Genomic DNA, 71,831 nt, shown 5'->3' with positions numbered 1-71,831 from the left:
CTACATGTTGGGAAACTTCAATTTGTAGCATTGTATTGAGGGCATGCTGAGAGTTGTAGTCTCCAGATTGCTAAAGAATCAATATTACATGTCAACGGTTCTAGTCAGAGTAGCTAGTATGTGGGGCAATTAGGGGCCGGTCCCCTACAAACCAGGCTGTATCAAAGAAAATTAACTATACCCGGTGGTCTAGGGCAGTGAAAGGATTAACGCCAGCAGTGAAAGGGTTAATATCAGTATTCCTGGAGGTCTAAGGTAGGAGAAGGGGTTAATGCCAATACTATTGATGGTCTTGAGCAGTGAAGGAGTTAATATCAGAATCCTTGTTGGTTTGGGGCAATAAAGGAGTACCAGTATCGCTGGAGGTTTAGGACAGTGAAAGAATTAATGTCACTCTCACTAATGATCCAAGGCAGTGAAAGGGTTAATATTTGTATCCCTGTTGGTCTAGGGCAAGAAAAGATAATGCCAATATTTTTGCTGGTCAGGGGCAGTGAAGGAGTTAATGTCAGAATGCCTGGTGGTCTACAGCAGCAAAGGAGATAATTTCTGAATCTCTAGAGAGAAAATGATTGCCTGCATTCTTGGTGGTCTAGGGTAGCGGAGGTGTAGATGATGTATCCCTGTTGGTCTAGGGCAGTATAAGAGGTGAAGGTCAATACTATTGGTAGTCTAGGCCAGCTAAGGGATTGATATCAGAATCCTTGGCAGTCTGGAGTAGTAAAGGAGTTCCAGTCTCACTGGTGGTCTAGGGCAGTGAAAGGATTAATGCCTGCTTCCCTGGTGATCTGAGGCAGTGTAAGACCTAATTTCTGTATTTCCTGTGGTCTAGGACGATAAAAGGAGCTGATATCAATGTTTAGTTGTCTATGGCAGCGAAGGGGTTAATGTCAGAACCCCTGGTGGTTAAGAGCAGTAAAGATGTTAATTCCAGTATCCCTGGTAATCTAGGGCAGCAAAAAAAATTATTGCCTGAATTCTGGGTGGTCTAGGGAAATGAAAGGGGTCAATGCCAACACTTCTGGTGGTCTAGGCTGGAGAGGCGGATAATATAAGAATCCCCGGTCGTCTAGTGTAGGAAAGGAGTTAATTCCAGTACTCCGGGTGGTTTAGGGCAGTGAAGAGGTTAATGTAAGGTTTCCTTATGATCTAGGGCAGTGAAGAGATTAATGTATGGATCCCTGGTGGTGTAGGACAGTGGATGGGTTATGTTAAGGTTCCCTGATTATCCTGGCCAATGAAAAAATTAATGTAAGGATCCCTGGTGGTCTAGAGCAGTCAAATGTTAAATTTTAAGTAGAGGGCAGTGAAAGAGTTAATGCTACTTACCTGGGGTCCAGTGGTTACTCACCTCTCCAGGCACCAGGGTTGTCCTGGCTGTAACAAGAGGACACTGAACCTTTCTATCTCTTCCTTGCACGCATCTCTATGATCAGTGCAGGGAGGGGACGGTGCAGCTATAAATGTACTACTATGCAGTTCTCTATAATTGGGCAAAGCGAGGTTTTTATGAAGCGGGGTTGGCAGCCGATCCCGTTCCATAAACAGCGGGTGTCAGCCATCCTTGAAAGCATGACACCTGCTTGCAACAGCCGTGATCAGCGATCACGATGATCACATCTGTTAACCCTTTAAATGCTGCAGTCAATTCTGACAGTTGCATTTAAATGCCCAATCGATCAGATCATGAAGTCCCATGTTAGCCTGGCAGAATTGCATTTTTTTTTCCATTTCACTCCATATAGAAATTTAAAAAAAAATTTCAATACATTATATGGTACACTAAATAGTACCAGTGAAAAGTCCTCAGACAACTATGCTGATGGTCAAAATAAGAGTTACGACTTTTTGAAAGTAGGGAGGAAAAAATAAAAATAAACAAAAAGTAGCCACGCCATTAGAGAGTTAAAGGGGGGAGCTCAGGATGTCCTTGGGATAGAACCGGGGCAGTTAAAATTGCGTCCGTACATATGGCTATTTTTTATAAGGGGACATTCCTCCTAATAAGCAGACCTGGGGTCATTAGTCAAGCCCCCGTCTGCCTTGGCAACCCATTGGCACTCGTCGCAAGGAAAAGACTGTTAGAAGTAGCGATGATGGAGTGCGTCCTGAATGGAGATGCCGTCATACCGCAGTGTTTGCCTTCTCTACGTTGGACAGCAGAGATGGAGGAGACTGTTATTCTGAGATTTCACCTCACCGTAGATCCGTTCCCCGCCGCTGCGCCGGATCTCTGTTATTGATTGACAGACCTGGTTAAACATTACTAAAAGGAGATTTTCGAAATGCCAGGCACTCCAGTATAATAGGAGGGGTGCGACAATAACTTCCCTTTAGAGGGTTTGTAGCATGTTAGAAAAACATCACAAGTGGGGCGCTGCTTTTGGAAGAAAAACGCCATGTTTGTGTTACATTATATAATGTGCCTGCTGCGGAATAGGTTGGCGCTATAGAAATAAAGATTATTATTATGTGCCAGTCTACTACCCTGTTTCCCTGAAAATAAGACATACCCTGAAAATAAGACACAGCATGATTTTCCAGAATTTGTGAGGATGCAAAATGATTTTTCAGGCTTTTTGAGGAAGCTTGAAATACAAGCCCTACTCCAAAATTAAGCCCTGCTAACAGTTAATTAAAAAAGTCAATTTAAATAGTGTCCAGGCAGCTATACATGTAAAAAAGTTAAACCTTTTTGAACAAAAATGTATATAAGACACTGTCTTATTTTTGGGGAAACACGGTAATAAAGTACATATAATATCACTAGAACAGCCATCTACAGCCCCATCGGCATTGTTGATATGGGGGCTCCGCAGGCAATGAAATACTCTGCGTAGGATCGACTAGACCAAGAGTAAACGGAAATGTTACGCCAAAGTTGTGGAATAGAAGGAGGTGAAGTCCAAGCTGAAAATCCTACATAGAATTGCCTCGCTGATCCAAAATGAATCCCGTCATTCACACATGCTGTGCAATTTTGGTACGTGGGGAAAAAAAAATCTCGCAAAAAGGCCAAAGTGATGTCAGGTGTGGCACAAGCCACAGAAAACAGAGTGCGCAAAACAACGCAATGAATGTGTGCTCGCTGCTTTCTGCGCACCCTTACACTTTAATGGGCGATTTTTGGTACGTGAATACGAACTAAAATAGGATGGGACATGCTGCGGGGCTTTTTTTACCACATCGGTCTGGGATGGTCCTTGAGGCTGCGGATTTCCTGCAACGCATTCTGCGCCATTGTTCATACTACTTACATATAGTACATACTAGACTGAGTTAATGGGATACACAAATGGCGCAGATTTTGGCGTGGAATTTGTGAAAATAAAATTCCGTATAAACAGGATCGAAGTGGAAATCCACACAGATGGAATTTTCTGATAAGCGATAGGCAGAACATCGCATCAGCGGAGAACGTATAGAGGCGCAGTTTGGACCCCAATGCAAAATCTGTGCCATGCAGCCACCTGTAACTCGGGGGTCTTCTTAAGCAGCCTCCAGGAGGGACGGAATACTCTGCAGGTCGAAATGTGGATTTAGACACTTCATTCTGTCATTTTCAATTGTGCATCAAAATCCGCCCGGTCTGGCTTTTCCGAATGGTGGAATATTCCACAGCGCCCTTCGCCTTTGGACCCCCTTAAGCATTAGGGCCTGGGAGAAACTGCTACCTTTCCACCCCTAATAGTTGCACCCCTCGATACGTTAACTCAATAGTCTGTTGCTTTCTAAATAACGGGACGTTCACATCAATGATATGGCGCAACAACTCTGTGAATGGATGCACGCAGCCAGCCTACGCCCACATGTGTGGACAAATATGCGCACTTAGATTAAGGCCCCCTGTCCACGGCGGTCACAGAATATCGCCAGTGATATTCCGCCGCGGGGGACGAGGGGGCAGTGCTGACAGGTCTCAGTGGTGAGCCAGGGGACAGGGGGCTGCGCTTTCCATAGCAATTGTTCTCAATGGGTCGGAAAAAGCATTGCACCACATGTGAGGTGCACGCAAGTGCCCTGCGAGGTTTCCCATTTACCCTTTTCAATCCAATTTGTATCCTGGTTTTCCTAGGGGTCTTACTCTTTTTCTGCCGTTATACAACAGCGCTATCTGCTGGCTAAAGCCAGTACTGCATGAGGTGACACGTTGGATAGGCTCCGATAGCAGAGAGGCTGGCAATATACAGTAAGAGAACCCCGACGGACATCTACCAACATCGGAGCTGTACAGCCTTAAATCATAATGTGTTCAGACGTCAGACAGTGGATTGGAAAGGGTTAAGAACAAGGTACCCCATGGAAGCTAAAAGTCTGACGAAGGCCTACATGTCTGCCATGTAACTCAGCCTGAGGTGAAGAAAAAAATCTAAACGCCACGCTCACGGGTCTGGGAAGATCATACAAAGTATTCCAAGTGGTATAATCTTTTATACCTATATTTTATGGCAACGCGTTTCGACATGTGAAACAACGCCTTTTTAAGCATATAATGACAAGTCAATCCTGGACGCACGTGGCGCGGTTTCATTCCTTTTCTGTCACTCGGCCTATTAAACCCTGCCTCCCAGAGTCTAATAGGCTGCTGGCTGTCATGCGCTTAGTAGAACGCACTACATAAGTAATGCAGTGTACTATCCTAAGATCAAACAATCACATCTTTAGGTCCCCTTCAGGGACTAAAGAAAAGTGTAAAAAAAGTTCAATAAAATTTAATTTAAAGTAAAAAAAAAAAAGTTAAAAAAAAACAAACCTTATTTTCCCCACCAAAACCCTTTTTAAATGGCTAAAATACCATGAGACAATTTAAAAAGCAGCATATAACTGATATGACGGCGATCATAAGGAGACGATGAAAGCATTTTGTTATTTGTTGTACTTGGCGAACACCGTAAATCTGAATCATAATCTTAAAGACCAAACACCGGAATCGCTATTTTTATGTTGTTCGCCTCCCAAACAAAAATACAATGAAAAGAAATCCAAAAATCACATGTACCTTAGGCCGCTTTCATTGGCTGAGAAAAATCGCAGAAGATTTGCGCATTGCGAGATGCACGAATATGAACCCCATTCTTTTAAATAGGGTCATACACATAAGCGACCTTTCACCGCACCACCATGCAGGGAAAAAATAAAATCACGGCAGTCCTATGTTTGGGCGATCCTTCAGAACGCCTCGCCTATTGCTTTAAATGGGAGAGGAAACATCGCACAGCGCGCACGCGATGTGAGGCTTCCAATAGAAAACCATAGGAAACACTTGCCGATCCTCCAACACAGCTGCAAGCCGCGCAGGAGGATCACAACTGTACTGATCTGATGCAAGACATTTTAAAACAAAAACACCTCACACCCGCGGGTACATTTGCACACCAATAGTCCCCATAGAAGTCAATGGGGATGCGTAAATGCATGCAAAATCTGCTAGGAGTTGCGTGAAGCACTTAGGAATTGCGCAAAAAAAGAACAATCTGGATCTCATTAGATTAAGTAGCTATTTCAATCGGTACACATTTTTTTTGACTCTTGCAACGCGACTATGAAAATCACTTGGCCCTTTAAGGCACAGAACAGGCCGGTCACTCAGGGGTTAATATGCCGGCCATAAATGTCATCCTAAAACTTGCAGACTATAAGTAGACGGCAGTGACACAGAGCCGATCACTAGTGGCTGCAGAAGTACAAGAGATCCATAACGGCTGTCCACCTATAGGGGCTTCACTTCCATACTGTCACCTTATAGTCTCACGACGGGATCCTCCCGCAGCCTTCACCTGCTACTATGGACGCAGCTCTCGCTCAGCAGGTAGAGTAGGCCCGCCCCTTACTCGGAAGCTCTCGCGTCCTGATTGGATAAGCATACAGAATCCTTCGCAGCGATTGGTGGAGATTGCTGTCTGTCACGTTGTCCCCGCCCGTTGCTGCTGGTTAGTTACACATAGTGAGGTCGCTATGGAGACGGCGTCAGACGTTCTAATACAGAACCGTGCAGCAATAGCCACGCCCCCTGGAGCAGCGGGGACAGGTTTAACCCCTCCTTTACCAGCATGCCCTGAGGTTTCTAGAATGTAGCGGAAGAATTACTTATTAACAGTGAAGATTGTCAGAAGTTATTATTACTTACTAATGGCAAACTAGAAGTGACTGAGCATGACGACCCCAGGAGTGTTTTTTTCTATTCACTATGCGGGATAAGTAATGAGTTACTTTTAATAGATCAGGCTTTTACAGATGCAGCGATACCAAATTTTTTTTAAAAAATTGACTTTTTTTATTATGAATATCAGAAAATGTTTTTTTTTTTAAACTTAACTTTTTAAAATTAATTAATCAAACTTTTTTTTACATTTTTTTTTAAACATCCACCTTGAACTTGAACATGCGATCATTTGATGAGCTCCTGCAGTATAATGTAATACCACAGTATTACATTATACTTCAATCTGACAGACGATCAAATCATGCCACAGCTATAGGCAATCTACAATGGCAGCTCTTGAAGCCTTCAGAAGGCCCCCAGCTGCCATGGCAACCAAACGGGACCCCTGAACTTTGAGCTAGGCATTTAAATGCCACTGTCAGAATTGACAGTGGCATTTAAAGGGTTAGAGCCTCGTGTGGTGCAGAGTGTAAGCTCTCACTCATGACCTGAAGGTTGCAAGTTCAATCCCCAGCTCAAGGTCAACTCATCCTTCCAAGGTCAGTAAAATGAGCATCCAGCTTGGTGCTCAATAAATAATAAGTTGGCGCTATACAAATAACAAGATTCTAACAGCCACCATCAGTGTGCGTGCTGATCAAGGCTGTTGCTTGTAGGAGTCGGCTGTAAGAAACAGCCAGCACCCACAACACTGTATGGCGCAGGATCAACTCCCAAACCTGCATGGAACCTCCATGCCATAACTGTGAGTATTAAGGGGTTAACATACATTCACAGGTGAAAATCTGTACCATTAGGCTACATTAACATGAGCATGAATCTCACACAAGACGTGCTAATATGAATTTCATTCTTTTTTGAGAGATGTTTTCCTTCACAGGAAAACGGGGAAAAAAATCATATTTTTTTACGTTCCTCGCAACGCCCATTGTTTTCAATAGGACAGTCAAATACCTATCGCATGCCATGTGATGCGCACACAAGTTCGATGTGATGTTTGCAATCTATGGGAAACATTTGCGAAACAAGCGCCGGAGGATCACGATTTAACAGAAGTGATGCAAGTTTTTGAATGAAAGATTCTCAGGCCAATATCGCGCCTGCCCATGTGAATGTAGCCTTAGGCCGGCTTCCCACGGCGGTGACGGGCTCCGCCGCGGCTGGCGGTGGGCGGGGAAGCGGTTTCACGCCACTTCCGCTGTGCCACAGCGGAAGATAGCATGACGAACGGCTTCCATTGACTGCAATGGAAGCCGGCCGCGCTTACACCCGCGCCAAATAGAGCATGCTGTGGGTGAGGACGGGTGATTTCACGGTGCGGAATTCCGCGATGGAATTCCGCAACGTGAGCATTGGGCTATTAGGTTCAATAGAATTATGCGGCGGAAATCCGTCCGTGGATTTAGCCCTCTAAGGGCTTCCACCCAGTGGCGATATTTACTCCACTGCGATGCGATTCTAAAGTTAAAGTCTCGCATCGCTTTCTGCCAAGCCATGTGGAATGATTATCGGGGAAGGGCTTGAAATATAAGCCCTTCCCCGATAATCATCAATAAGTGGCTCAGCGCTCAGGCTGTGCAGATTGGCTGAGGGCTCAGCCAATAGCTAAGCAGTAGCTGCTATTGGCTGAGCCCTCAGCCAATCTGCACAGCCCTTTCAGGAGGCTGAGATTTTTAAATCCCCGACTGCTGAAAGAGCTTTATAGCAGTGCCGGGGAGCTAGCAGGAGGACGCGGCTGAGCGCAGGAGAGGTGAGTAATAATTTTTTTTATTTTTTTACACACTTATTGATGATTATTGGGGAAGGGCTTATATTTCAAGCCCTTCCCCGATAATCATTCTGCGGGGCTTGGCTGAAACCATTGATTTCAATGGGATCGGCAGCAGTGCCGATCCCATTGAAAGCAATAGAATAGAATGCCGCGGACTTCTGCCACAGCTGTGGCAGAAGTCCGCGGCATTCTCCCTATGCTTTCAATGGGGCTAGAGCTGCTGTCGCTAGCCCCATTGAAACCACTTGCGATATGCCGATTCTATACCGGCCTCTTTCTTACACTGCGATGCGAGATTTTTCTCGTACTCTCGCAGCGCAAGAATGAAAATATCGCCAGTGGGTGGGAGCCCTCAATGGACAATCTGTGTTGAGTTCTGATGTGGAAAATTTGGTTTGTGCATCAAGTAATGACATGTCAATTCTTAATGCAGAAACTCAGGGAAACTATGTTTTCTGCTCCAAAATTCCGCGACTGGATTTTGCCCATTGACAGACCTAAGGGCTCCTTCAGACTGGTGAGCGCAATATGGGTCCGCGATTCACGGCCCAATATTGCACTTGCCAGCATGTGAAAGCCCCGTGGATGCAAAGCGTTTATGTGTGAACACAGCCTAACATCACTGCGGGGATGAAGGAATCCCCCGCTGCGGCTGTCACAGCTACGGCAGGGGATCGCTATGCTCTCCCATTGATTTCAATGGGCTGCTGCCGCCGGCCCCACTGAAGACAATGGGAGATATCGCAGAAATATAGAATATGCTGCGATGTGTTTCCTGCATAGCATCATGGGGCCATGCAGAGAAACATCACAGAATGGGTTTCATATTTGTGCGTATTGCAATGCACTAATCTCATGCGATTTTCACGGATTTTAGACAGTTTTTTTTTTTTTTGGAATTCACACAGTACATACCGATGTGAATACCGCCATCTGAGCATACCCCAAGACGCACCTAAGGACACAGAAAATTCTGCGCCAAAACCAGCATGTATATATGGAGACAAATTAAGCTGTGTCGTTAGGTGTGTCTTGCAGAAATATTCCCCACTAGTTAAAGGTCCCAGAGACGCCTTCACAGGACGGAATATTCCGCATCAGTGTTGCAGAATGTGCTGTCCTGGAATTCTGCACCTAGATCCGTGCGCCTAAATGTGGAACTGCCAACAGAATTCTGCAATTTTTAATTTTGCATCAAAATCCATGTTAGCGGTGCAGATTTTGATGCTGAATATCCCGCACGAGGGCGTATTCCACAAGTCGCCCCATGTAAAAGGGCCCTTAAGCAGGTCTGGTGCTTGGTAGTTGCACATAAAAAAACACCATCTGAAAACCACATGCATTTTGCGACAAAACACCAAGATTTTACATTAAACTTTTTTTGCGGGATGAACTCTAGTTTTCATTTATCCAATTTTTGGGAATATATAACTTTTTGATTGTTTGTAATTCTATTTTTTTTGTCTGGAGGCAAAATTAATAAAATCTGCAATTCTGGCAAGTTTTCTTATTTTTAAACTGCGTTCACTGTGCAGTATAAATAATAAACATTAATTCTGCAGGCCGGTACAATTACACCAATACCTAATTTATTTTGCAACTTATTCACACTTTTAAAAAAATGTAGTTTTTGTTTATCCCTGCATTTAGAGACCCCCGACATTTTTATTTAACAGTGCTGAAAACGGTTTGTTGTCTTTTTGAGAGTTGTACTTTTTTTAAAAATAGCACCATATGTTGATCCATGCAACGTTTTGACCACTTACTATTCCATTTTCTGTAAGGTGAGATAGTCAAATTAGCCATTTTTTCCTTCATTTTTGTATCTTTTTTTCATGATATGCACTGTGTGGGTTAAATGTACTATCTTAATTTCCTGGGTCATTATGAACACAGCAATAGCACATGTGTGATTTTTATTTTCCTTATGTAGTAAAAGGAGGATAGGTGGGGGTTTGACATTTTTCTTTTTACTATATTATTTATACTTTTACTTCTTATTTTTGTCCCACTAGGGGACTTGATTTTCAGCATCTTTTATCATTCTTCTAATACACTGCTATACTGAAGTATAGCAGTGTATTATAAAGCCTATGAAGCTCAGCCATAAACTGAGCATCATAGGCCACAGTAGATTGCAGACCCAGAAGCTATATTCAAGACTCCGGGTGCCATAGCAACTCATCGGAGCCCCACGATCACCTCTTATTCCTCCATCTGCCCCTTAAATACCAAAACACCTGTGACACTCCAACACCATTAACATCCTTCTTGATGGGCGGATGAAAACATCTGCCACAGTGACAAGAACCCATTGGATGAAGAGCAGAGCCAATCAGCTGCTGTTGCTGGTTGTCCACCAATCCTGCCTTGAAAAAAAGTGGCCAAACTAGAGACAATTTAGGTGAGTAAATCCCGCAGCCCAATGGGGGTCAGAAGGGTAGCTTCATGCTGCAGATTATAATCCCATAGCATTCCAAAAAAATTGTTCAACACACACAAAGTGAATGACAATCGTTCGGTGTAACCATGAGCAACAGTGAACAAGAATCGTTCACTTTTTGTTCTTCGTTCATGTTATGCATCATAAAAACCATTGTTGGCTCGTTCATTAATCGTTACAGGATTCCAATGTGGTTCACAAGTATAAGGGTCCATTTAGACGAGCCAACGATAACATCGCTAATTTGTTTGCTCTCATGCAACCTGTTTATACAGGTAGATATGCAGCATCTGAGGAGCAGGCCCTCCACCAAGGAGACAGCGGGGTAGAGAAAGTCCTTGTCATGGGGCTGTACCCCAAAGAGTAGCTTGGGACCTAACCACGTTACCTCAGAGGGAGATCACAAAATGGATAACTTTGGTTACCTGTAGTCCTGTTTGTCACTTGTGATGCCACCATTCCTCCTCCTGGAATGGATCCCTCAGACGATTAAAATAATCCAGACACAGGAGATCTTTTGGAACAAAACCGTGAATGGCCAGTCTTGCCCATTTACTGAACTCTTGCAAAATAGTAAAAAACTGTTACCATGCAGCGGTTGCTGGTCCTCCCGGGGAGGAGGTGTGCGGGGTCCCGCGGTCGGGGCACGTACCCCCGGCTTGTTGTCCGGCTGCCGGGGGCTGCGTGGGTGGCGTGGTGCTGGTGGCGCGCGGCACCTGTGAGTGCAGCTGCTGTGCACGAGCTCCCTTTTATTATGTTCTGTTGGCAGTTGGCCGTCTCCCTCTCTCCGCCCCTGTGCGGAGGCTTTTGTTCAAAGGTTGGGCAGTGACTGGCAATCACTGCCAGTTATTGGTTTCCCTCAGTGTGCTAGCTAGTCTGCCTCAGTTGGTCTCCTGCTTCTGTCATCTTGTCTGCTATATTTGCTATTATCCGCCAGGTTTTTCCGTCTGGCTCAGTTCTGCTTAGTATTGTTCTTGTTTGTTATTTACATCTGCCTTTTCTTTCAGTATTCTACGCTTTCCATCCAGGTACGCCAGCATCCCTTTTCGGTCCCTAGTGCCTGCCTGAGGTTAGCCAGGAGTGGAGGCACGTAGGCAGGGACAGGGGTTGTGGGTGAGATCTAGAGCAAGCGGGCTGGCGTATCAAGGGTAGTATACCGTAACATAATAACTGGCCCTTAAAATTGCTCTCCAATGGAGGCCATGAGTACCCTCGCAAATCAGTTGCAGGATTTAGTGGTCATTATCCCAGACCTGTCCGGCCCAGGAGCAGCGGGAGTTAGTGCATATTTCTACTGCCCTCTCTATTCCCGAGCCCAAGTGTCCTCTTCCTGAGGTATTTTCAGGGGAGAGGAGCAAGTTTTTTGTTTTTTAGCAGGCATGTAGATTGTATTTTCGGATGTGGCCCGTTCCTCCGGCTCAGAATCCCAGAAAGTTGGATTGATAGTGTCCTTACTTTGGGGTCCCCCCCCCCAGACATGGGCCTACTCCTTGTTGGATATTTCTGATGCTGTCAAGGATCTACTCATTTCTCATCCGGCTCCCGTGACACTCAATGGTGCGATGTAATTGGCGGTCAAAGCTGACAGGAGGTGGAGATCTAGAAAAGAGGAACGTCAGGCCTGTAAGGCTAGGGAATCCTGCAGACCCACTCCCCCTTCTTCCATTCCAACTTCTGGTGCCGAGCCTATGGAAGTGGACCAGCTAAGTCCCGAAGAACGGCGACGGTTCCGGATGACTCAGCGCCTCTGCCTCTATTGTGGGAAAGCCGGACATCGTGTAACGATCTGTCCTCAAAAGCGTCTACAAGATCAGTCTGAACTGGCGGAAAACTTCAGATCCTATGCGATTTTTGGGAGGATCGCCTAGGATCACAGATACTCCCTAAGTTGTTGGTGCCTTGTCAGATTGGCTTCTGGAATTTCACTCGGTCTGGTCAAGTTTTTATTCATTCGGGTGCTGCCACCAATTTGATTAGTTTACGTTTTGTCAGACCTCTGATGACTGAATTCTCAGCGTTAAAGATTCCCATACGCTTCACTAGTATTGATTCTACCCCTCTGTCTGCAGGTGTTGTACAATGGAGGACTCCCATGTTACAGTTCACTGTGGGTGTTCTCCATTCTTAGAATCTTTCATTCTTGGTAATGAGAGGAAAGGATGTCTGTTGATGTAGTGCTTGGTATGCCCTGCTTGGCACTGCACAATCCCCGATTTGATTGGTCCACTTGGGAATTGACACAATGGGGGTTCTCCTGTCATAGTCACTTAGCTACTATAGCCATGTGTTCAGCAGATACCATACTTATTCCTGGGTATTTATCCAATTTTCATGATGTATCTTCCAAGAAACTGTCTGAGACTTTGCCTCCCCATAGGGAGTGGGACTGTGGTATTGATTTGATCCGCGACAATTCCATCCCTAAGGGAGCCATTTTCAATTTGTCTGGGTGTGAGCATGAAGCCCTTAAGTCCTATATCTAAGAGTCTCTGGCCAAATGACATATCAGGCTGCCCAGTTTCCCTGCCGGGGCAGGTCTCTTCTTTGTAGGGAAGAAGGATGGGACATTGAAGCCTTGTGTGGATTATCGGGCCTTGAATAAAATCACAGTGAACCAGTGCCCCTTGCCCCTGATTCCTGATTTATTGAATTAGGTGGTAGGGGCCCACTGGTTTTTCAAATTGGACTTAAGGGGGGCTTACAATTTAATTCGCATCCGAAAGGGAGATGAGTGGAAGACCGCGTTCAACACCTCATTCGGACATTTTGAATGTCTAGTCATGCCCTTCGGACTTTGTAAAGCCCCCGCTGTGTTCCAGGGATTTATGAACACGGTCTGCCACAACTTCCTGGGGGTATTTTTGGTCATATTTTTCGATGACATTCTGGTGTACTCACCAGACTGGGACTCACATGCGTGGCTGGTTCTGACCCGTTTGCGTGAGTACCAACTTTTTGTCAAGTAGGAGAAATGCATTTTTGATACTAAACAAGTGTCTTTCCTTGGTTACGTGATTTCACCCACGGAGATTCAAATGGAGTCTGATAAAGTGGCAGCAATCTCCCAATGGGTCAGACCAGATAACCTGAAAGCTCTCCAGCGGTTTTTAGGTTTCGCAAATTTCTACCGTAGATTCATTAAGAATTTTTCTGTTATTGCTCAACCCCTGACCGATCTTACCAAGAAGGGTGCCGACTTGGTAAGATGGTCGCCAGAGGCCTTAGAGGCTTTTAGTCGTCTCAAATGGGCGTTTACTGCTGCCCCGATGCTTGTACGGCCTGACGCGAGGCGACCATTCTTCATTGAGGTTGATGCGTCTGAGGTGGGAGCGGGGGCTGTATTGTCTCAGGAAGTCCGCGGGAGATCTGGGTCTAGCCCATGTGCGTTCTTCTCGCGGAAGTTCAGTTCGGCGGAACGTAACTACAATGTGGGTAATCGTAAGTTATTGTCGATTAAGTGGTCTCTAGAAGAATGGCGTCACCATCTTGAGGGGATAAGGCATCCCATTTCCGTGTATACTGATTATAAAAACTTGGTATATCTCACCAATGCTAAGAGACTCACGTCTCGTCAGGCCAGGTGGGCGTTGTTTTTTGCCAGGTTTAACCTCATCGTTACATATATTCCAGGGGAGAAGAACGTGAAGGCAAACGCCCTCATGGAGTTTCGGTTCGCCGGAAAGTGAGACAGTGGCTCCCGAGAATATCTTGGCACCTGGGGTGGTGGTGGCAGCTGTAGAATCTGATCTTGTTCCTCATCTACAAAATTGTCAGCAGGACGCTCCCTCAGGGGTGCCGGAGGGCAGATGGTTTGTGCCAGAGACCTTGCGTCTTAGAGTCATTGAAGAGTCTCACTCATCTGTTCTCGCGGGCCTTCTGGGGTTTCAGCGGACTCTGGATCTTTGTACTAGACACTACTGGTGGCCAGGCATGTCTCGGGAGATCTGCGACTTTGTTAAGGGCACGTGGTAAAAGTCATGGGTGGCCTCTGAGACCGTTACCAGTGCCGTCTCATCCGTGGTCACATTTATCGGTAGATTTTATCACCGATCTACCTGAGTCTCAGAAGTTCACCACTATCCTAGTTGTTGTAGACCATTTCTCAAAAATGGCACATCTCGTGGCGTCAAAGAAGCTACCTTCTGCAATAGTTTTCCATGATTTTTGTAAAAGAAATCATTCGTCTACATGGGGTTCCCGAGAACATCATATCTGATCGCGGTGTTTAGTTTGTTGCGCAATTTTGGCGATCTTTCTGCAGAAACCTGGGAACGTTGCTTTCCTTCTCGTCAGCATTCCACCCGCAAACTAATGGTCAGACTGAGCGGAAGAACCAAGATTTAGTGCAATATTTATGGTTGTTTGCTGGCGAAAAGGCTCATCAGTGGGCAGAGTTCCTGCCGTTGGCAGAGTTTGCGCTAAACAACCGTACTTGTTCTTCCACTGGGGTATCTCCATTCCTTTGTGTATACGGTCAGCATCCTCGCTTCCTTACAGCTATTTCTACTCCGGCTGCCTGTCCTGCAGCTGATGTCGCCACAGATGCGCTGCAGGGGGTATGGAAAGAAGTACAGAAGAACCTGGAAGCAACGGGGACTCGTATGCAGTTACGTAGTGGAAGGAGTTTGTCAGTATCTGAACCTTACAGGATGGGACAGAAGGTATATTTGTCTTCTAGAAATCTCAAATTGAAGGTTCTGTCTTTGAAACTGGCGCCGCGTTACGTAGGTCCCTTTGTCATCACGCGGGTAGTAAATCCGCTTGCTTATGAACTTGATTTGCCAGCTACATGGAGGGTTCACAGGGTGCTTCATAGGTCATTATTGAAGTCTTTTGTCCCTTCGGTGAGGTTGCTATGAGCAACACAGGCAGTTTCTTTAACACAGTTTCAAAAATCCTCTGCCACCTCCTGCTGGTCATATTCAGCATCACATGTTTTCTTTTTTTACCATTTAAAACCCCCCAAAACCTATTTAAAAATTAGTCCACATTCAAAGCAACATTTTTCATGCAATGATACATGTCATACTACTGCATCTTTCACAATACAACCTTGGGCTTTGTTGGTCATTTGTTGTTTCCCCTACTTTTGTCTGGAAGGTGTGCGGTCCTTCCTCTAATTGAGAACTTTCCCAGCTTTTATCTTCATTATTAATCCTCATGCCATTGAAATACAGACCCAATGCTGACCGCTGCTCTAATTAACTCTAATTAGAGCTTTATAATTAGTGACGCACCCCGGAACAGCGGGGGACTGAATAAATACCCAGTGACATATTTTACTGACCGCTATTGTCTGGAGTTATCATTCTGTGAAGCTATGAACACAGCGGGACGAGGGCGCTGGACATCAGTGAGATGTGAACAATGGAGGCAGGAGATAGACCAAACATGCTGGAAAATAGCAATTAAAAGAAAAAAAAAAGTTAACATATTCTTTCACCTTTAATAAAGTTTTGACCCAAATATCCAAAGCATCATCTCATGCAACCGGAACGTTTACAAATACAACATTCCAGTCTGACAAGAGTTTTTGGAAGTTTCTAAATTTTGTACAGTTTTATTAAAAAGAAAATAAAACAAAATTACAAGTTTTATGCAAAATATTTCAAGATTTTAAAAAATTCTTAGTTTTGCTTTTGCTTCCTGTTGGAGAACATGAGGTAGATAAGAACTCTGATAACGTTCACGATGAGGTAGACGATCACAGTCACACAGATGGAGAGGAATAAAATGACGTCCAGGAGCCAATGCTGGTACCAGGGCAGTTGGTAGGAATAGGGCCTTAGATGGCCGCCTCCACCTGATTGGATGATGTGCTCCACCCATCCCAATAACTGGCGGTCGGGAGGAAAGGGACGTGAGCGCAAGATGGCACTTTGCTTCATTGCCGACATCTTGTAGCTGTAGGAAGGCAAAGACACTAATTACTTTTTTCTCTGTAGGGCCGGCTTCACACAAATGTAGTATCGACAGTACAAGCCATGTCGAGAAGATTCGGGAAACCTTCACATAATGAAGAAATTTCGCGTGATGAATCCGCAGCATTTACCGTGCACTTTGTGCAGAATTGTTGCGGGTATTCCTTTACGAAATGCCCTCAGCGATTCTGCCCTGCAAGGCGGTGGCCTGAGGAGGCTCTACTCTTGTCCGTGAAAACGGATGACAGTTGGGCATGCAGCGATTTTCTTTACGTGGACCATCAGTATTATGAGTCTGTGTGCTGTGCATAGACTACACCGATAGCACACGGATCGAAAATACTCCCGTATGAACGGGCCCCAACACTAAGGCTCCTGGTCAATATGTGGTCACCAAAAAAACCTCAGCATTATCATAATTCGCATGCGATTACAATGTGGGGACCGCGTCAGATTTTTTGTGATTTTTGATAATCACTTGCACCTTTTTCTTTCCTGTAGGGCAGAGTTAAACATCTTCCAGCGCACAATCATAGATCAGTGCAAGACCCTCTAGTGGCTGATCATATATAGCTTCCATAACAGAGAAAAGAAAAGTGGTAGGACATGGGAAAGCAGGGACAGGAAAGTACTAATGGTGCAGGGTGTGGCTGGCACTGTTTTGGTAGTGGCCATTGTTGTAGGCGGTTGCACTGTTGCAGGTGGGGCACCAGGGACGGATAAAGTCTATCATAGGGTTGTGTGAAGATTGTGGGCCACCACCAATTTGATTATTTGTAATGATGTAATGCTTACTGTATAAATATGGCACCCAAATCAAGCTCATTACATAGATACAGTACCAGAACCATACATAATGTATAGATATGGTAACAGAACAAAGTTTATGTTATTTATATGCCATAGACGAACAACACAGAATGGACCCAGTGTGCTATAATGGGATTCGACCAGCTTCCCGCATGCCGCCTGCGTTAATAGCGTTTTAAGCAAATAATGGAGCAAATTTGTTACTGTGTCATGACTGGTGGAGACGATGCCTGGCATTCTCTCTAGTGTTCTTTGAATCCTGGTGCCATGCTCCATCGCCCTCAGGCTCTGCAGTAGGTATAACGCAGTGCGCCAGTTTCCCAGATTGGCCGTGTAAATGGGTAGAACATAAATGACCGAGGCGGCTATGTCTACACTTCCCCCCCTCCATTGTAGTTTATGGAAATTCCATACTGCCCATAAACTACTGTGGAGATAACCAGGTGCAGCCACCTTATCTTCCCTTATCTGGAGTGCCAAAGGAAGGGGAGCAGGGGACCTCCATTCTCCTGATAGCTGGGAATACTATAAGTGGACGCACAACCAGATACTTACGGCATATACCAAGTCATCCATACCTTATATGAGCACACCCCAGGAGCGAAATAATAGTAACTAACAGTGGACTCCTAGAAGCAACGTGTTTGGTCCAACCGGACATGCAATATCCAAAACAAACGAAAAAGGCACAACTGTGCAAAGGAAACATAAAACTACGGGAAATCCTCTCCCTATAAACCCCTAACCCAAGAGGGGGCCCTGCCTATTCGGCGGGCCGATCGCTCCGATAGGTGCGGACCCGCATGCGTGCCTGGGCCACTGACACATCCCTATCAGGGAGCCCTAGAACCTAAAGAAAGGGAAACAGAAAACCAAACAAAGCAGAAATAGAGACTTAGCTCGGAGGAGGAGTTTCAGCCAGGATGTGTTCCTCAGTAGCTGTCCAGCGGCAACTGAAGCATTGACCAGCACAGGAGTCAATACTAGCACTGCTTAAATAGGAGCAGGGCTATTCAGCACCAGGTGGGGACTGACATTACTCTTGCAACCACCACACCCCTCAGCTCCAGGAGAGGTAGGAATATTGCTAAACCCTGGTCTGGCCTGAAAGCAAGGTGGGAACCTCCGAACGGCTGCAATACAACGCAACATTACGGAAGGACCTACCGACTATTTTCTATGATTTTCCGCATGGTGTTGGCAAACTTTTCAGCCTTCATTTGTTCTGGTGGAATGAATATTCCCATGTTCTTTGCCTCAATGCGGACCACATTTTCGCTCTGGTCTCCAAAAAGTGGGATCCCCAACACAGGAACTCCATGGTACACGGCCTCCATCAGACTGTTCAGTCCTCCGTGTGTTACCAGAAGGCGTGCTTTGGGGTGGCCTGTCATAAAGAATTATTACCAGGCATTAAATTAACCAATGCCATAAAAAAACACATAGTTTTTTTCTTTTTAGGAAAATTAAACAAAAATAGAATTTAACAGTTTAAAGTAACATAAAAAGTTCAGCGACTTTCCCAATGCTGAGCCCGCACAATTCACTGCTTCTCTGGTAGAAGGACGTCCTAAGTTTTGCTTTAAACATGGACAGAGAAGGAAACAAAAATAAGACAATGTCTTATATTAATTTTTGTTCAAAAAGGTTTAACCTTTTTACATGTATAGCTGCCTGGACACGATTTAAATTGACCTTTTTAATTACCTGTTAGCAGGGCTTAATTTTAGAGTAGGGCTTATATTTCAAGCATCCTCAAAAAGCCTGAAAAATCATTTTGCATCCTCAAAAATTCTGGAAAATCATGCTATGTCTTATTTTCAGGGAAACAGGGTAGTCACAAAATTACTCATCATTTGGAATTTCTTGTTGATAGAGAAGTTTTACTTTTGTTAATTAGTACTATCATACTCGTGAAAAATGCAGAAATGTCCAGGAGACTCCTGGGAAAAGGAGAGCTCTCATGAACCCCACAGATGATCCTGCTGATTAATCTTCTGGGGTACTAAGAGGGCCTCTGATGGGCCTGAGCAATAGCCAGTACCCCATCCCTGTGTCTTACTACATTACGATCCCCGCAGCCAGAGGACAGACTGATCTGCTTACTGCTTTCACTGACATTTGTGGCTGAATAGTGGCAGCAAAAAGCAATGATTATCCTTGTGCGGGCAGGAGAAATAAGCAGTGCCTCGAGGCGCAGTGACAGCCACCTATCTGGCCTCCTACACACCAAGCCACTCACCCAGGGCCAGCTCCAGATTGGTGCAGGTCCTTGGGTGAGAGAGTCTCAATGGGACACTTTGCAATATGTCACGGCACATGCAGCAGTAAATCTGCAATGGTACATACTTTGAACTTATAATGGTAGATACCAAATCTCCACAGGTGCTTTGCAGACCATATAAGTGGTTACAGTACCATTATATCAAGTGATCACAGATTATGTCCTCTCTGACTGGAGTCATTCAGTTCCCCTTTTCTTCTGCATCTGGCCCAGAGCATCATGACAACTTCTCCTCAGCCACAACTGGTGTCTATGGAATTTGATACACAGAAATCTTTGGCTTCTTGCTTTTCCAATGCCCTTCCTAAGTTATGTGCACCTTTACACAACCCCCCCCCCCCTTCTATAGTACCCAAGTTAGTAATAATGCCCCTTATTGGCCCCACACAGTAAGTGCTGCAATAATGCCTTCTTTGTGTCCCAACTCAATAATAATACCCCCTTTTGCCTCCACTCAGTAATACTGTCCCTTATGTCCCCATTCACCCATACCCCCTTTTAGAAATAATGCCCCCATTTGCCCCTTCTATAAATAATGCCCCTTTTTGCCTTCTGTGAAAAGTATTGCTCCAAATGTCTCCTTGTATGTAATAAACAAAAAAACACTTATTCGCTTTCTCCATCGCTCCCCGGCCGCTGACATCTGCATTGTGAAAACATGTGACAAACACATGATTATTTGGACATTCCCGGTCTCAATAAGACTAGGAATTGACTACGGCAATCTTGTGTTTGTCACATGATCGCATAACCCGTAGTCACAGAGCGGGGACAGCGGCACCAATGTCCCCTCTGGGGGAGCGTCAGAGGCGGCGGGTACAGTCTGTTTTTTTTTTTCATAACCCATCGGTTTTTTTGAAGGTTTACAGCATAGAAAACCATATCTACCCACACAATAACCGAAAACGGAAATAAAAAAACAATCCAGAGAAATAGATCAGTTCTGGATTGACCAAGACATACAGTCCTCAAAGATATCCAGACGTATATATGTTAAAGAGAACAAACACCTTGGTCGTCAAGAGACGAGAATGCTCAGCCAACAGTAGAAAACCGAAGCATGAACTATAAATGGGTAAACAAGAGGAAGGGAATCGTCATCCTTTGAAGAGGAAGAAGGAAAATTAATTGGGATAAAGGTTATTTTAGAAAAGGTAATGGTATTCATGGCATCCAAGCCCTATTAACCTTCGCTAATAGACCTCATTGGTGAGCTTGCCTTCTCTCTTGTAAATAGCAGATGCAGTTTTGTTAATATCTGTCAGTAAGGGTATTGTAGGGGATTTCGAATTCCTGGTCAGTGAAACCCTAGTCCAGTGTTTCCCAACCTTTTTAGCCAGCCTCAGGGCACCCCTGTGAAAGTGGGTGTGGTTGGGGGGTGTGGCTATGGTGTGGTCAGGGGTGTGGCTAGGGTGTGGCTTATTATGACATTATTTGACCTCCTGGCATCACTATATGCAGGGGATGTCTAACTTATACCAGCTTTACATATATAATTATATACAGGAGATATTCAGGTTACCCCAGCATGCTCCATACCACTATATACAGGAGATATACATCCCCTGTATATACTGATACTGATGTAACCTGGATATGTCCTGTACATAATTATATGTACAGCTGGTATAACGTATACCACCTAAACATACACAATTACATGCAGTTCATGGTACACACCTTGTTGTACCGCATTTACTGCTCCTCTGCCCTCATCCTCGGGTCCCGACACTGTCACTGCAGGCCGGACATCCATCCTGACCCCCACACATTGCACACATAACTCCACTACATCCATCCTGATCCCCAGACATTACACAGACAGCTCTACTACATCCATCCTGATCCACAGCCATCACACACACAGCTCAGCTACATCCATCCTGATTCCCAGATATCACACACACAGCTCCAGTACACCCATTCTGATCCCCAGACAGCACACACAGCTCTACTACATCCATCCTGGTCCCCAGACATCACACACACAGCTCCACTATATCCATCCTGATCCCCAGACATCACACACACAGCTCAGTTACATCCATACTGCTCCCCAGGTATCACACACACAGCTCCGCTATATTCATCCTGATCCCCACACATCACACACACAGAGCTGCTACATCCATCCTGATCCCTACACATCACACACACAGCACCACTACATCCATCTTGAACCCCAGACATCACACACACTGCTCTGCTACATCCATCCTGATCCCTACACATCACACACACAGAACACAGCAGAGTCCTGCATTTACTGAGTTTCCCCATGGTCATATGATCCCTGACTCCTCCCACACAGGATATCACATGACGAGACATCATGAGAGGTCCTGGAAGCTGCCAGCTCTGCAGGTTTGTGTGTCCCCTCATGACAGGATTGCCGGGGGAGGGTTAACCAGCGCTATGGGGCAGTGCAGGCTCTGTGAGGGGCTTATGACAGACTCCAATAGTAGCTCCTCCACCAGCCGCTGCCAAGTTGTTGCGCACCAGGACCACAGCTGACTGGTTGAGCTGTCACCCCCCCCCCCTCACTGATAGCACCCAGGATCAGCCGCCCCTCCTGCACCCACCTTGCTACGCCACTGCGTCAAGATACAACAGTACCAATGTGATTTTTAGCCAGAGAGCCGCAGCACCCCTGGCAGCCTCTCGCGGCACCCCGGTTGGGAATCACTGCCCTAGTCGCATGAAGTAGTGTGTGTGATGCTAGAGTTCTATTAACCCATTAAGCACCATAAATTTACGGCGCTTGGTCCTGGGCTTTAATCCCAGCCAATAGTAAAAATACGGTGTGGGATTAAGGCTCATGCAACTGCTACTGCCTTCTCTCTTAAAGGCTACGTAGAGCTCAAGGAGAGCTATGTAGTGAATAGCAAAATTGGAAGTGTTACTTCCGCTGGTCGACCCAGTCCCTTACACCAGACATATACGATAGTTGTGGAGCAACTTTTTTCCAGGTTTGATAGCACCAGTGCTTGGCCTGTTCAATGGTGAAAGCTTTATGATTGAGGGAAAGGTTAGGAATCCCCGTGCCCACCCCAAACGCATGCTTGACAAAGACCCTCACTGGGTCAAAACGTTGCGCTTTTGTTTGTCGCAAAGGAATAAAATATTCTTGATTTGATATTGCACCTACTGATTGCTGCCCTAATCTTTATACATTGGACTGTGCTGGGACTGTTGGTTCACCATCCCTTGGGCTCTACATAATTTAAAAAGCCTCGCTCATTTTAGCTAACAAGGTTCGTGCTGCTGAGGACCTGCTTTTTGATACTATATGATTCAGATCTCCAATGACTTTGAACAGTTCCGTAGGATTCTTACCCAATAGATCATTCTGGGACAACCAGTCTACAAGCCGGACATTATGGGCAACATTCAATTCTTCTGGCCAGTCTGACCTGTCATATCTCCAAATAACTTTCTGTGGCATCTTAGCAAATCCATCATTCATCTCTTTCAGAAATTCTTCTACTGGCAGTGAAGAAATCATTGATCCCAAGGTCACCACGATAAAGCCAGACTCCCCCGATTCTGCGATAAAGTCCTCAAGTTCCTGCGCAATACACAATGGTAATAAAGTATGACAATACATGGGAAAGTGCACCCCCTACTGTAGATCATGAAGTCAGCTTGTAGTTCCATGACTATATAACAGTGCGAGTCCAGAACCACACATCACTCATTGACAAACATAAATTGACTGCTTCACACCTCCGTATAGCGCTTGTAGAGTTATCAATTGGAAGACTCCTTTTGTGTCCCTAGCCTGGTTGGAAGCCAGTGGGAAAGTATTAAAAGGACATATGTTACACTTGTTATTCGGGGGTTAATACAGTTTAGTCCAAAGCTCGAAAAGGCGGCGTACACTGGTCTGAAATTTCCTCGTTAGTGGTGGTTGAGCGCTTTCTGGAGACCATATCTAGTCATTGTATCCACATTCCTTACTCTTATCAATGTAGTTAATGTATGCACAGGTCACATTATGTATTCACTCGTCAGTACTAAACTTTTGGAATGATTTGTTACTTTTCTACTGCAATGAGGTGTAACTTATGGTGTGGTTTCCTGTGATTGGACCACTACATAAAACTTTCTTAATAGTGCAAAGTAGAACAAAGAAAACACTTCGCTAGCTCCTTAAAAAAGAGGACAATAGCGACTTCACACACAGTTGATGTCTCTTAAGGCCCATTTACACGGGACGAGTGTCGGGCAAACGATGCCCAACACTCGTCCGTGTGTATACTCGCCCCTGTGCTATTATACAGGAGCGAGTATCTTGTGCGGCCAGCAGGAAGGTGGGGCGGATGGAGGAGAGTTCTCTCCCCTCTCTCCCTCGCCCCTCTCCGTTCACTGTAAGCAGCAGTTGCTCAGTACTGAACAGCTGCTGTCTACACTGAACGATCGTTGTTCATCTTTTAAGCAGCTTAAAAGATGGACGACTGAACGCTTGCTTAACATGGGATGATTATAGTTAAAAACCCGTAAGCGTGGGGTGTTGAATGATCAGAATGATCATCCTGTGTAAATGGGCCTTTATTCTTTCTTCAACGAGCTTCACTAATTGATTTCAATTAATTTAAACTGAGAGAACTCAGATCCTGGTAGCCTTATTGCTGCTGATGGCTGTTTAGTCCTTTTAATGGCTAACAAAAATACATGCTTTCGGGATATCCCCTTCCTCAGGCTAATGAATAAAACTAGTTTGGATGGCGCATAATTATAACATACAGATGCAGAGGGGGACACCACTCTTGATCTAAATAAATGTTCACACACAAGGATTTGAGACTTAAAAAACACAAGACAGTCTGAGCAGAGAGATAAACAATAAATCAGTCCACTGAGCTGAGGAATGCGACAGTTTTATGATGTCTCTTATCACTAATGCACACATAAGAAGATAGAAATTCTTTCTAGCGACTCTGCTTGCATGACATGGCCAAAATACGTAAGTCTGGTCATCTTGACCTCCAGTGATATATCGGGTCTTATACGATTCAGGACTTCTCTGTGTGACTCTCGCCATCCAGGGTATACACAGCAGCTTTCGCCAGCACCACAGCTCAAACGCATCAATCCTCCTTTTACCAGCTTTTTTCACAGTCCAGCTTATACATCCATGCATGGCTATGGGAAAAACGGTGGTTTCCACTATCCTGCATTTAGTTGCTATACCGATATCACGACTTTTCCAGATTTTGTCCATGTTTAGCATCGCGCTTCATCCCAATGCTATCCTGTGCTTTATCTCTGGCACAGATTCTCCAGCCTGGTCACTTTTTGAGCCGAGGAAGATGAAGTCTAACATGCATTCTATGGCCTTGTGATCGATTTTCATTTGAATTTGGCCATGTTTGGCAGTTGTCATAATTTAGTCTGTTTTAAATTCAGGTAGAGGCCCATTTTTTCACTTTCAGTTTTAATCTTCCATATCAGCTGCTTCAGATCTGCTTCTGTTTCTGCAAGCAGAGTTGTGTCATCTGCATAACGGTGATTGTTGATGTTTCTGCCACCTATTTTCACCCGGTTTCCAATATGTCTAGGTTCATTTTCCACGTGATCACTTTCGCATATAGGTTAAACAAGAAGGATGAGAGGATACAGCCCTGTCGGACGCCTTTGCCGATCCTATACTAATATGTGTCCCCATACTGTGTTCTCACAGTGGCTTCTTGATTGGTATAAAGTGATTTAGCTTGACTAGATGTGCCGATACACCCAGCTCTTGTAGGGGGCGCCATAGCTTGTCATGGATGACGCAATCAAAGGCCTGGCTGTAGTCAATGAAGCACATGTAGATATTCTTGTGGTATTCTTAAGCTTTTTCCATGGTCCATCGCAGGTTTGCAATATGGTCGCGGGTGCCGAGTCTTCGACGGAATCCTGTCTGCGCATCAGGGAGCGCCGCTTCAACTACTGATCTCAGTCTTTCCTGTATAATTTTGAGAAGGATCTTGCTTGCATGCGGAATGAGGGCTATTGTTTGGTAGTTGTTCTGGGAGTCACCTTTCTTTGGTATAGGGATGAAAACAGATGTTTTGCAGTCCTGCAGCCATTGTGTGAAGGATGCCCATACTGCCTGGCACTGTTCTGTGGTTTTCATTGGTACTGGCAGCACTAGCTCTGCCGGTTTGTTATCTATGCCTGGTGCTTTATTTTTGGCTAGTTGTTTCATTGCCACAACCACTTCTGACTCCATAATGGGGGGCTCCAAGTCTACAGGCTCCACCTCATGCAATGGTCCAGGTATGTGGTTGCAGGCATATAGTTCTTCTGAGCCTTATTACTGATTCTAAATTTAAAGGACTACTCCAACATCGGGAAGGTCTCTCCCAGGATCCCTCAACTGTTTAAAAGGAGTTATGTCAAGATGTACAACCCCTCCCAGAATGCAGGGCCCTAAATGAACAGCTGATGAAGATTGTTATCCAAAATCAAAATGTATAATTTTACTTGCTCAATAAATATTGGTTTGGTTCACCATTTGAATGAGTTTTTTTCAGTTGGATTACAGAGGAGCATCCAAAAGGACCTTTTTTCCCCCTATTTGATCTATTTTACCCCTTACCCAGTGTTAGCCACAGTGCCCCTTGTCCATTGTTGTGCAAAATGCCCCTTATCCATCGTCAGCCATAAGACCCCTCATACAGTGTTAGACAGAACTACTTAACACAATATGCAGTAAGCTACCTGTAGTGGTGGCTGCAGGCAGGATTTTTTCCATTCAAAGGCTATGGAAACCTTTATGGATGAAAAAGCAATACACATAATATCTTAGCAAGTCCCCCCAAAAAAAGGATGCATTTTTTTAATTGAGTTTTCCTTCTCATGCATTTAGAAAGCCTCATATTTGGTTTTTAGGCTCCCCTATATTCAAGTTTCTGGTTTGAGGGCATTTTCAGCACTGATCAGTTGGCCTCTCTCATTAGGATGCACAAAGCTCAGACCCTCTCCTCTTTCAGAGGCTGTGTAGCATAACCAGGCTCACTCAATACCACACAGCTATCTCTCCATCCTCTCTCTGAGTAACTGCTGGTCTATACCCCTTCACTGCTAAGACCAGAAAACTGAGCGAATTACAGCTCTCTGTAATAGTAGCTTTCTCTCCGCTTTCTGTCCTCCCGATTTCCTCTTCCATCCTCAGCACTGTCGTACAGTCTTCTGACATAGCTGAGTGGAAAGGCAATGAATGCTTGCTCTCAACAGAAGAGAAGACTAAAGTCGGAGCCGAGAAACAACCAGTCAGCTTACTCTGGCAGAATTTGCTAGGATTACAGTCCTGTAGCCTTAGAAAACAATACAAGCACAGATATCAAACAATCAAAAATGTTTCATGAAAACCAATTTTAAAAAGTCTTAATTTCCAAGAACAAATTGATTAAAAGAAAAACAAAGTGCAAAAGGTATGCATAGCCTTTAAAGGGGTTGTGTCAAAATGTATAACCCCTCCTAGAATGTGGGTCCCAAATGAACAGCCGATGGCCCTGGGTACTGGGCTTGGCATCCCCAGTAAACAGTTGATTTTGGCCATGCATCGCTTTAAAAAAAACCTATGCTATCTAATTTTAGAGGTGGGCTTAATTTCCTAGATATCTGGGCATATAATGTGGCTAGTCTTATGAGACACTCGATTGACTGGCTACAGACATCTAGCCATTTCTTAAACTACGAATTAGAAAAAGACCTGTTACACCCTGGGAGCCTAAACGCTCTCCTGCACACAAGGTTTCCCAATCTCCCTGTAGGAGTCAAACACTCTACTATGGCTAAGGACACTTAGCCTGGAAGATAACTTGCAAAAACTATAGACTATCATTCAAACTATCAAAACATATGGACCTATGGGACATCCAGAATTCAAAGAAAGGCAAGACAATAAAATGTTCAAATTATGGTCTAGTAGGGGAATTATAAAGGTTCATCATCTCCTTCATCACAGGGAGCCTAGATACAAAACTTTTGAGGAGTTATTTGATTCATATGATTTGCCTAAGTCACACTTTTTGCCATACGTGCAAGTTCGAGGCTTTCTGAAGGCCAGACTTGCTAATGTTTCTAAAGAAGTGGTAGCTAACCCGATTGATACTCTTATGCGAACACCATCACAGAGACACTCAATGTCGGACTTGTATTGCCAATTCAGAGAAGGATGGGCTATATCAGATAACACACCTCTGTTTAAAAAATGGGAACAAGAACTGCGTGACCCGGAAATATCCCAAAAACGGACTGATGGGTGGATCTCGATTAGAAGAGCTATAACGAACGAAAAATGGAAACCTACTTCAAAATAATACATGAAGGCAATCTATGGTTTCAACATTCCCCCACATCCCGGAAACCCAATTAGAATGCAGGCATGCCTCAGGAGTTCCCAGCTAAAAAACGACTTTCTGCACGGAATTTGGCGCTGCCCCAAAATTAAAACATTCTGGACAGAAGCCCAATCACTGGTGCAAGAAATCAGAGGAGTCTCTATACAATTGACCCCACAAGCATACGTACTCCACTCCCTCCCTAGCCAGACAAAAAACAACAATATAATACACATCATACTTATAATAAGCAAAAGGTGTCTCTTAGCAAAATGGTTGCAGGCCTTGAGCCCAAACTTACAAATCAGATGGCCCTTCACCTTCCACTCCATGAGAATATGGAAAAGTATCCGATTTAAATATAAGCTCTCCAATAAACCTTGCAGGATGATGCCTATTAGCCCTAACACAAGATTCCCACCGAGCATGGATTTAATCCATTTTCAGTGGTGGAAGATAAACGAACTGACAGATTTTAACCACTTTCTAATGGGGTCTCAGACAATAACACTAAACCAATTCCAAACTAAATACAATCTTCCCACGATGGAAATCTTCCGAGCTAACCAAGTTTTCCACTTTCTACATTCACTGAATTTGCCAAGGGTGATCCCCGAGCTGACAGCACTCGAAAGATTATGCAAAAATGATCCCTTGAGGAAAGGAACTTTATCTCTATTATATAAAATGCTAAATGAACCCAATACAGAAGGCAACCTTCTGTTTATGCGAAAGTGGGAAACGGAACTACAAATTCACATGTCAGTGGAAAGATGGCAACATTGCTGTGAAACTATCACCAGAGGTAGCCACCAAGTCTCCTTAATGGAAACGTCCATCAAGATTTTACACCGTACACACCTAGTCCCAGTACGAATAAATAAATTCTTTCCCTTGACCTCGCCGCTATGCTTTAGGGGATGTACAGAATTGGGATCCCAAGCCCACATATGGTGGAGTTGCCCGGTGGTAGCCAGACTATGGTCTCAGGTACACAGACTATTACAAAGGCTATTTATTGGTCCACTCCCAAAATCTCCAACACTATTCCTATTAGGAGATCGTCCTCCAGGAATAAATTACCAAGCGCATAAACTGATCCAGCACATATGCATGGCAACTAGAATCCATATGGCAGCTAGGTGGAAACAACCAACCCTCTCATATAATGAAGTCCAAAACCGGATCTCCCAGCTTGCCCTATATGAAAGACTACACGCTATACAAACTGACACTTTAACGAACTACAGCGAATTATGGAGACCTTGGATCGAATTGATAGACATCCCAGGCCTCAGACATAACTTGCTCTCAACCTAAATTCTCCCCGATGACCATATAAGTCCTAGAAGATCTAAGCAGAACAACTACCTACAGTTCGTAACAAATGGAAGACAAAAAGTGAAGACCTATTTTTCCATGTTTTTATGTTTCCTTTATACTTTTGTAACTGCTCTAGCCTAAATACTCAGAATTCTCTGAAATTGTCAGAAACATGTGATATAATAGAATTCAGTTAATTAGAAGAAAAGTTATGTAAGAAATGTACAGAATGTCCGAAAGTAAACCTTTGTCATTCCTTTTAGTCTCATCGCCCCCTGCGTGGGGTAATAAGAAAGCACGAATGACCATTGTATTAATCCTCTGAACTTTAATAAAATTTGTTGAAACTAAAATGGTTGCAGGCCAACCCCCCCGACGGTATCAGATATACTGCAGCAGCTAAAATACCTTCTAAAAGTGGAGAGATTGGAAACAGAAAGACGGGCAGAATCTCAAGCACCAAAATTTTTTTGAAAATGGCAAGTTTTCATAGAAAAGTTCCTGGATCCAAACGAGATTGTGGAATGCATGTATCCATTCAGTAATACGTCCTGGTACCATACTCAAGCAGGGACGAACCGTTTAGGAAAACTAAAAATATTATAAAACAATATTGTAAGCCGCATAGAGGATGATACACCCAAGAGACGAGCGGAAAGGGCAGACCTTGATATGATATGACATAGGCCTAAAGAATAGGGAATCGGACGAGAACGCATGAAGACGCGCCTTAAATGTCTACCTTTATTGGTTGTTGGATGTTACAAATGTTGACAAGTTATAGTTATTATTATAAATAATAAACCGTGTTGGAGCTGTAGATGATTCCTGATTAATAGACTTTGTATTACAATGTATGTGCATGTTGTTTAATTTCTTGATTTATGAAAAAAATTATACAATAAAGAGAGTTTAAAAAAAAAAACCTGCCGATTTTGCATGGGAAGCCATGGCCACTGCAGGGGGAATGTACTATTACAGGACTGCTGTCCTGTGATAATAGGAAAGCCCATGGTCCACCGAAATGGGAACAGCTCTAACTAAGTTTCTCTCCATTTTGGGTCATAGAGGGGGTCCTGAGCAGGGAACCCTGCTCTATAATGTTCATATGCCTTAATAGGACATGTAAGCAAGGCCTGTGCTCTTGGCACAACCCTTTAACTCCAAGTCTATACAGGGAATTTGGATCTCTGTACCAGAAAAAAACAAATAATTTTTGACCACTATTAAGAAATATAGACATTATACTTACTGGAGTTACTGGCTTTGCAGGCTTGGTCAATAATCCTCCAATCCATTGAACATTTGGTAAAAGGGGGCGAGAAAACTCAATGCTGAAGTCTACATTGTATATCCAGAGCTCAGGCTTTAAATGCAGATCAGCTATGGTAGGCCTGGAACCCGCAGGGAAGTGTTCATCAATCACCTGGTCAAATAATGCATCCATTTTCATCTCGATTACAGACGATACCATGAACGCTAAGGTGTTCTTCAAACGTCCAAAGAAATCCATACGGTCAGTGAGGGAGGACTTGTATTCTGGTACGTAGGACAGAGGACCAGGTATCCCAACCCGGCCAGCATTTATGAATAAACCAGGACAGAAAGCAATGAATGGAATGCCCAACTTCTCTACGACCAGGAAGCTACAAGGATTGAAGGCATCGATGATCGCCAGGTCATACTTCTCCTCCTTTAAAAAGCTGAATATCTCCGACTGATGTAGAGTGATATTACACTGATAGGAGAGCTCAGTCATGAAGTTCAGAAAGTTTTTATAATCACTTCTGGAGAGATAGGGAAATAGAAGAGTCATGTAGTATTCGGCCTCTTAAGTAGGGAAAGGAAGTTCTTAAAGGGGTATTCCCACTGCAGCAAATAAATGTTGGTCATTGTATAATGAAAAGCTTTATAAATTTTTCAATATTTTCAACAAGAATGAACACCTGATGAACCTATTAAATGGCGATGGGATCTATTACTACCTTGTGCAAATTTTTTTTTAAATTAAGCCCCCCCTTCCCTTCTCTATCATTTTGCACTCAGTACCCTATAATGACAAAGTGACAGCAGAGTGGGAGAAATCTTTGTAATTAAAAAAAATATATATAAAAAAGTAACATTTTGCACTGACATAAGTATTCACACCCTTACGTATGACACTTTAAATTAAGCTCTGGGGGCTTCCATTTCTCTTGATCATCTCTGAAATGTTTCTGCACCTTGATTGGAGTCACCTGTGGGAAATTCCTGTTGATTGGACATCAATTTAAAAGACACCCCCTATCTATATAAGGTCTCACAGCTCACAATGCATATCAGAGCCAAAACCAAAACATGAGGAGGAAAGAACTGCCTGTAGAGCTTAGAGACAGGATTGTGTGGAGGCTGCACTAAAGTTTTCCAAGAGCCCAGCAGCCCCCATAATTCTTACATGGAAGACGAATGGAACAACTAGGACTCTTCCTAGAGCTGCAGACCCCCCAAACTAGGTAATCAGGGGAGAAGGACCTTGGTAAGAGAGGTGATCAAGAACCCAATGGTCAGTCTGGCTGAGCTGCAGAGATCCAGTGTGCAGATGGGAGAAACTTCCAGAAGGTCAACCATTACTGCAGCCTCCACCAATCTGGGCTTTATGGCAGAGGAACAGAAAGAAGCCTCCTCAGTAAAAAAGAACACATGGAAGCCTGTCTGAAAGAGCACCTTACAGATCCTCAGACTGCGAGTAACAATATTCTCTGCTCTGATGAAACCAAGATGGAACTTTTTGGCCACATTGGTAAAAATTATGTCTAAAGGAAACCAGGCGCCGCTCATTACCTGCCCAATACCATCCCTACAGAGACGCCTGGTGGTGGCAGCATTATGCGAGGGGACAGGGAGACAGGTCAGGGTGGATGGAAAGCTGAATGGAGCAAAGTACAGAGCTATGTTTAATGAAAACCTGATCTAGAGCGCAAGGGACCTCAGACTGGGCAGAAGGTTCAGCTTCCAACAAGACAATGACCCTAAGCAAGGGAGTAACTAAAGGCTCATCGGCCCAGGTGCAAAGGTTCAGCTCAGGCCCCTTCCTCCATCTGTACCCATACCCAGAGGCGTAACTTGAAGCTCCTGGGCCCTAATGCAAAATCTGTAACATGGCCCTCAACGATAATGCTTTATTCATAGTACTGGGCTCCCTACATGGAGAAGAGAGGTCTTATAATTCCCCTAAGGCTCCGGGGCCCGGGTAAAATGCATCCCATGCATCCCCTACAGACACGCCAGTGACCTTAAGCACACAGCCAAAACAACACAAGAAAGCCTTAGGGACAACTCTGTGAATCTCCTTGAGTGGTCCAGCCAGAGCCCTCACCTGAACCCAATCGAACATCTCTGGAGAGACCTAAAAATGGCTGTCCACAGACTGCCCCCATCCAACCTGAGAGAGCGTGAGAGGAGCTGCGGAGAAGAATGGCAAAAAATCCCCAAACCCAGCTGTGCAAACCTTGTGGCATGATACCCAAGAATCCCCCCCACCCCCACCCTATAACAGCTCAAAGTTCACTAATAGGATGTATGCGATGGGTTTTCTGAACTGGACATCCCCTACACGAATATCCTTTCGCAATGAGATGATCACAGAACCCCAGTGATCAGCTGTAATCTGTGGGTAAACCACATGTGCATAAGTGTTCAATTTTCCTATAACACCCCAAAGAGCAAATGAAGTATTGCACAGCATCCATTCATACCAATGGGTTGTCTGTAAGAGAGAGAGAGAGTAAGAAAGAGACGCTCTTTATGACCACTCTACCCCTGTGCCCAGAAAACTGACTAACATGCTTTGTGCCACATTTAAGTGTAGTTGAGACTTTCAGACATTTTTTTCCTGACTCTTCCAAAATAGAGACATGGCCTAAATTGCACCAAACTTTTGGCACAGTTTTTGCCATAAACTAAGCCAGCTAATGGGTTGGTATGAACTTAGACTACACAGCCTTAAAATTCAACAGATTTACCATCCACCTGTGAAGAATCTGGTGCATTTCAAGACTGTATATCTTAATTTGCACAGTCAAAATTTTAGGGCTGGTTGCAACAAAGATCTGATCTAAGATCAACTTAAAGAAAACATTGGACCACCACGATTTAGCCTTGGCTCAACTCTAGGTCCAGTTTGATCCTGTGATTTTGGCAGACCAACTAGTTGAACTTCGTTTAGCAGCCAAAATTTAAGATAGGAGACTCACCCAATAGCTTTTGCCTAGGCGGTGAAATTACACACATTTGCTGCTGGTGGCGGCCATGATTTTACTAATTGCTATGATTGCTGAGAAGATCACCTGACTATAGTCACCAATCACCGTGCATAATACATTTCTTCTAGGTTCAATCTTTGATTGCAGGTCAAGCAAACTTGGTTTTCAAATCTTAGATCAAAAAGTGTTGGTGCTATACTTTCTCCTTAAACCAAGTTCAACAGCTGATCGCAGTTTAATGAAAGCTGGATCAACAGCGTGGTTAGTGCAACCAGTCCTTAGACAGTATTAGTAAATGTCCTCCAAGGTGTTACAATAGATATATCCTTACTACAGACGCACCGGCCTGAAAGGAAATCCTTCTGATTCGCGATGAAAATTTCTCTATATTTCTGTATATATTCCTCACCCAGCGAGTACGAGGAGACGGGGTAGGGGCTCTGCTGGGGCGGGCGACCTAAAATCAGAACACATTATGATCTTGAGTAAAACATAATTCATAAAAATCCCTTAGACCAGACCCTTCCCACATTATGAACATTATCACCACTGAGAAAAATGTCTGAGATTCAGGAATCAGCCAAAAAATGGTGTAAATTTGTCTTAATTCATCAAAATTGAGAACATGCCATGAGAACTTTTTCACAGCTATTTAACACCATAGTGACTCAACGACCAAGCGATTTTCATAGTCACATTGCAAGAGACATAACTTGTTGATATAGCCGTGTGAAGGCTTGGATATTTTAGTTCAATTATTTTATTGACATTTTCAAATAATAACCAACAGCTTTACATTAAAGGGGTTTTGTCATTAAAAAAAAATTATCTAAACTTACCTATTCCTTCCCTGTCAGTCTCCTTATCACATCTTCTCCTGGTTGAGCTTCTCCACTGCCCCAGGTTAGCTCACTGCAGGCTGGGCCCAGCTTGTTATGAAGGCTGCTTATCACAAACTCCTTCCTGCTGGGTCAGTGAAGGTCACATCCCTGTGCTGTAGCTTCACTGCCTAGGAAGGAATTGTAATCTATTTCAAAGACAGCTGGCATGAGCAATCTCTGAAGAAGATAGGCAGTCCTCCTGGTGGCCTGTGAGCTGTGACCTAACGTACATTGGCAGACTGCCAACCTAATGTACGTAACCTTACAGGAAGGAGCAGAATCAGGCAAGTGGAGGTGAAGTGAGCCCCCGGACTGCAAGAGACAGGAGAAGATAAGGGAGGTGAAGATCTGGTAAGTAGACTGATGGGGGAGGAATAGATAATTAGAGCATTTTTCTTTTTTAGTGACAGAACCCCTTTAATGTATATCAAACTCGGGGGGATTTTGCATTAAACATTGCTCGTTACTGGTGATCTATTGGAAATCTGATTTACCCCACAATGCCACTCACATTATCCAAAATCAAAATGAAACTAAATAATAAGAAGAGAGAAAACACAACGAAATCCAATAACATGAAAGCAAAACAAACCTGGGGAAAAAAGGGGGGGGGGGAAGGCTAGGAAAGAGTGGGAAGGGAGAGATAGGGGTAGGGATGGGGGTTACGACCTTACTCAAGTGATGTGATGAGCTCGCTAGTAGTCCAGTCGACCAGTTTCAAGCCAAACTTTGAAAGGGTCTGAAGCCCTCATGGCTATCCAGGGGCTCCAAAGCTCGTAGGAACCGATCCGTTCCTGTTCATCCCCAAAACTCTCCTCCTCATATCTAATGAGCAGGTCTAATTTCTCTGTCCCTGTGATCCTTGATGGGGAGGAGGGGGATCACCATAAACCCGGGATCGCCATCCTCACCGCTAATATGGTCAAACGCAATAGGTTCGGCTTAACTTTGGCGATTGACCCTGGGAGCATTACGAGAAGGGCCATCTCAACTGTTATGGATACTGTTGACCTGGTCATAGCGTTATACAACACTTCCACACTGCTCCACAAGTTATTTGAAGGCTTGTATATTTTAATGGAGTACACTATGGGGTACATGTAATGTGTTGTATAACTTTTATTACATTTTTTAAGGGGGGGCAGGGTTAGGGAATGGGACTCCCCCCTCACCTCCTCACCTCCTCAGCTCCCAGAATTCCTCCAATGTTCTTTGAGTTTTGCTTTTATGGCGTTCACTTTTCATTAAAAATAAGATAATTTATGAGTTTAATTTTTTTTTTTACTACTTTAGCACAAAAACTCCAACATTTTTAAAGAAAAAGAATGAATCTGCCTCGCCGCATTCTAAGACCCATAGCATTTTTATATTTCTAGCATCACAGCTGAGGGCTTATTTTCTGCAGTTTTTATTGGTGCCAGTTTGGGGTACACATGACTTCTCGATTGTGTTTTTTTTGAAAGGCGAATAAATAGAAAAAATATCTACTCTGGAATTCATTTTTTTAATTATTTTTATGGCATTTGCCAAGAAGATACATAATATGTTTTGCTTTGGTCTTTACAAATAATGGCAGTAACCCCTATCATGTGCTGCACTTCAGAAGACAAAAATTAGTTTTTTTAAAGATCCATTTTAAAAGGGTTTTGTGGGGGAAAAGTGTATTTTTCTAAAAATTAACCTTAATTGAACTTGTTTTTACACCGTTTTCTATTTCCTTAAAGGAGATGTCTCGAGGAAGCAGTTAAATTTTTTTTTTGCCCAGTCCCCCCCATTAAGTACACATTACTAAGCCCCCCTGTAAATGACATTTCTAGCTGGTTTGTACTTACCGTTCCAGCGTTTCAGCAACTTATAAAAGTTTTCTCAAGATGGCCGCCGGCTCTTTCCCCGTCGCTCGCTGCAGCCCGACGTGCGCGCTCCCGAGACGCCGCCAGCTGTGTCTCCATGGCAACCGGACGCATCGCAGCCGCCGACCAGACGCCCCGCAGCCGCCGACCAGACGCCCACCGCCAGGCAGCAGGTAACCGGCGCTAGCCCCCGGCTCCCCAGCGCTAGACCCTCAGCCCAGGTGAAGGCCCCGGAGCCCAGCGCTAGGTTCCGGAGCCCAGCGCTAGTTCCCCCGGCCTAGCGACAGCCCCCCCCGGCCTAGCGACAGCCCCCCCCCCCGGCCTAGCGGCAGCCCCCCCCGGCCTAGCGGCAGCCCCCCCCGGCCTAGCGACAGCCCCCCCGGCCTAGCGCTAGTTCCCCCATCACAGCGGCAGCCCCCCCCGGCCTAGCGACAGCCCCCCCATCGCAGCGGCAGCCCCCCCCGGCCTAGCGACAGCCCCCCCATCACAGCGACAGCCCCCCCATCGCAGCGACAGCCCCCCCGGCCTAGCGCTAGTTCCCCCATCACAGCGGCAGCCCCCCCGGTGCAGCGACAGCCCCCCCCCGGCGCAGCGCTAGTTCCCCCGGCGCAGCGCTAGTTCCCCCCCGACCCATCACTTACCTGGGACGCTTCTCGGGGCTGCTGGGCTGGGCTGGGCTTCTCCGCTGGGCAGCTCCAGTTTCTGCACCTTCCTCTAACAGAGGAAGGTGCAGAATGGCCGCTGCAGCGCGCTCCCGAGCAGTGACAGCTCGTCTGCGCATGCGCAGAAGAGCTGTAGCGGGGAGCACACTGACGCGGCTCGTGCTGAATAGAGAAGACCGGACTGCGCAAGCGCGTCTAAAAAAGCAAGCTGCCAGCGAATTTAGACGGAACCATGGAGACGAGGACGCTAGCAACGGAGCAGGTAAGTGGAATAACTTCTGTATGGCTCATATTTAATGCACAATGTACATTACAAAGTGCATTAATATGGCCATACGGAAGTGTATAACCCCACTTGGTTTCGCGAGACCACCCCTTTAAGAGGACTGTAAGATGTGATAGTTTGATCTCTAAGATAGTACACTGCATTACTTATATAATGTATTCTACTAAGCCTATGACAACAGCCCATTTCTCTCTGCCAAAGGTGCTCCCTAATAGGCTGACATACATGGCAGAAATGGAAGCCTTTGTCAGACCTCCAGCTGCCATGGGAACTCATTGGTATCTTGCAATCACACTGCGGGTTGTTGATGGGCGACTAAAAAAAGCCCTCTCTCTCTGACATCTGCTTACATGCTACAGTTGCTACTGATTGTGGCATGTAAGGGGTTAAACTGCCAGGATCCAAGGTTTCTCCATTCCTGGCTGTAAGAGCAGGAGCCTGGCAGTCAGTAGACAACCAAGTCACCGCTTTAAAAAGATGTATGTGCAGGGTTAAAGCCCATTAGTGACTACAGTGAAAAGGCACATTGGAATCCACTAAGGGGATAACAGAGGGTTGACCCTAGTGGCCTTCCTAGGCTGTGAGATTATCAAGGACGGGTCTATACTAGACAAGCTGTACAGTTTAAAAAACCTATTTCCATTTGCCCTATTAGTGATTTTGGATTTAAAGAGGTTCTCTGTTCAGGATCCTCACCTGTTGGCCAGAGTGTAGAGTGGTTATAAAGAGCGTCTCTCTCTGGAGGACTGTCCTGTCCTGTATCACACAGATAAGTCACCAATATGAATGGACACTGTGTAATACTTTAATTATCCTGTGGGGTTGCTGCAGGGAAATGAAACACCGCCAGCTCTACCCTCAGATTGCAGCTAATTGCTGGGATTCTCAGCAGGGGATCGGCTTATTGTTAATAAAATAGATATCTGACCTGGAAGCATGCTGTGTGCGTATTGGAGAAACATCCTGACTTCGTGCCCGTTGTTATGAAGTATACGGGAGATTTCATCCATCAGAAGGTAATGACTTCCACCTATAATAATACAAGAAATTAATATAAAAATCACTGGAACATACCAGCATGATTGTATCCACATTGTGTAAGCGGATGATAAAATAACACAACCACAAATGCTTATGTAAGGGGCTGCACTGAAGGGTTAGAATGCGGAGGTGGACTGTGACTTGAGCCAAAAATTACACCAAAAATCATCACATGTGCCATAATTTGCACCAAATTACTGCATATTGGAACTGAGGATGTTCAGTAAAAAACTCTCCCAGGGTTGGAGTCTTGCTTATAAAGCCTCTTTCATACGGGTGTCAGAATCACACGATTTTCTTTAGATGCGACAGCGCTACAAGTCGCATGTATGTGAAGCCCATGCTTTCCAATGGGGTCCGTTACATTAGCGATGTAGGCTGCTACATTGCCAGAGAAAAAAATATTAAGCACGTTGAATATTGCCGCGATTTGCTATGTTTTGTAGCCCACGTTTCCCTATGGAACCTTCCTTTGTGTTGCATCGCATGAAAACGCAGTTTTTGTGCGGTGCAATGCAACTTTTACAGAAGGAAGTACTACTGCTTGAGCCCGAAAATAAGCCCTAGCTGCCTCTAAAAAAAAGCAAAAAAGCAACACGTCGCTTATCAGGCCTGTCCACTCCATCGAACTTCTCCTTGCAGGTCCCTGGCACACTTGCTTGTAATTTCCCCCCAGCGCTTCTTGGTTTAGAGGTTCAAAAACCCCGCCTCCAGGAAAAGCTGACTCTGACTGGTTCTCAAGCGCTGTGGCTCAGCCAATCACTGCAGCGCTCGATGAACCAATAACAGCCACATTGAATGGCTGTGATTGGTTCATCGAGAGCCATGGTGCTCGAGAACCAGTCAGAGTTAGTTCTCCCTGTAGGCGGGGATTTTGAACCCCTGACCAGGAAGCGCTGGGGGAAAACTACAAGCAAGGGTGCTGGGGACCTGCATCGAGAAATGTAGGGGAGCAGACAGCACCTGATAGGTGATGTATTGTTTTTAAAGGCAGATAGGGCTTATTTTCAGGGTAGGTCTAAAATTTCAAGCCCCAACGAAAATCCCAGCAACAGAGCGCTACAAAGTCATGCGACTTTGCAGTGCCACACAGTTACAATATTGTTGCGAAATCGCACAGAACACAGATACAATATTGCTGCAATTTTCTTGCGGCGATATCGCTGCCTCCGTGTGAAAGAGACTTAAAAGGGGCCTTTTTGTGCCGAGTCACAGTGCTAAGCAGAGTAAGTTGAGCAGATGCTGAATCTGGGCCAAGAGCTGAGGAGCTGCTATCCAAGCACAGTAACTGGAGACTGCCTGGTGTCTGGAGCTGGGAGAGAGCCAGCGGCACTGGGCGTAACTATAGGGGATGCAGGGGATGCGGTTGCACCCGGGTCCAGGAGCCTTAGGGGGCCCATAAGACCTCTCTTCTCCATATAGGAAGCCCAGTACTATGAATAAAGCATTATAGTTGGGGGCCCCGTTACAGGTTTTGCATTGGGGCCCAGGAGCTTCAAGTTACGCCTCTGGCCAGCGGTGTCTCTGCAGATCAGTAAGAAACCTGGACAGCAACAAGGATGTACGTAAGTCATGTTGGAGGAGTGCTCCTGACCCTGGACTAGCCTGGGGCAGTCAAAGTGACATATTGTATCTTCAGGCCAGGATTATGGACTGTGTTATTTAAAGGAACAGTGTATGTGAATACAGGAACCTGCTTTTTAAAAGACTATATTGGAATGTTAACCCCTAAGGGGAAGCTGTGTCATATATGCCATAACTGTACATTACGTGACTTGGTTATGATAATAGTCGCATGGTATTGACATTGAGCACAATAGGAAATACGTCCAGAAGAACAAAGTATTATCCTTAGGATCTAGTTAGCTGTTGTTAGCAACAGGGGGAGGGGGGAAGAGGCTTCTCCGGGTGTGTGAGTGCAGGTTCTGGAGCGTCTTCCATGTGCGTGACACCAGGCTGTTTTTTTTTTCGTTCACTTTAGAAAGTTGCATGTGCCCTGTAACCCGAGGGTGTGGGTGTGCTGGAGTTCTCACGCACATCCTCAGCTGATATCCTGGACTCACACATGATACAGCATGAAGAGGTCTACACTACTGGCATACTACCTGCACCAAGATGTGGAGGGTGCCGACAACTGCAAGCTGCTGACTTATTTTAGGTGTTTTGTGGTTCATTTATACACTGTTTAAGCTTTATTTACATACAAGTTGTACAACTGTCCAATAAACTTTATGCTCCTATTTTTCCCTATAGTCAATATATTTGCTACTGTCAGTGAATGAGAAGACTCTTGCTTACATTCAGAAGCAGTAACCCTGCATACAGCTAGTCCTGCTCTCAGCTGAGAAGTGGATACAATTCTCACAGTCTAGACAATGCTCTGTGAGTTAAACAGCCCGGACTCCAGACTGATATATTGTACATAGCTAGTCCTGCTCTCAGCTGAGCAGTAGATACAATTGTATCCAGTGTAGACAATGCTCTGTGAGCTAAACAGCCCGGACTCCAGACTGATACATTGTACATAGCTAGTCCTGCTCTTACTGAGAAGTAGATACAATTGTATCCAGTGTAGACAATGCTCTGTGAGCTAAACAGCCCGGACTCCAGACTGATACATTGTACATAGCTAGTCCTGCTCTTACTGAGAAGTAGATACAATTGTATCCAGTGTAGACAATGCTCTGTGAGCTAAACAGCCCGGACTCCAGACTGATACATTGTACATAGCTAGTCCTGCTCTTACTGAGAAGTAGATACAATTGTACCCAGTGTAGACAATGCTCTGTGAACTAAACAGCTCGGATTCCAGACTGATACATTGTACATAGTTAGTCTTGCTCTCAGCTGAGAAGTAGATACAGTTGTATCCAGTGTAAACAATGCTCTGTGAACTAAACAGCCCGGACTCCAGACTGATACATTGTACATAGCTAGTCCTGCTCTCAGCTGAGAAGTAGATACAATTGTATCCAGTGTAGATAATGCTCTGTGAACTAAACAGCCCGGACTCCAGACTGATACATTGTACATAGCTAGTCCTGCTCTTACTGAGAAGTAGATACAATTGTATCCAGTGTAGACAATGCTCTGTGAGCTAAACAGCCCGGACTTCAGACTGATACATTGTACATAGCTAGTCCTGCTCTTACTGAGAAGTAGATACAATTGTATCCAGTGTAGACAATGCTCTGTGAGCTAAACAGCCCAGACTCCAGACTGATACATTGTACATAGCTAGTCCTGCTCTTACTGAGAAGTAGATACAATTGTATCCAGTGTAGACAATGCTCTGTGAGCTAAACAGCCCGGACTCCAGACTGATACATTGTACATAGCTAGTCCTGCTCTCAGCTGAGAAGTGGATATAAGAAAAACACATCAAATCTCTGCCAAAATCTGCCAATGAATGCATTGAAAGCAATGTGTTCTTTTCATGCATGATATCTCACCATTTAGGCTGTGTAAATAAACCTTAGGGCTTATTCACATGGATATATATCGGCTGGTTTTTCACGCCCGGCTGATATATGCTGCCCCTTTCTGCAAGGGAAGGAGCTAGTGTGCTGAGCTCCCGCCCCCTGCCCCTTTTTGCAATGGGAGAGGCAGGGCGGGGCAGAGCTAGGCTCCACCCCCTCCCATTGCAAACAGTGGTGATGTGCGGAGAGGGGGTGGAAGCTCAGCACATTAGCTCCTGCCCTATCCCGCCTCCTTCCCTTGCAGAGAGGGGCAGCGTATATCGGACGGACGTGAAAAACCCAGACGATATACATCCATGTGAATCAGCCCTTAAGGGTATAGGCACACGGGTGAGTTGCACATGTAAGTTTCTTTTTTTTTTTTAAATGCTTCAAAACAGGGGATGAAAAAAAAAAAAACGCAAATACAGAGCGCCAAAATGCATCATACTCGCACTTAGGATTACAAATTTCAGAGTAAGATATTGGTCCAAGTATTTCACCCATGTGAATGCACCTTAATGCCGGCCTTACATGGGCTTATGCGCATTTACGCACCCATTTGTGCATCAAATTTGCGCAATGGGCATTACGTTTTTCTGTGTGTTTTACTGTATTTTTTGCATGCTCATATCGTGCATATTTGCCTACTCAAAAAAAAAAACACGTCAGCATGCCCCCAATAATTTCATAATCAGCAAAAAAATAGAACATGTTACTTTTTTTTCCTCATGTAATTACGAATGCATAATAAGCGCCTGTAAAGGAAGACACGCGAATATGAACGGCGTCATACATATCGACTCCAGAAATTTCTGCATCGCCAATTGTTTTTAATGGGGCAGTCAAACACTGCATGCCGTGGGATGTGATGTTTCCTAATGAAAACAATGGGAAGCACTTGCTGATCCTCCTCTGTGTGTGAAACAGCCGCCGGAGAAGAGATGCTTGGCATTTTTGCATGAAAAATGCCTCGCATCCATAAGTAAAACGCACGTTGACAAGCGCAATATCGCACTTGCCCCAGTGAAGGTAGCCTAAGGGCTCCTTGCCATCCATGAGAACACCCTGGATGCGAGGCATTTTCATGTGAAAACAGCCTCGCAATACTGCAGGGAATTCCTGGGGAAGATCACGATCTCCTGCCGCTGCTCTGAGAGCTGAAGTAGGGGATTCCTTCATCCCCACAGGGAATGCCCTCATCACTGAACACCCTGTCGCTCCTGTCACAGTGTTCAGTGATGAGGAGACTCCCCGCAGGGATGAAGGAATTCCCTGTCACAGCAGTGGCAGGAGATCACAATTTTCTCCCTTTCTTTTCAATCGGGCCGGCGCTGCTGCCGGCCCTATTGACAACAAGGTGAAGCCCCTGGATGCAACACCCTCACATCCCGGCGGGGCTGAAGGAATCCACTGCTGCAGCTGTCACATTCTGAAGGCAGCTTTTTTGTTCTATAGTGCACATGAAAATGAGAATATACACTCCTGTTTCTCCCGTGTTCAGAGACATACCCGTTTTGGCCCTAATCTTATGTCTATATGCACAACGGGGCCCAAAATGAAAGGAGCAGCTGGTGGCTTTCAGAACAGACATTCTGCTTGAAGATGTTTTAGGCCTCATTGCCCACTTGTAGAGCCATTGAGCGGCCATATAATGTAAGCCTAACAGAAAAACGAACCCTAACCCTAGCCCTCCAGCCCAGGCAAAAATCAATACAGACGCTGCTGCTAGGACAGAGAATTGAGCCAATCAGCAGCTAGGGGCGTGACAGGGGCGTTCCTCCATGCAAACCCTGCAAAACCCCTAGATTCCGGTGGCGTCAAGGTACAACAGTACCCATTTACACTAAATGCTGGAATCTGAACTATTAGCCCGTGTAAAAGTGCCCTAAGCCATGCCGGACCACAGCGTACAAAATATAGCGTAATAAAGCGTAACTTCATGACATGCAGTACATAGTGACAGTAACACACTCAGCTCTGCTACTCCTGTCTATGGTTTTACACTGCTGGTGCTGTGACATGTGCTATGTGGATTTAGCATTATTTTGGGTGTTTAGGAACATAGAATGAGAAGGGTTAACCATTCACTGACATGTAGCCGATCTCTAAGGTAGAGCCACGACTTACCTATAAAGCAGATTGTCAGGATCTTAGCCGCCTGCAGAAAGGGAAACTGTAACAAAACCACTAGGAGAACGGCATGTCCCTTCTTCACAGCCATTCTGCAACTTATCTGCAAGCTGCACAGTCTGGGTGGGAGAGAGTTCAGAGCCAGCGTTATGTGGTGGAGCCACAGTTGTGCCCTTCCCCTTCTGGCAGCTGGACAGCTCTACTCTGTAATGGGACCAAAGGATAATCCCAGGCAAGTGCAGCTCAAAACCTGAGAAATTCTGGCAAAAGTTGGTGGCAGCAGTGGAAGTGACTGTGTCTTACAGTCATCCTCCAGCTGCTGATTGTGGTCTCCCTATACTGAGGTGCGGGAAGAGGTGACAAATAACTTCCCTTATATCATAAGAAACTATACTGCTCATTTGTAAGGTAAACTAATATCTCCAACGGGAACCTCGTTTCACATCGTGTGCGCCCAGCACGTGGCGCGATGCTGCTGCTGGCTCTATTAAAAACAATGCGAGAGCACGCAGCCAGATAGAACGTGCCGCAAGGAGCGATCAAAGCAATCAAAGCATCAGTAGTTGTGGTACCGTGTGGGAGCTAAAAAAGAAAGTAACATTCAGAACAATAAAGTTTTTCTAATTGTAAAAAAAAAAAAAGTGATAAAAGTTTAAATCAACCCCTTTTTACCATATCGATGATAAAAAAAAAATCTAAATCCTAAAACAAAAATATATCATAATTATATCTAAATCATAACACATATTTAGTATCGCCGCGTCCGTAAAAGTCTGATCTATCGAAGTGGTGCATTACTTACCGCACGCGGTGAACGTCGGTGAAAAAAAAAATAAAGAACGCCCTAAACGCACTTTTTTGATCACTCTGTCTCCCAGAAAAAAGGCAATACAAAGCAATCAAAAAGTCATATGTATCCTGAAATGGCACCAGTGTAAACTACAGGATGTGCTGCATAAAATGAGCCCTCGCACAACTACGTCGATGGAAAAATAAAAAAGTTATTGTGCGCAGAAGATGGCGGCAGAAAATAATTGAAAAAAAATGAACTGTCTTTGAAAAAAAATAAAAGTAGTACAGCAACAAAAAAAAAAAAAATGTTTGGTTTCGTAGTAATCGTACTGATCTGTAGAATAAAGTTATCAGGTCATTTTTGTTGCAGTTTGTGCGCTGTAGAAACAAGACGCACTAAAAAATGGCGTAATGTCGTTTTTGTTTTTTTTTTCATTTTACTCCACTTAGAATTTTTTTTAAAACTTTTTCAGTACATTATATGGTACATTAAATAGCACCATAGAAAACTACAACTCGTCCCTCAAAAAACAATCCTGAGACAGCGACGTCGATGGATAAATAAAGGAGTTACAATTTTTTAAGAGGGGAGAAACGAAAATGGGGGGAAAAAAAGGTCCGCGTCATTAAGGGGTTAAAGTGGCCCTCTGCTTTTGGGACCAAATTCTCTCCCAGGATCAGCGCCATTTTTAGACTACCCAACAACCCATAGTGCATCCGATGCCCTATTCCTGCTCACATGATCAATGCTTGCCAGTCACAGAGCTGTGCACAGTCTGGCTAGAAAATAGAGGTGGCCATTTTGGCTGCCCAAAAATGGGACCAGAAATAGCACAATAGAGGGACCAAGGACAAAGGTCAAGTGCAGCTGGTATACCCTGTCCACCCTCCGTTACTGGGACAGGATTTTGTCCCAAAACTGGAGAGTAGTACAAAAATATATGAGTAAAAAAGCCAACCAAAAAAAAAAAAACACACTTGTAAAATAGTGCATGAAATTCTTGGCAGTCCAAACCTTCCCCTTTCTCACCTCCCCCCCCCCCCCCTAAAAAAAAGGCAGAAGGGTGGCTAAACATGGGACAACTAGCATCCAAACAATCACTTGAAAGAGAAAATGTAAACAACAGTCGTTCCGTATAAACAAGGTCACCAACAGGGTGATGAGTGATAATTTGCTCACTAGTCGTTTAGTTTCGGCTAGCTGGTTGATCAGAAGCCATTTATACTTTGGTTCTTGCAAGTCCACTACATGTCAGTAAATTGTGGTGTCATTGTTGTTTGCCCCAGGAGGAATGTCCGTCAGGAAACACCAGTGTTCGATGTATCAAGCAATTGTGATTAAATGCGCAATGATCACTATCAGTTCCTCTGTGTACATGTCAGAAGCTATCACCCCCTTTGCAAATGTGCACGTGCGCGATTGCTCACCTGAGCGAAAGCTTTTGGGCTTAAGGGAAGTGGGACGGGACTCCAGCATGTGGACGCTCTTCTGTCCTCGCCTGGCTATCTCCGGCTGAAAGGAGGACATAATTGACGTCTCCTTACTATCCCACAACCCCAAATGACTTTTCGATACATTCCACTCCCTCCTCAGCCCCAAAGATCGGCCCCCGTGATGGATCTCAGTGCTGGAGAGCTAGCTGTCAATTTAAAAGAAAAAAAATCAAAAACATTCTAAAAGAAATCTCTGAAAACCGCATGACTAGCCCCGATCCCAGTCTCTTCAGCACTGAATTCATCACTCACTATCTACTGTATACTGGAATCAACGACAAAGAAAGAAATCTCCAGACTGCTTTCTGCTGCTCACCCCACTACCTGAGCTAGCAACCCTCTTCCCTCACACCTCCTCCGGTCCCTTTCCCCGGCAGTCATTATGTAGTGACCCGAAACACCTATTTCTGTCCCCTCTATAATTGTCATACATGTCATGTCTTCATCGTGGATGCACTGTGCAAAGTGTCTAGTCTTCTGTTATGTGTATTGAGGTCTTCCATGCCAGGATCCACCTTTGAGTGAGAGTGAAGTGAGGAGTCTGCCGTGCAGAGTCGTCCCAGAAAGTACAGCGTGAGTGTCAGTGGAGAGTTCCTTTTTCTGTCTTGTCCTCCTCCAGAGAGTATCTTGTCCGGGAGCGGAGCACTGTAGATAACCGAGACTACAGGCCCAATATCATCCTGAGTTTTCCTTCCTGACTGAGCACTAGCAATTTGTCTTTCCTGCACTGGTGTGTAAAGCTATACTCTGCAAAACTTCAAGAAAAGTTTACCGGTCATTGCCCATTCCCAGTGACCGAGTTATCAAGTTTCAACTGTGTGTGTGGACTCTCTTCATTTAACCGCCGGGTACGAATCTAAAGTCTACCACATTTACACAGGTAATCGCTGTCCCAGCATTGCCTGGAAGAGGCCTGGCGGTATTTGGGCTGAGGTTACGAGTGTCCCTCCGGGAAGGAGTCTAGTAAGAGCCATCATGACAAGCGCCAACTCTACCCTCTCAGCTCCTCAGCGTGGGCCTCGTGTCTAGGTGGCCACTGGGACGCTGCAATTACCGACCCATCTCAAACCTCTGAAATGCCTGATTTATTCCCTCCTCTCACGCTTTCTCTCTGATAACTCTCTTCTTGACTCTCTCCAGTCCGGCTTCCGGCCCATACACTCGACCGAAACCGCTCTCACAAAAGTGTCAAACGACCTGATGACAGCGAAGTCAATGGGCAACTACTCCCTACTAATCCTCCTTGACTTCTCCGCTGCATTCGACACTGTTGACCATGACCTCCTCCTCGCTATACTTCGCTCTCTAGTTGGCGCTACACAAATAAAGATTATTATTCTACACCAACATTGAAGGGGGTTATTTACTGTAAGAGCAGCAAGACTATGGAACTCTCTGCCTGAGGACCTGGTGATAGAGAAGTTGATAAAAGTGTTCAAGAGGGGCCCAGATGCCTTTTTTTGAGTGATACAATATTCCATGTTAAAGTCACTAATGACTTCAGAAGGGTCAGTGATCCAGAGATTATTCTGATTGTCAGATTGGAGTCAGGAAGGAATTTTTCCCTTAACCCCTTAGTGGCAGCCCTATAGTGCTTTTACCTCCTGCCGCTGCAGGACGTGTATGGAGGGAGATCGTGGAGTGATCTCTCTCCATACATCCCAGGTTCCGGCTGTTTCTTACAGTTGACACCCGGCAGCGATCAGCCGGGCAGCTTATTGGGGCTGTTACCCTTTAACCTCTTAATGACAGAGCGTTTTTGTTTTTTTTCTATATTCATTTTTTCCTCCCCCTTTTAAAAAATCGTAACTCCTTTATTTATCTCCTTTATTTATCAATCGATGAGGGCTTGTTTTCTGCAGGACAAGTTGTAGGACGAGAAATTCTAAGTAGAAAGAAATGGGGGGGAAATGAAATTCCACCATCTTTCGGGGCATCTTGTTTCTGTGGGTCAGTATGATTACTACAATACAAAACATATAAGTTTTTTTGCTGTACTACTTGTATATATATTTTTTTTAAATAATTTTTTTATTTTTACAAGTTAAGGCTGGTTGGCATTAATAAAAAGGGCAGCGGGGTTTGCGAATAGTCAGGGAGTAGAGAGGTATGGCCATAGAAGAGGGTGGCTTCTGGTGATCTGTGTAGCCACTACTGAAGTGGTATAGGTTGAGCACATTATTAGCCTGGAAAGGGTTAGCTATGGCAGACTCTACTGGGTCTGCAGTGAGGAACATCAACCCAGATGGTGCCTAGGAGCGATGAGCAGTGCTGGGCCTGTTGGGGGCTGCGGAAATTTCTCCTTCAGGGGAGCAAAGTAGTAATTGCAGCAGAGATCCAGTTGTCCTGAGCCTGCAGTGGGGCCTGGTCAGGTCAGTCCTAAAGTATAATGGGATAAGCTTGGTAGTTAGCAGTATGGGTGGTGTTAGCAGGGGAGCTTGAGGATTACTCTTTTGACCCAAGGTAACAGGTGAATTCTAAGTGTAGGCCTGTGTAGAGTAACACAGTCCTGGGTTGGAGGCCCCTGCAGAGTTTACAGAAACCTGAATTGGAGAGTGAAATACTTAAATTGTGTTCACCAATGTTAAGTAATCAGAGCCACCTTGTGTGAATTGTAACCATTAAAATTAGGTGCCTCATCTGTGTACTATAACCATTATGCTTTCTGTGCCTTGTATATGAAAACAGAGAAAAGTTAGTGTTTCAGCTGAACTTGATCTATGATTATCTTCTTTAGGACTTATTCACATGAGCGTATATCGGCTGCCGTCTTCACGGCCGGCCGATATACGCTACCATCTGATGCATTGGATTCCAATACATCAGATCACATAGGCGTATTCCCACGGCGTAAAAGCGCCTGACGGCCAATATAGTGCCAGGCACTTTTACTCCGGGCAGAAAAGATAGTCCTGCAACTATATTTCTGCCCGGAATACGTTGGCCGCTGCATAGACTCCTATGGGAGCCAATGACTGCGGCAAAAGAAAGGAGATGGCAGGGAGTTTAGCAGTGTGACTGCTAAAGTTCTTCCCTCTTCTCTCCTTATCTCTCCTCACCTATGGCTGTTTGCAATGGAAGAGGGCAGACCTAAGCTCCGCCTCACTCCGCCCCCCCAATTGCAGGCTGCAGCTCTAGGTTTATGTGGGCCATTGGATGACAGAGTGTTAGCTCCACTCCCGTCCCGCCACCTTTCATTGCAAACTGCCGGAGGGGAAGAGAGAAGAGGTGAGCCGGCGAGGGGGAGGGAAGGAGGAGACTGTCTCCCTACGCCAAACGGCATTCCGGCCTTGGCGTATATGCGCCAAGGTCTGTGCCATCTGAACGGGTTCACAAACGTTAGATGTGTCGCCTATTCCCCCCTTTTTTACGGTGACGGCAGGCGCACGTAAAAACGCCTATGGTCATGTGAAGGAGGCCTTAAGAGGTTACAATTCACATCTAATTTTCACACCTGAGTACTAAGTAATCAGTACTAAGATTAGGTGCCTCATCTAAGTACTCTAATTAACTATTGTGCCTTCTGTGACATGGATCTGAAAAAAGTTAAAGTGTTTGAACTGAACTTGACCTGTGATCGTCTTTTTTAAAAGTGAAACCACTTGAAAAACTTTATTTTACTCAGTCCTCAATTTGATGGAGTAATGGAGGGATTTCAGAACAGGCAACTACGAGCACCCGGATAGCAAAATAATTCACGGTTCAGTGTTACTCCAAAATGGGAGATGTTTTCCAATCTCAAGGTTAGAGGAGCATCTCTGGTCAGAAATTCTTCATATCCTGGCCAACAAGTTAAGGCATCTTTACAGGAATGACTGTCAGGCACGTAAGCACCCACCAGCCATCCCACCAACTATTGCTCCTGTGCTTTCATACAGCTGTTCAGGAAACATAGGCGGAGCATGTCAGAGATCTCTTCCAGCAGCCCTCCTTTAAACAGGAACGTAATGGCAGCAGAATAGAAGTTGCTAAACTGGAAAATCTTCCACGAATTTGGGGAATGTTAATGTTCCAGAAGGTTCTCAGTCCTTCTACTTTCTATGTCCTGCATTGTTCACCTCCTCTTGCATTTCCCAGATTCTCCAGTGATAAGATTCATCAGGGGTCTACCACAGTCAATGTTTCTCACCTATCCATAGGAGAGGCGTTAAAAGACAAGTGGTGAGCGTCTCAACACTAAGGCCCCACCAGTCCTGAGAACAGAGGTCCGTTGTCTCCCTTGCTCCTCACTGCAGGATCACTAAACCACCCCACAGTGATGGGGAGATTGAATGCAGCGGTACCGCACGTGCTTGACCACCGCTCACCTCACTGTGGGGGTGCAATGAGCCCATAGTGACAAAAAGCAGGGGACATGAAACCCCCATTCTCATGACTGGTTGAGGTCCCAGCAATGGGGCCCTCACCAATCAGTTTTTTTATCAACTGAAACTAATAAACTGACCAATTATGGTACAATCCCTTTTAATGGAAAAGCTAGGGCTCCATGTACAAGATCACCATGAGGTGGGCAGCCACACATAAGACTTGCTAAACACAGACTTTTCATTGTATGGCAGATGTAGACTACAGGAAACCATTGTGTCGTGGAAGAAATGCATTTACATGAGATTTTTATGCAACTATCACAACAAAAATGTCGAGGAAGACTTAGGGGGTTAAAAGTCCTGCACAAGTCACATTGTAAACTAAACTTTTTTTGTTAAATGGGTCCACAAACGGTTAGCTCTCGCCAGCTGCTGAAACTCTAATCCATGGAGGACTCAGGAGCAAGCATTCAATTTCCCTGCAGTGCCCCCATAGGGGAAATAAAGTATTACCCAATTCCCATTGGAATCACTGAGCTGTTTATGCTGTGTGGGGATGTGCTGGGTCCTCCAGAAAAAGATGCTCATTGTAGCCGCTCACCACTCTAGTGAATACATAATTTGCTGCCATTAGTAACTTCCTTTGTGTCCACTAGTTTAACAATAGCTGGAAACTTCAGAGCTGAGTTCTTCACAGAGCGCCGGGCTTGTTCTGCTGCAGATACAGCATCGCACTGATTCATATCAACCCCTGTATTCTTGACATGGATCCAAGGGGTACGGCTAAGCTGCAGACTACAGAGCGGAGACCTTGTTCTGCTCTCATAAGCCACAGAGCAAAGATTGGAAGACGTCAGGAATTGAAGAATGCCCGAAGGAAGGGAAGGTCTTATTCTCATCCTTCTCCTCGTCTTAAGTATCCAACCTCTAGAAGGAGCCAAAATCCTGACAATATGCTTAGTGGGTGAGTTCACATACTTTACTGAATAGTAGCTTTCTATGCACACTTATGTTCACACACTGTGGCTGTGTGGGGTTTTCTATTTCTTTGCGGTTCTCCCTTTCACATTAACTGGATGAGAATTGTATTTTTTTTTTACTGCAGTTTGTGCTTTTTTATTATCCTCCTCTTTTCTTTGTGTCATTGATGTTGAGACTTTTTTCCCATTGGCTTCAAAAAGAAAAAAACAATAAGGGAAAACCTACAAATGATAAGTGTCTAACATGGTGCCGAGGATCAGACTGGAGTTTCTCCTGGAGGATTGGGCTCCTGGCCACTCAGCTTTGGTGAGAGCTAGCAAAGTGACAGTGTGCATACCGGTTTCGGCCCAAAGAGGAGTCATGGTACTTTGATCAACTTTAATGGGTAATAAATTAATAAGGTGTTTGTATCCTGGCTTGGCCCATGATAAATCTAGTTTGGGCTGTGACCAATTTTCCCTGAAATAGGCACGAGTCAATGCAGCTGTTCTCATCGGTTGTGAATAACTGACATAGGCATCAGACAGACATCTTCTATGCTGAAATCAGCAGTTCAACTTTACTTTTAACAGTGCAACAAACACAATAGGTTCCAGCCGTATACATGTAAAAAGGAAGACTAACTGCCCTCCCCCTTGCTGAATAGAGCAGCATAGAATAATAGAATGGTAGAGTTGGAAGGGACCTCCAGGGTCACCGGGCCTAACCCTCTGCTCAGTGCAGGATTTACTAAATATTTGTAGACCACTATTAAGTCTCCTCTCAGCCTTCTGTTCTGCAAGCTAAACATTCCCAGATCCTTTAACCGTTCCTCATAGGACATGATTTGCAGACCGCTTACCATCTTCTCTGAACTTGTTCCAGTTTGTCTGTGTCTTTTTTAAAGTGGGGTGTCAAGAACTGGACACAGTATTCCAGATGAGGTCTGACTAAGGAAGAATAGAGGGGGATAATGACCTCACGTGATCTAGACTCCATGCTTCTCTTAATACATCCCAGAATTGTGTTTGCCTTTTTGGCTGCTGCATCACATTGTTGGCTCATGTTCAGTCTATGATCTATTAGTATACCCAAGTCTTTTTCACATGTGCTGCTGCTTATCTCAATTCCTCCCATTCTGTATGTGCTTTTTTCATTTTTCTTGCCCGACACATAGCCGCAGTGGTACGCCTCACCCCTTGTCCAGTACTTGGACATGGGTGATCGGTGCTTGCACGCACCGGTCTGCCGAGTGCAGTAGTGCTTAACCAGAGGCCTCCCTCCACTAGCCAGTCCCATGACCAGGAAGAAGAAGCAATGTTCAGATGCAGGGCAGCGTCATTTTGCCTTAGCCTCTTAGAGAGGTCAGTAAGGGGTTCAGCTCCCAGTGATGACGTGGTTAGCATGACACCGCCTGAAGAACAGTCTCTTAGCTATGGAAAGGAGTGGAGGATAAGTACCCCACAGCATGTGGGAGGAGAGGGAAACTCCCTCCTCACATTGCCGGACACCGTAGCAGCGGTGTAGAATATTTGCCATGGACGATGCAGCAGGAGAGTGAAGCAGCAAAAAAGACCTCATCTTTGCTTTAAGTTTTTGTCCTAGACAAACACGTAAACAGAATAAAAACTTAAAGCAAGGATGAGGTCTCACCGCCACACAATTAAAGAGAGAAAGACAGAATTACCTGTGGCCGAGCATTTTTCTAGTAACAGACACAACATAGAACATATGGAAGTTACTATACTAAAAGGCGATTTCAATTCTTGGTATCACAGAAGAATTTGGGAGTACAAATTTATAACCATCTTTGATACTGTCTAGACCGGAATGAACCTCGGACGGGGCTATTTGCATCAGTGGAGAATATGAGAAATCTATAGCATAGATAACACACAGACCTGGTGACCCCCTAACACCAATTTAGAGACCATAAAACATTCACATCCCTTATCAGTAGACTAATTAAATATTTACCCCTCTGCTTATCCTATTCTGGTATTGTCTTAAGTGCAAATTAATCACACCATGTCTGTGCTTGTCCATATGTATGCGTGTGTGTGTATATATATATGCATGCATCTTTGGATTTATTTCATCAAGCCAGAAGTTAACTCTATGTAGGTTGGAAAGCTCGCTATAGCATGATGTATTTTGGTTAGCCATTAAAAGGTATCATATCTGCAAGAATACTTGTTTTTTCTTACTGAAAACAATCACATTTAGCGTTATGTAAAGTTAATAATGATGATGTGCCTATGTAAGTGTAATGGCGGAGTGAGGAACATGACAGACATCTGCAGTACGGAGTAGCCTAAAGTAATGTGAATCGTGGGTGTGAAACCGCTAATGTGATGATGATGATGATGTGACCGCCACTGGGGATATGGATGACATCTAGGACATGTGATGCATTCAGTAGTTAAGGGGCATTTGAGGTCAGTGCCTACAGTCATAGCGATGATGTATTTAGTGGTTACACCACAGTAACGAGAAGCGACAAAGGATACTGATAGTTATGTGAAGCAGTAATAAGAACACTCTGTACCTTGCTGCTGCCAGGAGGAACTAATGAGAAACTAAGATGTATATATTGACGAGAGGCGCCAAATGATGAGAAGTACTGTCACTTTCAGGCTTTTACCCACTAGCGTTTTTTTAACATTGCGATATCACTAGTTTTTTTTTACTGCAAATGTCAATGGGACTTTCTGTGCGACGTGATTTTAACATTAGAAAGTCCCATTGACATTTGCAGTAAATAAAAAACGCAGCGATATCGCAGCGTTAAAAAAACGCTAGTGGGTAAAAGCCCTCAGTGAGAGAGTTACGCTTCCAATTTAAATGAACACAAACCCTCCTAAGAGAAATACTGGTTATTATGCGTACGTTCAGTAAATTTAATTGTGCCGTTTCCGCCTGTCATCCCTGCGCCTTTCTAAAGCCATGTTGCACCACCACCTGCATGACATACGGGCCAACTACAAGTAAAGTCCCATCACCGGATCGCAGAAGTTCAAAAGTCCTTTCTCCCTTATTCTGGATAGTAATAAGCAAACATAAACAACTGACCCTTATCCTTCCAGTCTGACCTATCCCGCCGGTGTTACTAAACTCATAGAGCGGAAGCGGGATGACACAGGGCTGCAGCAATCTCCTAATAATGGCGGTGCTCCATGGGGCTTTGCAATCATCTAGTTATTCACCCGTAGGGCTCACTGCAGCCTTTCCTTTTTCCTGTACAGCAATACGCTGCTCATTACCTCGCTGCAGACACTACACTATGGACGCACTCCGCCCCTTCAGGAAACCGCTCCAGGATTGCACAGAAATCTCTGCATTCTAAGCGCTCCCCTCTTAAAGTCACAGAGAAAAATTCATGAGTTGAAGCATAGCCATCACAAATAAAGAACCTTCAAACAACCGAGAATGCGTACCCTGCTGCAAGGGCAAGGTGTGGCCTACATCCTAAAGTTGCCTCTACAGACAGGGTTTCCACACTGCGGCAACTGCATGCATCTGAAATCTTACGCACCCGCAGCAGCTAATGGCTGCATGATATTGCTGATAATGCCAGCAACAGTCACTGCCAGGGAGGTCACTAACATAAGGCAACCTCAGGACCTCAGAGGGGCGATGCTAGGGTAGCCTATTTATTTTTTGACAGCCATATTAATGGCTGGTAAAAAATAATTGCCAGCTGCAAAACGCTGGGCAGCTACCCGACAGGCATTTCATTCACTGGGTCCATAGCTCCTGTTGTGCAGCTGCTTCTGTACTAGTCTGTGACCTCTGACCCCTCAGGTCAGGGTTCGTAGACAGAGTACGGCAGCAACAGCCAGCAAACTGGAGCTACAGATAGGGTGAGTAACATACTTGTCAAGTTACCCACTTTGGGGGTAACTATTACTATTGGGACCACTATAAGTGTCACTGTTACTACTGAGGCCACTATGGGGGCCACTATTATTACTGGAGCCGCTATGGGTATCACTGTTACTATTGGGGCCACTATGGTGCGCACTGTTACTACTGGGGCCCACTATAACTACTGAAGCCGCTATTGGTATCACTGTTAATATTGGGGCCACTGTTACTACTGGGGACACTATGGGGGACACTATTAATACTTGGGGCACTACCGTATTATGCTGTCACTTTAAACAAGACTTAATGGTTCAAATATGTGTTCGTTATCTTGGTATTGGCACTCTCAATGCCCTTAAAATGAGTGGAGAGGGGAGGTTGTGTGGAGGGGGTGGGAAATAGGAGACATTTCACACTTTGCAGCATAAAGGCTTGGGGCAACCCAATCATATGGGGTCATTCCACTAAGAAACCCCTTGGCCATACCACCCATTAGGGCATATAGGCATCTTAGCAGACGTGGTGTTTGAATCTCAGCAGGGACAGTCAGTGTTCCCTCTAAAAGTTGGGCAATCTGGAAAGAAAAGAAGAAGGGTGCCAATAACCCAAATTAGGGTTGTTAAAAAATATCTTTCCCAGCAGAAATCAAAGCTCCCATATGACTGCGTTGATGTGAAAATAAAAAAGTTATGACTTTTGAAAAGCATAGAGGAAAGAACGTAAAAAATGCTGCCTTCTGAAGACCAAAATAAGCCACGTCCTTAAGAAGTTAATAAGTTCCCATGAGAGAGAGATGGCTTATCTATTAGATTGTGGGCACACTTGGCTTACTAACAGCAGTCCTGCCAACTAGGTGAAACACTCAATCGTTGGCTTATGTCAGTTATGCTGACCTAAAAATGCTCACTTGTCACGTAAACAGGGGAAGTGCTGCCCTGATATCTGTATGGGGACAAATAATGGTATCAACCCCTTACCGCTCCATGAGGCTACAGTCATGGAGGTTAGGAGTTTGTATGGAGTCGATCCCGTTCCATACAACAGCAGCGATCAGCACCCACTGTTAACCCTTTAAATGCCGCCATCAATTCTGACTTCGGCATTTAAATACCCATATTGGAGTTCCAGTGTCCTGAACGGCCCCCCTGCAATGAGAACGCAGGGTACTATTCAGTTGTCATGGCAGTCAGGGGGCCTTATGAAAGTTCCCAGGGCTCCCATTGCAGACTGCCCATGAAGTCAAGCCTGTGGTGTGGCTTCATAGACTGCTTCTCAGATCGTGGTATAATACAATATTCTGGTACTACATCATACTGCAGTAGCAATAAAAAAAAAATGGAAAAATTTGTAAAAAAAAAAAAGTTTTGGCATTGAACACGTTTATAGTTTCAGAACCGTAGTTGGGGCGGTGAGCGTTACAAAAACATGAAAGCTTTAAAATCAAAATAATTTCTAGACAACATGTACAATAACCGTGTCAAATATCTCATTGTAAAGAGGAAGGACCAATGTACCCCGCAACAAGACGCTGACCTCGATGTGACGTTATTGAGTGATGCAATAGCACCGCCATCTTGAGGAACTAAAATCACCGTGCTATGAGACTAGAAATTAGTGTAGCTATGGACTCCGGCGCGCTATCACGTTATGTGAGGTGTTTGATTCGTCTCAGTGAGTTCCACAAGTATACAGAGAAAAAAAAAAGTAGTGAACATTTGAGAAAATTGTGGAGCAAAATAATTTCTTGCTTTCACACAATTTCGTGACATATAGCTGATAAACAAAAACTGATTATCAAAAAACCCACTCAGGAGACTAAAGTGGCTCATAAACAGGAAAAGGCTTATTGAGGGCATCTCAGAGTTAAGGCGGCAGAGAGTCAGGAGGTATTTCGATATGAAAGATATTTTATTTAAGTAGTACGGAAAAAAAAGTGGGGAGGAGAAACAAAAATGGGGGGAAAAAAACGCCCCCATCCTTAAGGGGTTAATGATCATTGAAACCATGCTAAATGCAAGTAACAAGTTCCAATCCACATGCTGTTTGGCACTCATTAATGGCTAGACCATTGGGCCCATAGATAGGGACAACTACTATTAAAGGGGTATTCCAGGGGAAAACTATAGTTGGTCAATCCTCAGGATAGGCTGCCAGGTTCTCTGTTAGTATTCCCTCTTCCTCAGAAGACCAGCAGGGCTTGTCTCCGCTTTGGCATAGCCTTGTGAGCCTTCGACAACCAGGTAGAACACAGTGTAACTTCTTCCCCACTGGCACCTTCTTTAAAGCCTTTCTACCACAGTAGGCCCCACCACCACCACCATGAAGGTTGCTACCGGTAGTACTCAAAAAGCACACTATGTAGGCTATATCATATCTTATGATCTAGATACACCCCAGTCTTTATGTACATGTACGGTATCTTGTGAAAATATTTGCACTTGTTTCACACTCAAATACAAAGATCTATCTGACCGGGTGAAACAAAGCTAACAACTTATTGCAAATGTTTCACTACTTAAAGGGGTTGTCAGTTTCTCCTGGAAACGCCACCACATCTGTCCATGTGTGTGATATTCAAGTGAATGGGGCTGAACTGCAATACCCGACAGCCACATGGACAGAGGGGCGCTGTTCTTGGGGGGCAAAAAAGATGATCTTTTATTTCTGACCCTGGGCAATCACTCACAATATATATCACGATTGAAAGCGATCTAGGTGTCCTGAACATGGAACCCTCTATCAGTTCAGAATTACCTATTGCAGTATTTGAAAAGGGCTTTTCTAAAGCGCAACTAAACTTGCAACAAATTATTGACATATTAGATCGTTGGAGATCCAAGTCATCAGGTTCCGAATGATCGCTAAAGTGAAGGGGGCACACTTTAGGTCTTTGTACACCTTTGCAACCACAATCCTATCAGTTTCCTTCTTACATTTAGTAAATCAGTAAGAAGTAGGGAAGAGATGAGAGTATTACTGCAGGATCAGACTACACAAGATTTGTTTGTAGTCTGTTACCATAGAAACACATAGGTCTGAATAGAAGCTGTAGACAAGAAATTTTTGGATTTTTAATAAAAAAGTGTTTGCAAAGTGCCTTCAAGTGTTTTTTCCTTTTCAGGTGGAAGCCATTATCTCTTAATGGATGACATTTCACGTATTTTTCAAGACAATGGACATGATGTGAGGATGTTTCATCAGATCGGAAATGGGTCACTCCCAGGTAGTATATTTGTGGTGGGGGACATGCCAAAAATCACACAAAAAGTTGGCTCATGTATGTTTTACGCAAAGTCAATATAGCTAGTACATGAAACGGTCATGAATCATGATCATGTACAATGACGTGTAATGAATAGGACTAAAATCGCACAAGACTTTCCCTAACAAGCACGATCTGTTTTTGTTGTAGGCTACAAGCTGCCTTCCACCCCATATCCGGTGTCTACATATTCCCTGGATGAGAAATATCTTAAAGAATATGATGAGTTTTTCATGGAATATCAGAAAGACTTTTTCATGGGCAAGTATGTAACTGGATTGTCCAGAAAATTCACTTCCTGCATATGTGGCACATTTTACATACATGCTTTATAGACACCCTGGTAAAGTACTGGTATAGCTCTAAAGTGGTTCTGTCAACATGCACAACACCTTTCAGAATGTAGGGCCCAGGATCGTCCCAGGCTCTGCTCCAGCCATCTCCGGCAAACAGCAAATTTTGCAGGCGGTAAGACATGCCAGCAAGATATTTTCTCTGCAGCAGTATTGTAGTACACTCATTGTCAAAAAACAATCCCTCCCCTAGAAGGGACAGGCGACTGGAACCAGAGTATAAAGTCTGCAGTGAATGGGGTTAATAATTACAACCCTGGTGGTCTAGGACAGTAATCATTAACCCCTTCACTGCCCTAGATGACCAAGGATGTGAGCATTAACTCCCTCACTGCCCTTGACTACCAGGAATGTAATTATAAACCCCTTCGCTGCCCTAGACCACTGGAGGTGCAACCCTAAATCCATTCGCTGCCCTGGATCACTAGGGGTGTAATCATTAACATGTTCACTGTCCCAAACCATTAGGGATGTAAATATAAACCCTTTTACTGCCCTAGACCTTCAGGGATGTAACCACGAGGCACTTTACTGCCCAAGGCCACCAGGGATCTAACTATAAACCCCTTCACTGATATAGGCCACCAGGGTATAACTATAAACCACTCTACATCCCTGGTGATCTAGGGTAATGAAGGGGTTTATGGTTGCATCCCTGATTATGTATGTCTGTGAATGGGGTTAATGATTACATCCCCGGAGGTCTTGGACAGTGATCATTAACACCTTCACTGCCCTAGAAAACCAGGAATGCGACCATTAACTCCTTCACTACCCAAAACTACCAAGGATATAACTAATAACCTCTTAAATGCCCTAGACCACCAGACATGTAATCATAAAGCCTTTGTCTGCCCTAGATCACCAGGAATGTAATTTAACCCTTGTACTGCCATAGAACGCCGGGGATGTAAACATTAACCTCTTCACTGCTCTAGACCATCAGGGTTTAACCATAAGCCCATTCACTGCCCAGCCCACCAGGGATGTAACTATAAACCCCTTTCCTGCCCTAGATCACAAAGGATGTTATCAATAAACTCTTTCCTACCCTACACCACCAGAGATGTAACCATAAGTCCTTTCTCTACCTTAGACAATTAGAGAAGTAACCATAAACCTCTCACAGCCCTAGATCACAAAGGATGTTTTTATTAAACCCACTCCTCACTAGACCACCAGGGATGTTGCTCATTCACTGCCCTAGACTACAAGGGATGTTATGACTATTCCCCTGCCTAACAGAGAGTGTAAGTTAATAAAAGTACTTTTCTATGGGCTAATATTTAACCTAGGAATGTTGGTATGGTTAAATTATTAAGAGGTGCACACGACTTAACAAATTTGGTGTATCTTTGTCCATGCACAAGAAATAATAATGTGCAACCTATAATTTACGCCAGTTTCTAGTGTAAATTATGATGCATTTTTTTGGTCTACAAGAGGACTTGCCCATCCTGCTAAGTCTCATCCATTCAAAAGTGGAACGATTCATGGTGGCTGCATACCTAAGGTGTCAGGTAGAGATGAGCGAGCACCAAAATGCTCGGGTGCTCGTTACTCGGGACGAAATTATCGCGATGCTCGAGGGTTCGTTTCGAGTAACGAACCCATTGAAGTCAATGGGCGACCCGAGCATTTTTGTATTTCGCCGATGCTCGCTAAGGTTTTCATGTGTGAAAATCTGGGCAATTCAAGAAAGTGATGGGAACGACACAGCAACGGATAGGGCAGGCGAGGGGCTACATGTTGGGCTGCATCTCAAGTTCACAGGTCCCACTATTAAGCCACAATACCGGCAAGAGTGGGTTCCCCCCCCAACAACTTTTACTTCTGAAAAGCCCTCATTAGCAATGGATACCTTAGCTAAGCACCACACTACCTCCAACAAAGCACAATCACTGCCTGCATGACACTCCGCTGCCACTTCTCCTGGGTTACATGCTGCCCAACCCCCCCTGCACGACCCAGTGTCCACAGCGCACACAAAAGTGTCCCTGCGCAGCCTTCAGCTGCCCTCATGCCACACCACCCTCATGTCTATTTATAAGTGCGTCTGCCATGACGAGGAACCGCAGGCAAACACTGCAGAGGGTTGGCACGGCTAGGCAGCGACCCTCTTTAAAAGGGGCGGGGCGATAGCCCACAATGCTGTACAGAAGCAATGAGAAATAGAATTCTGTGCCACCGCCATCAGGAGCTGCACACGTGGGCATAGCAATGGGGAACCTATGTGCCACACACTATTCATTCTGTCAAGGTGTCTGCATGCCCCAGTCAGACCGCGGTTTTTAATTCATAGACACAGGCAGGTAAAACTCCCTATTGTGAAGTCCCTGTGGACCGACAGCATGGGTGGCTCCCTGGAACCCACCGGCGGTACATAAAAATATCCCATTGCATTGCCCAACACAGCTGAGGTAGTAATTTCGTGCTTAATGCAGGTGGGCTTCGGCCCACACTGCATGCCCCAGTCAGACTGGGGTTCTTTAGATGTGGAAACAGATGCATTTATAATTCTCTGTGGACTCACAGCATGGGTGGGTGCCAGGAAGCCACCGGCGGTACATAAATATATCCCATTGCATTGCCCAACACAGCGGATGTAACGTCAGCTGTAATGCAGGTGGGCTAAAAATTAATTTGATTACACTGTAGGCGAGGGCCCACAAAAATTGCTGTATCAACAGTACTAATGTACATCCAAAAAATTGGCCATGGCCAACCAAGAGGGCAGGTGAAACCCATTAATCGCTTTGGTTAATGTGGCTTAAGTGGTAACTAGGCCTGGAGGCAGCCCAGTTTAACGAAAAATTGGTTCAAGTTAAAGTTTCAACGCTTTTAAGAGCATTGAAACGTATAAAAATTGTTTAGAAAAATTATATGAGTGAGCCTTGTGGCCCTAAGAAAAATTGCCCGTTCGGCGTGATTACGTGTGGTTTCAGGAGGAGGAGCAGGAGGAGGAGGAGGAGGAATATTATACACAGATTGATGAAGCTGAAATGTCCCCGTTTTGGATGGTGAGAGAGAACGATGCTTCCATCCGCGGGTGCAGCCTACGTATTGCTTAGGTATCGCTGCTGTCCGCTGGTGGAGAAGAGAAGTCTGGGGAAATCCAGGCTTTGTTCATCTTGATGAGTGTAAGCCTGTCGGCACTGTCGGTTGACAGGCGGGTGCGCTTATCCGTGATGATTCCCCCAGCCACACTAAACACACTCTCTGACAAGACACTAGCCGCAGGACAAGCAAGCACCTCCAGGGCATACAGCGCGAGTTCAGGCCACGTGTCCAGCTTCGACACCCAGTAGTTGTAGGTGGCAGAGGCGTCACGGAGGACGGTCGTGCGATCGGCTACGTACTCCCTCACCATCCTTTTACCGTGCTCCCGCCGACTCAGCCTTGACTGGGGAGCGGTGACACAGTCTTGCTGGGGAGCCATAAAGCTGGCAAAGGCCTTGGAGAATGTTCCCCTGCCTGCGCTGTACATGCTGCCTGATCTCTGCGCCTCCCCTGCTACCTGGCCCTCGGAACTGCGCCTTCTGCCACTAGCGCTGTCGGATGGGAAGTTTACCATCAGTTTGTCCACCAGCGCCCTGTGGTATAGCATCATTCTCGAACCCCTTTCCTCTTCGGGAATGAGAGTGGAAAGGCTCTCCTTATACCGTGGATCGAGCAGTGTGTACACCCAGTAATCCGTAGTGGCCAGAATGCGTGTAACGCGAGGGTCACGAGAAAGGCATCCTAACATGCAGTCAGCCATGTGTGCCAGGGTACCTGTACGCAACACATGGCTGTCTTCACTAGGAAGATCACTTTCAGGATCCTCCTCCTCTTCCTCCTCCTCAGGCCATACACGCTGAAAGGATGACAGGCAAGCAGCATGGGTACCGTCAGCAGTGGGCCAAGCTGTCTCTTCCCCCTCCTCCTCATCCTCCTCATACTCCTCCTCCTCCTCCTCCTGAACGCGCTGAGATATAGACAGGAGGGTGCTCTGACTATCCAGCGACATACTGTCTTCCCCGGCTCTGTTTCCGAGCGCAAAGCGTCTGCCTTTATGGTTTGCAGGGAACTTCTCAAGATGCATAGCAGAGGAATGGTGACGCTAATGATTGCAGCATCGCCGCTCACCACCTGGGTAGACTCCTCAAATTTTCCAAGGACCTGGCAGATGGCTGCCAACCAGGCCCACTCTTCTGTAAATAATTGAGGAGGCTGACTCCCACTGCGCCGCGCAAGTTGGAGTTGGTATTCCACTATAGCTCTACGCTGCTCATAGAGTCTGGCCAACATGTGGAGCGTAGAGTTCCACTGTGTGGGCACGTCGCACAGCAGTCGGTGCACTGGCAGATTAAACCAATGTTGCAGGGTCCGCAGGGTGGCAGCGTGCGTGTGTGATTTGCGGAAATGTGCGCAGATCCGGTGCACCTTTCCGAGCAGGTATGACAAGTGGGGGTAGCTTTTCAGAAAGCGCTGAACCACCAAATTAAACACATGGGCCAGGCATGGCACGTGCGTGAGGCTGCCGAGCTGCAAAGCCGCCACCAGCTTACGGCCGTTGTCACACACGACCATGCCCGGTTGGAGGCTCAGCGGCGCAAGCCAGCGGTCGGTCTGCTCTGTCAGACCCTGCAGCAGTTCGTGGGCCGTGTGCCTCTTCTCTCCTAAGCTGAGTAGTTTCAGCACGGCCTGCTGACGCTTGCCCACCGCTGTGCTGCCACGCCGCGTGACACCGACTGCTGGCGACGTGCTGCTGCTGACACATCTTGATTGCGAGACAGAGGTTGCGTAGGAGGAGGAGGAGGGTGGTTTAGTGGAGGAAGCATACACCCCCGCAGATACCACCACCGAGCTGGGGCACGCAATTCGGGGGGTGGGTAGGACGTGAGCGGTCCCAGGCTCTGACTCTGTCCCAGCCTCCACTAAATTCACCCAATGTGCCGTCAGGGAGATATGGTGGCCCTGCCCGCCTGTGCTTGTCCACGTGTCTGTTGTTAAGTGGACCTTGGCAGTAACCGCGTTGGTGAGGGCGCGTACAATGTTGCGGGAGACGTGGTCGTGCAGGCCTGGGACGGCACATCGGGAAAAGTAGTGGCGACTGGGAACCGAGTAGCGCGGGGCCGCCGCCGCCATCATGTTTTTGAAAGCCTCCGTTTCCACAAGCCTATACGGCAGCATCTCTAGGCTGATCAATTTTGCAATGTGCACGTTTAACGCTTGAGCGTGCGGGTGCGTGGCGTCGTACTTGCGCTTGCGCTCAAACTGTGGCACTAGTGACGTCTGGACGCTACGCTGAGAGACATTGCTGGATGGGGCCGAGGACAGCGGAGGTGAGGGTGTGGGTGCAGGCCAGGAGACGGTAGTGCCTGTGTCATCAGAGGGGGGTTGGATCTCAGTGGCAGGTTGGGGCACAGGGGGAGAGGCAGTGGTGCAAACCGGAGGCAGTGAACGGGCATCGTCCCACCTTGTGGGGTGCTTGGCCATCATATGCCTGCGCATGCTGTTGGTGGTGCCTCCCCAGCTGATCTTGGCGCGACAAAGGTTGCACACCACTGTTCGTCGGTCGTCAGGCGTCTCTGTGAAAAACTGCCACAGCGTAGAGCACCTTGACCTGTGCAGGGTGGCATGGCGCGAGGGGGCGCTTTGGGAAACAGTTGGTGGATTATTCGGTCTGGCCCTGCCTCTGCCCCTGGCCACCGCACTGGCTCGGCCTGTGCCCACACCCTGACTTGGGCCTCCGCGTCCTCGACCGCGTCCACGTCCTATAGGCCTACCCCTACCCCTCAGCATGGTGTATTACCAGTGATTTGATTTGCCAGGCAGGAAATAAATTGGCGCAAGCCTGCTGTTAAACGTAGCTGGCTGCGTATGATTTGTTTACTATCTCCACCCACCACACACGTACACAGAACGCTGAGGACTGACAGAGGCAGGGCACATAGAATTTTTCCCTTTTTTTAAAAAGAAAAGGCCCACTGACTATATTCAATCAGATAAGAAATCTGTTCCACAGAAAAGCAGTTATATGAAGTGCAGCAGAGCGGTGATTTTTCCCTGGAAGGCAGGAAATAAATTGGCGCAAGCCTGCTGTTAAACGTAGCTGGCTGCGTATGATTTGTTTACTATCTCCACCCACCACACACGTACACAGAACGCTGAGGACTGACAGAGGCAGGGCACATAGAATTTTTCCCTTTTTTTAAAAAGAAAAGGCCCACTGACTATATTCAATCAATAATATATGTCTTCTGTCCCTGCCTACACAATTCTGCCCCTGTAGTATTACTGCAGGGCGCAATGCTCTGCACAGCCGATTTTGAAAAAAAAAAAATGCAACACTGCTAACAGCAGCCTGCACAGTACTGCACACGGTTAAATGTGGCCCTAAGAAGGACCGTTGGGGTTCTTGAAGCCTACACTAACTCCTAACACTCTCCCTGCCTAACCACCACTTCTGTCCCTGGACTATTACTGCAGGGCGCAATGCTCTGCACAGCCGATTTTGAAAAAAAAAAAATGCAACACTGCTAACAGCAGCCTGCACAGTACTGCACACGGATAGATGTGGCCCTGAGAAGGACCGTTGGGGTTCTTGAAGCCTACACTCACTCCTAACACTCTCCCTACAGCAGCACCAGCAGCAGCACTTTCCCTCAGCTAACTCAGTCACAAGGCATCTGAGGCGAGCCGCGGGAGGGGCCGACTTTTATACTCGGGTGACATCTGATCTCCCCAGCCACTCACAGCAGGGGGGTGGTATAGGGCTTGAACGGCACAGGGGGAAGTTGTAATGCCTTCCCTGTCTTTCAATTGGCCAGAAAAGCGCGCTAACGTCTCAGAGAAGAAACTGAAAGTAACCGGAACATCGCGTGGTACTCGTTACGAGTAACGAGTATCCCGAACACGCTAATATTCACCCGAGCATCAAGCTCGGACGAGTACGTTCGCTCATCTCTAGTGTCAGGCCATTTATGACTCTCCCTACCTGGGGGCCACTGTTGCACTATATGTGTCCACACAGTTTCCACATTCCTCTGGCTGGCCCTGGAAATGAAATAACGATCAATACCAGCAATGTATACCGAGCTTATCCAAACTGAGCAGCTCACCTTAACAATTGTTATCCTTCCTTTCAGAGTTGGGATCCAGCCTTTCTTCAGCTTGATGAATATATTTGCAAACCAGTGCCAAGCCTCTATGAACCAGACTGATATCTTGGACTTCCTGAAACAAGAAAAATATGACATTGCCATAATAGATGCGTTCAATCCTTGCACCTTTTTTGTCTCTGAAAAGCTGGGCATTCCCTATATCGCCGTCTTTCCTGGTATCTTTGCCAATTCTTTGAGCATTGGGTTACCGAACTCTCCTGCCTACCTGCCCGCCTTCGCCTCACAATTCACTGACCGCATGAACTTCCTGCAACGTGTACAAAACACTCTAATGTACATTGGCTCATATGTGGTGGAGGGAAAAATCCAGGCCATATTCGATAGCATCTCTGAGCGCCATTTCCCTGATGGCTTTAGACCTTCATTACGTGACCTTTACCAAAAAGCAGAGCTCTGGATATACAATGTGGATTTTAGCATTGAATTTGCACGTCCTCTCCTTCCTCACGTTCAGTGCTTCAGTGGATTGCGGGCAAAGCCGGCAAATCAGGTGTCACAGGTAAGTATATAAGAACTGATTTCCTGCAGATAAAGCAGAATTGGGCCATCACTGAATTCAGTGTTGATACCGCCATGAACTGCATTTGACCGCTGAAGCTTGTGATTGGTTGTGCAGTCACGGGTACAATGAACAGTACTTGCCCTTTGAAGCTTCTTCTGTGTTTTGTTTTACTGCAAATTGACCTTTCTGACTTCTGGTTAATATCTGATTCTGCGTCTTCATTTAGGATGTAGAAGACTTCATAGCTGAGTCGGGAGATTCCGGGTTTATAGTCGTGACAATGGGTTCTATGATATCCACAATCCCTATAATGGATCTTGTAAAGGAAATGAATTTGGCATTTGCTAATATCCTGCAGAAGGTGATCTGGAGATATAATGCATCACATTGGCAGGAGGACCTCAAACTGGCCCCCAATGTCAGACTCATGGACTGGGTGAACCAGAATGATCTACTAGGTAAAAAAACTTACAACAACAATTCAGAGATTTGCTTTACACTAGATGTATAGACATAGGAACCTGTAATCTGCAGATGACTCATTGACATCTATGGGTAAGAGTTGTGGGCATGCTCTGTGACCTGTGCGGGAAGGGGAGTTAGCTGGATCACCTAGGGTCAATGATGGATCTGCCTCCAGTTTTATAACAGAGTATTACTTCCTCACCACCCCCTTAACTTACCCACCATTGTGTTCTGCTACAGGACATCCAAAGATCCGTCTCCTGGTGACACATGGTGGAATGAACAGCCTGAATGAGGCCGTGTATCATGGAGTCCCTGTTTTAGGAATTCCACTTTTTGGAGACCAGTTTGACAATTTAGTTCGAATTAAAGCAAAACTGATGGGAGAATATATTCCACCTCTTGAAATCAAGTCTAAAAGCTTTGCCGATCTGATTCGTAAAATAGTAGAGAACAAAAGGTAAGTGTTAGTCTGGATAATCTATTCTAAAAGTTGGAGGTGAGAGCGAAGAGTCTAAAACGAATGGAATACATCTAATCCGAACAAGGCCTTAAAGGGGTTGTCCAACAAAAACAAGGATAACTTGCTGTTCGTTGGGAGTTTGACTGCTGGGACCCACACTATTCTCTAGAACTAGGGTCCAGGGTATCCTGGAATGAAGGTAGTGAAGATCATATAAACACACCGCCACTCGATTCCTTTCAGTGGGACTGCCGTAGATAGCCAAGTTTAATTTCCTGGATATCTGTGGCAGTCCAACTAAAAGTAGCTCCAAGTAGCAGTGTCTAGCCCTTGGAATCAGTGCGGGGTCCCAGTAGTCAGATCCCCACCAGTCAACAAGTTATTCCCTAACCTGTGTATAGGAAATAACCTGATAAATTGTTTCTGTGGAACTATCCCTTTAAAGAGGACCAGTCATGTTGTAAAGGAACCTAGACTGGCTGCATAGCTCTACAGCCGGTCTAGACTCTATTCCTTTCTTTACGTTTTCCTTTTCTTCATGCTCATCTCCATTCACTCATATGGGCTGTTCTTAGATTGGGCTCCCAATATTGTGAATCTGTCAAGTGGGCAGTCCCCACCACTCAACGTTAATGGGTAACATTAGACTGTCAATCAAGTCCGATGCCAGTTTTCTGCATAAAATTTGCCCTTTTTTTGCACATTTGTCCAAAAATATGGCTTTTATGCAGTGAGGCTGCATTGGACCTGCAAATGTATTACCTTTTATGCCAAAAAATGGCACGAAATATGGTTTATAACAGGTTTAGATTCCAATTTTTGGTAAACAGAGATCCCAAGATGCTCCAAATTTGGTGCATCTTACTCCAGTATTTATTAGATTCAGATTGGTATTTCATGCGCCAAAGTTAATCATTTTCCCCCTTTAAGTTTGTGGAAATGCAATGGGTAGAACTTACAATTGGATCAAGAAATACAAAATAGTAGACAAAACATATTTCATAACATTGCATTACATCAGCACTGGGTCACATGGTATGGACCTCTTGTTGTTAGTGATGTCATCACAGGGAGCTGGCTATTTCAATAATTAAGTCATTCCCCCTTTTTGTCTCTGTATCCGCTGTGACCGAGAAGGAGGCTGGCTTAGTTTTTGAAATAAGATAAAAAGCCAACGCCCATGTAATAACGTCACCAAGAATGAGAGGTCCATACCACGAGACCCGATGTTCAAACGGGACCAGAAGTGGAGGCACTGGCACCGCTGGACCTGAACTGGATTAGGGTATATATCTCTCTCTAGATAATCCCTTTAATAACCCAACCTTTGTGATATGCAAGTTGTACTGGAACACAACAAACTCCAAAAAGCCCATCATATCTAAGCAGGCCATAGGTTTGGTCTTAAAGAGACTCTTTACAAATAATGTAGGTCTCCTTATATCAATAAAAGAATGTTCTAGAACCATTAGAAAACACCAGATATACTTAGCAACTTTCTTTCTTCCCACAGCTACAAGACGTCGGCAATGAAGCAGAGTGTCATCATGCGCTCACGTCCCTTTCCTCCCGACCGCCAGTTATTGGGATGGGTGGAGCACATCATCCAATCAGGTGGAGGCGGCCATCTTAGGCCCTATTCCTACCAACTCCCCTGGTACCAGTATTGGCTCCTGGACGTTATTTCATTCATCTCCATCTGTGTCGCTGGGATCGTCTACCTCATTGTGAAAGTTATCAGAGGTCTTATCTACCTCATGTTCTCCAACAGGAAACAAAAGCAAAGCTAATTTTTTGTAATCCGTGTCCCAGAGATATAAAACTTTTTGTAAGATTTTGTACAGGAGAGAGAACCCTGCCTGTAAGAGTTGACACTCTACTTCTTTCAATATTCTTTTTTTGCCTGATTTACCAAGTTTTAGTTGCATTTGCTTCAGATGATGTTTTGGACCAGTAATGTGTATACTTTATATATCAAGGTACCAGAATGGGTGTGAATAAATCCTGACACTCCCACAAGCACCTCCACCGAATGTGCTGCAAATAGGGTTTGTGCAATGCTCTTTTCCCACCATTAGTTACTTGGTTACTTTTGTGCTTTGGGTTGTTGTCTTTTTGCATCATCTGTTTCTTCAGCTTTTGGTCTTGGATGGCTACCCTCACATGCTCCTGTAAGATATTAACCTTTAGAGTTCATTGTTCCCTCAATAATCCCAAGGTGTCTAGACCCTGAGGAGCAAAGCAGCCTCAAACCATGATGTCCCTCCACCACGGTTCACAGTTGGATGAGGTTTTGGTGTTGGTGGGCAGTGTTCTTCTTCCAAACATAGTGTTGTGCATTTGAGCTAAAAAGTTCCACTTTTGTCTCATCTGTCCATAGAACCTTTTCCCCAAAACACTGTGGAACATTCATATAGTCTTGTGTAAACTTGAGATGGACTGCAGTGTTTTGGTCCGTGTTCCTCTAATAGAGGACATATTAACAGAGGATTCTGCAGTCTGTAAACTCTTTTGTAGGCCTTTTACTGTTTCCTTTGGGTTCTTACAGTATTGATCGTTGTGCTCTTGGAGTGATACATCAGGATGCTCCTGGGGAGAATAGAACAGTTCTGAATGTTCTCCATCTCCAACCATGGATTGCTGTACATTGAGGTCTTTAGCTTTTGTAGCCTCTTCCAGCTTCATGCATTGCTATAACACATCTTCACATGTCTTCTGAAAGTCGTTTGCATTGAGGTGAAGCTGGTAGGGGATGCCCTTGGAGTGACTGCTCCTGGACTGGTATCAAGTGGACCTCTGCAGAAAGCTGAGCCAGGCGATGGTAATGGGAGGGCTCTGGATAAGTGGCTATTTGTAGGGAGAATCCAGTGGGTGACCTCGAGAGTATCTGCAGATCTGCAGAGGAGCAAGGCTTCTCTTGGCTCAGCCTTTGGCAGCTTGCTGTTTGATGTCAGTGATTACTCTTTTTGGCACCGGTTCCATGAGTATACTAAGTGAAACTTTATTAATTTCTCCAGCAGCCCCTGGGCCATACAGTTAATTTGGGGAAGGTTGCAATGACAGGCACAACAGGCGCAGTTGTGGCCAGTCAGACGCTTGCTCACGAAGTCTCTCAATGTATGTTTTTTCCTTGGTGGCGTTACCTTCTGGAGGTAAAGTGGTGTGAGGAGGCTGAGAGCAGGAATCACCAGTGCCATATGGAGGGAATGCATGCCTAAAACGCCAGAAGCTGTTTTAGGAGTCTCAAAACCATCCAACACCCTGATAAGAGCAGCAGTTCTTATCACAGGCCGGCGTTGTATTAGAATATTCCACCAGGCCCTCGTGGAGGAGCAAGAGTCGCCAAGCCAAAACGTATCCTCCTTGGGGTCTAGGAAATACTCGCTCTCTGCATGTTAGTCTCTAAGGGCTTAAACAGACAGGGACATGTGCTAATCCACTTGCCTCTATGGAGCGTATTAGTAAATGAACCCGTTTTTTTTAGCCTATTCAAACTCTGTGCTATTCCAGCAGTTTGAAAAAAAAAAGTGGGAAGATAGGTCCTGTCCAAATCTTTCTCGCACATAGAAAAATGACATGCAAGAGAGATAGGGCAAGTCCTACCTTTCGCAAGTTTTACCTTAACGTACGAGAATCCCGATAGTGAAAACCAAACCATTGATATCAATGGTGTCATTTAGTCCCATTTTGTAGCTGTTATTTTTATGGTCGCAAACTGGGGCAGAAATACACCCATGTGTTGAAGCCCTCACTCTAACATTACATGCATTCAATTCCCGTTGATGCCAACAAACCTCCCTTAAAGTGTACCTGAGCAATAAAAATTTCAAATATCATGTTGTGGTGCCAAGTGTAAAGGAAGCACAATGCACACCCCCTTACAGAAGCATAGTTCACACTAACCACTTTCTTAGGAAAAATAGATTTGTGACTGACAAGGCTTTGTGTGCCTTTATTTAATGGGAAAAGCGCTTGTAAGATCAGTACTTCCAATCTCATCTAATTAATTGAAACGCATTTTGCCAATAGGTTCACTTACTTTTCCTCCCTGCACTGTGGATAATTATGCAATGTTCTCAATACAAAATATGAATGGTACAACTGTCTGTGTAGCAGCATTAACTGTACCTGCATTAAAGTCACAATGATAGACAGATTACATGTTATTAGTCATCAATACAGAAATCCAGATGGGTCCCAAGGGTTCACTTACTTTTTCTTGCAACTGTAGTATCTATGACTTGTAATTAGCTCCCCAATTACAGGCAAGGAAAGCTACAAAATATAAAAATCCTTGGAAGGATATAAGGGAAATAAGATTACTTACCGGTAATCAGTTTTCCACAAGCCCCTGACAGCACCCATGAGAGAGTCCGCCTCCCTCTGGACAGTCAACAGGAACCTCCCAAATCTCTTTAAGGGTGCATTCACACGAACGTATATCGGCTCGGTTTTCACGCCGAGCCGATATACGTCGTCCTCATCTGCAGGGGGAGGAGGATGGAAGAGCAAGGAGCAGGAACTGAGCTCCTGCCCCCTCTCCACCCCCTCTCCGCCCCTCTGCACTATTTGCAATGAGGAGAGGTGGGGGGGCGTG

General features: G+C 45.2%; 3 protein-coding genes across 4 annotated transcripts in view; 1 reads left to right on the top strand and 2 right to left on the bottom strand.

Moving 5' to 3' along the window:
- The window catches only part of LOC136626878 (calcyphosin-like protein), a 17,113-nt gene extending 11,306 nt beyond the window's left edge, over positions 1-5,807 (bottom strand). Inside the window, exon 1 of the mRNA XM_066601831.1 lies at positions 5,740-5,807. The gene's annotated coding sequence lies outside the window, so the exon portion shown is untranslated. The remainder of the gene's footprint in view (positions 1-5,739) is intronic.
- Positions 5,808-15,691: 9,884 nt separating this feature from the next.
- On the bottom strand, positions 15,692-43,751 carry LOC136627392 (UDP-glucuronosyltransferase 3A1-like). 2 transcript variants are annotated; one of them, XM_066602438.1, is made up of 7 exons: positions 43,598-43,751; positions 37,897-37,998; positions 33,632-33,746; positions 30,301-30,835; positions 22,729-22,960; positions 18,276-18,495; positions 15,695-16,281 (listed from the first exon to the last, which is right to left on the bottom strand). In XM_066602438.1, the coding sequence occupies exons 1-7, from the start codon at positions 43,689-43,691 to the stop codon at positions 16,005-16,007; spliced, it is 1,575 nt and encodes a 524-aa protein (XP_066458535.1). In that variant the 5' UTR covers positions 43,692-43,751; the 3' UTR covers positions 15,695-16,004. The 2 variants fall into 2 exon arrangements, with proteins under 2 accessions (XP_066458537.1, XP_066458535.1); XM_066602440.1 differs by lacking the exons at positions 33,632-33,746; positions 43,598-43,751 and having other exon boundaries at positions 15,692-16,281; positions 30,301-30,917; positions 37,897-37,994.
- A 7,236-nt stretch (positions 43,752-50,987) lies between these two features.
- Positions 50,988-71,070, top strand: LOC136627390 (UDP-glucuronosyltransferase 3A1-like). The gene is made up of 7 exons (XM_066602436.1): positions 50,988-51,157; positions 58,142-58,243; positions 58,433-58,547; positions 65,769-66,303; positions 66,533-66,764; positions 67,012-67,231; positions 68,748-71,070. Exons 1-7 carry the CDS (start codon positions 51,061-51,063, stop codon positions 69,022-69,024), a joined length of 1,578 nt encoding a protein of 525 aa, XP_066458533.1. The 5' UTR covers positions 50,988-51,060; the 3' UTR covers positions 69,025-71,070.
- Positions 71,071-71,831: the final 761 nt, after the last annotated feature.

The sequence above is a fragment of the Eleutherodactylus coqui genome, chromosome 5 (assembly GCF_035609145.1).
Source record: "Eleutherodactylus coqui strain aEleCoq1 chromosome 5, aEleCoq1.hap1, whole genome shotgun sequence".
Classification (NCBI taxonomy): Eukaryota; Metazoa; Chordata; class Amphibia; order Anura; family Eleutherodactylidae; genus Eleutherodactylus; species Eleutherodactylus coqui.
The sequence above is the reverse complement of the archived record's forward strand: the minus strand, read 5'-3'. Positions and strand labels throughout refer to the sequence as shown.

Excerpts from the sequence above, each read along its gene's own strand:
- LOC136627392 (XM_066602438.1), bottom strand. The coding sequence starts at position 43,691 with ATGGCTGTGAAGAAGGGACATGCCGTTCTCCTAGTGGTTTTGTTACAG. Across the intron at positions 30,836-33,631 it reads AAGGATTTCCTTTCAGGCCG|AAGTGATTATAAAAACTTTC; the intron begins GTGCGTCTGTAG and ends CTATCTCTCCAG. Across the intron at positions 22,961-30,300 it reads CTGCAAAGCCAGTAACTCCA|GAACTTGAGGACTTTATCGC; the intron begins GTAAGTATAATG and ends TGTATTGCGCAG.
- LOC136627390 (XM_066602436.1), top strand. The coding sequence starts at position 51,061 with ATGCCCGAAGGAAGGGAAGGTCTTATTCTCATCCTTCTCCTCGTCTTA. Across the intron at positions 58,548-65,768 it reads AAAGACTTTTTCATGGGCAA|AGTTGGGATCCAGCCTTTCT; the intron begins GTATGTAACTGG and ends CCTTCCTTTCAG. Across the intron at positions 66,304-66,532 it reads CGGCAAATCAGGTGTCACAG|GATGTAGAAGACTTCATAGC; the intron begins GTAAGTATATAA and ends GTCTTCATTTAG.